Source organism: Helianthus annuus, chromosome 3 (genome assembly GCF_002127325.2).
Source record: "Helianthus annuus cultivar XRQ/B chromosome 3, HanXRQr2.0-SUNRISE, whole genome shotgun sequence".
In the NCBI taxonomy this organism is placed as follows: domain Eukaryota; kingdom Viridiplantae; phylum Streptophyta; class Magnoliopsida; order Asterales; family Asteraceae; genus Helianthus; species Helianthus annuus.
In genome coordinates, this window is record NC_035435.2 from 60519630 (window position 1) to 60591718 (window position 72089).

Consider the following 72089-nt stretch of genomic DNA (forward strand, 5'->3'; position numbering starts at 1 on the left):
TATTTAATTAGTGCTTAATTACTGTGATTGCTTACAATTGTGGTTAAACTGCTTCTTGATTTCTGATATACACATATTCATGCATCATACTCTATTACTGTCACTCCATTTATTACACACAAAACTATAGTGACAAACTTGATGCACAAAAGCACAGTTAGCACAGTGAGCGGATAACCCAGTAAACATGCTGACATTGCCAGCATTAGACAGACATTGTCTCTGAGGCCAGTATGAGCCGGGAATAGATTACTACACTAGTAGGGAGTGTAGGGAGATGAGGATTATAAAACTGCGTTACTAGGTGATAGTTATAGTGACCGAATGTGCCTAAAACATGCTTTAATTACAAAATTCTGCACTTTATACAAAAATTCAGCATTTAACATAACTAGTAGGGTGCAAAAACTTGGTAAAATAATACTAGACACTTTCCAAAGTGTTGGGAATTTATTGTGTCACTAAAAACACTATAAAAGACACTTTAAAGCTTTACTTGACACTTTAACGGATAAATATCCAACCGAACAACCGGACTATACCCGGAACATGAAAATATTGTCAAAGACATTGTTTAATCACTAACTATATCATCACCACCCAACCCTTACCCCCCCCCTCTAGTTGACGGGCACCCCAAGGATGTGACCCACACCCATTTTCCTTGATTAATTTATTGCTAATGTTTGGTATCTAGCTAGCACATTACTTGATGGATAAAAGCTTGATTTGGTTTATAAAAAGGCACCTAAGATAATCCTTCTCTTTCATAAACCATCAACAACCAACTCAAAAACTCTCTCCCTCTACACCCCAATCGGCCGCCACCTTACCACCCTCATCCACCCACTTCCAAGTCTTGTTCAACCATTTCTTCATACATACAAGGTGCACGGTGACACACAAACAAGCCCGGTGCAATCGGAAGCTCAAGAACCTCTCTAGATTTCTTTTATCCACCTCGTTTACGTCTTGTTTCTTCCCTAGCCTTGAGCTAGTAGTAAGTGCCTCTAAACATCATCTTGATCTTGTTTATGGTGGTTAATAAATGATTTAATGGTTGAAAATTAGAAACACTAAAGAACATAACATAAAGTCTTGAAAATAAGATGAACAAGTTGGATAAAGAGAAGCTAGTTGTGTAAATCTTGTGAAACTTGTCTAGTTGTGATTACTTGATGTTGTTTGTTACTAGAAGTGGCATGGATCATCATCTAACCATACTAGATCATGTTCAAGAACATGAACTAGTAGTATGTTAGTGTTAGAATTATGAAAGATGATGAAACCTTCCATTCATGAAGCATGAACTTGAGTAAATATAATTTTTCTTGTAAAATAAGGTTCTAAACTAGTAGATCTAAAGATCTACAAGTGGTTTTTCAGAAGAACCAAGTGAAAGATGCAAGTCTTGTTAAAACCCGGATCTTACATAATCTAGAGGCATTTTAGTGAATAAACAAGTGTGTAAACACTTGTGTGACAAGAAAGTTTGACAAAGAAATATTTTTGTAAATTATGACTAGGAGTTGTGAAACTCCAAATTCCTTAAAAATGAGGTTCTTAAGAAACTAATTTAATTTTTAAAGATAACAAGATCTACTAAATATGTTAGAAAGTTACTACGTATTTTTACACAACTTTCAAGTTCATGAGTTTGTGATTTAGGCTTGTTTTGTCAAGTTCGATGTTTAAATATTATATATTGATGATTGTTAAATTGCTTGATTGAATTTTTGAAAAGAAAATGATACGCTTGTAAGCGTGGCCACCTCCAGTTACAGAGGAAACTCTGGCGAAATTTTTCTAGAAATATAACGCTTAGAAATATTTTTGTAACAAATGATCATAAATGTGTTTTTGACTTGGTTTTCAAAATAAACTTCGCCATGATTTTTATTTCAAAAATAACCAAGTACCGGAGGTGGATTTTCGTAAATAAAACTTGTTAAATATATATCTAGAATATATATTTCATAATAAAACGCTTGTGTGATTATGTGATTATTTTGTGAACTAGATATATTATTTTTAGGGTAAAAATAATATAACTTGAAAATATCATGAAAATACGACTTCCAAAATAAATATTTAAGTTACACCGGTATTGTTATTACAACGCGAACTTTAAAATGTAACTTATGTATTTTCGGAAAATACTCTTAAATGTGTATTTTGATGAAGTATTATTTTGGAAATTGTATGGAATAAAAAATAATTTTTTTTGGAAAAAATATATATATTTTGGAAATTAAAACACTTTAGACTAAGTAATTAAAATATATTTTCAAGTGAGACTTAAAAATATATTTTTGGAATTATAAAACACACATGTATTAATACCCCCATCCTTGGGAAGGAATATATTTATTAAATAATTAAAAAGTGTAAATACGAAATAGTTGTCTAACTATTTCCCAAAAACGTTAAACCTTAAGCCAAGGCACGGCCGTCCGTCTAATAGAAGTTAGTACGTGTAGGTCGTCATGCAGCAGGTTGATTGGGATTGGCTACTTCGAGACGCACTTCTGTGAGTTCATGTCCCCCTTTTCTCTTAACTGTTTTCGGTTTTTATACTTCGGGGGTGGAATACATGTTACAGTAATTACGGATACTTTTATACATGGTATGGTTAGCTTAAGGAGGGTTACTACTTAGATCATGTGAGTGGGTAGGCTGGAACTAGAGGCCAATAATCCTCATAGTAGGACCGACGGTCATTAGCGGTAGATCTATCTGGGTGTAGCGAGCCCAACTCCAGGCCCACTGTACGGACCTTGGGGTGACTTTGAGCCCGACGCAAAAATCTGCTAGGTTTGAGTCTTCCTACAGCACTTCACACATATCATTGGCTTTGCAACCCAATGGTGATCTCTTTTTCCTTATTTGCTACATACCAGGGATTTTCACATATACAAACATGTTACAAAGGTTTTTACATACTCACTTTTAGATGAACTCGCTCAACTTTTGTTGATTTTTCAAATTAAATGTATTTCAGGGAATTAGGGATCTGACAAGGTATGCTATGTCTTCAAGCTGCGTAGGAGAAGTGATGTCATCCAAGTTTAGGGATTGTGACTTTTGCCTGGACGAGCCACAAGTCTTAAACTATGTTTATTGCATGTTTTGTGGTTGTGTCGTATGAACAATGTTCTTATTTTGTTATGTTGTATTCTCGTGCATGTGTCAACTTTTAAAACAATGATGTCGTATTTTATTTTTAAAACTTGAAGTAATGGATGATCATCATGGCTTTACTTTCATATAGCTTTGTTGTGATTAAGCTATGGTATTAAGAAGTCACACCAAATAAACCCACGCTTCCGCAAAGCCAGGGTATGACAGCTTGATATCAGAGCTTTGATCATAGCAACTAGGATTCCTTCTCGAGTCTAGACTATGATCACTAGGGCTCTCACGAAAACATTTTTACATTGCATACATTACGTCCAGATCCAGGATACAAAATATTTTTACAAACAAAAAGTATGAGCACTTTTCCAAATTTATGCTTCAGTCGCCACGACTGGGGGAGTTCAGTCTTAGAGGCTGAGGGAGTTCTGTAACAATTCTCATTAAAATCCATAAATTAGGATGATAATTAGTCAATAAGGAAACCCTAATTAAGACACCCAAGTAATTCTGCACTAACCCTAAAATTTTCAGAACAATCGGAATCAGGATCAGGGCCCCTAAAACTCAAGGGGAGTAAACGCTAGTGATAATTATCCTTATGTCTCGTTGTACAGATTGAATTTCGAATTTAGAGTAAGTCATACAAGCTAGTCCCGAACCCAGCTAGTCTATGTAATTAGACTGCACCCTTTACGGACCGTAAAGGGAAAAGCCATACGGTCCGTAAGCCAGTCTCAAAAATCACTATAAATAGCAGACATTGGCACTAGCTTACAGAAGTTGAAACGACGCAAAAATACTCTCTGTACGTCGAATTAGAGCTATAATATTACAATTAAACACACACGGGTATCGAAGTGCTGCCGCAAAACAGGGTAATAACTCGATCGCTATTACGATTCATTTTCCGACTGATCAATATATCCAATGAATGTTTAAGTGCCGCCCACATTAGGGTGATACTTTGTCGTTCGTCGTTAATTCGATGGATGTTTAAGTATCGCACTTTGTCGTTCGTTGTGAGAATTTGATCTCGTGAGTTATCGTAACTGCTGTATTGATCACTAACCCGGTTTTGTGTGCATTATTATTTAAATTAGGTTAACAAGGCTAATCCATATTCTGTCCGTACTAAATCTGCAATGTGAGTCATTCTCTTTTTATCAAATGTTTTACAATACTCCAAATTATTTTTAGAGTTATAAATTACAGTGATTAAGTTTATGTAATCACCAAATTACAGCCAGTATGTGGGGTATTGTGCACATTACTACTGTTTTAATCACATTAGGTGGGCAAACCTAAAATTAAGTGATATACGTCATTCATTGGGGCAGCCAATGGTGATATGACCACAGTCACAGATCCGGTCGAGTGACAAATACTGTGGGTAGTTGGTAGATATCAGAAACATATGTAAAAACTCTTAATACTGTAAATTATAATAAATGAGTCATTTTAGTAAATTGAATGATTCACTCAGTATTTCCCGCTGACAAAACCTTTTTTCAAACATGTTTCAGGTGATCTATTGTAATTCAGGAAAAGTGCTGGGAAGCAGTGCAGGCTTAAAGTAGTGGCTCATTATAAAATAAAGAAATATGTTTTGTAAAAATAAAGATTTTTCAGTAAAAATCTTGTTATTGTAAATTATCGGGGTTTTATCCCGAATTGTGAAATAAAATAATCGGGAAAAGTTTTTAGCTTTAAAACGATCCTGACGATAAAAAAAAAATTTCGCTGCTAAAATCACATAAATAAATATCACGGGATTTCTGTCCCGCGGCTCCTGAAACGGGTCAAACCGGGTCGGGGGCCGTGACAGAAATGAGGTGGTATCAGAGCCACTGAGTTAAGCTAATTAAGTATTTAGAAATACTTAATTTTTCCTGATTACTATTATGTGATTATGTGTTTTATTAAACTGATTATTTGTTAGTTACAGTATGGGTAAGCAAAAGCTGTAAGATATCTATCTTAAATTAGATAGGTTAGTCTATGAAGAGGGAAGTTCATCCCAAAACAAATCTTCAAAACTCCCTACAATTCCTGAAGAAGGAATATTTGTGCGAAAAGCACAATATGAGAAACCGCTTTCTCCTAGAAAAAGGAGTATGATTATTAAGAAAAGTAAAGAGCAAATCCGAGAAAAGAGGATTAAAAAGGAAACCCAGGAGTTAATCAATAAATCACCTTGGGAAGACAAGCTAGATGAGAAATGGGCAAATTTGTATATGCTAGCTACAGTAGCAGAACATGCAAATCTTTAAAAACCCTAAGTCTAGTAATAGCACTTCCCAGTAAATAAATAAATAAATAAATCTGAGTGTATTCTTTCCTGTTATTTTGTACAAATAGTGTGCAATAAAACTTTGATGTTTATTTGTTAAACTTTGTTCCAAAGTTTTAACTTAGTATTTTTGTGCATTTTGCATATATGCTACACAGCATGAATGAGATATCTGAAGCCTTTCAGAACCTCGATCTTTACCCGGTGAATGTAGAAGTTTCCCAAGATTTCACTGGATACTTTGCTGATGTAGAACAACCTGTAGAATTCAATGCTCCACCCTTGACAAAGCCAAAACGAAAGAAAAGAAAGAATTATGTATGGGGTAGTCGTATCCGTAAGAAAAAGCCAGCCCCGAAACTTCCTAAAATAAACAACCCTTTAGGAAAAGGAAAAGAAATTGTAATCAAGGAGAGTTCTAAACAGCAAGAGATGGAAACTGAAGTCAAGAAAGATTCTAGGCAAATGGAAGAACAGTTTGAGGAATATTCTAAAGATATAGAAATGGAAGTAGGACAAGGTTCTAGACCAACTCAGATAGAAATTGGAGAGAGCTCAAACCAAAACCAAAACCAGGGAATAACTTTTCAGGATGAAATAGATTTTCTATTGGCAAACTGTGAGACTATTCAGCCTGTCAATACGAATGTTTTTACCTATCCTAGTGAAAATCCACTCCCAATGAATTTTGAACCAGCAATTCCAGAACCAATAGTCCACTCTCAACCTGTAGAAATGGACGAATGGTGGACAAATGATTGGCAATTCAAAATATTGTCAACGACCCTTATTCCTTTTTTCCACAATTTGATCCAGAACCCCTACCTAATCCACCAATGAGTAACGAAAATATGGCGGAACTTCACCATTATGGTGAAGAATTGATGGATGCAGGAAATAGAATCAGGGAGATAGGGGGACAAATTGCCTGGAAATATGATGAAAGGGAAATGCGTTTTTAGAACGACAAGTGGCGAGAGATAGGAGGGTAGTAAAACTATAGTTGTATAAATAGTGAAATCAGTCTGTAACATAACTACGAATAAAACCCTGTAAAATATTTGTTTGTATTGATGCATACTATAACCGATATAAAATGAAATCGAGAAATCGATAAGTTTTGACTATATGTGTATTTTAAATTGTTTGATTGTTTGTGTATAATTGCTATTTATCAAATACTAATAAAAATTATATATATATTATCAGATGGCAAATATTCGTAATGAACCGGTAAATGAGGTTAACCAATCAGAGCAACATCCAGGGGATCAATATATGACTAGACAAGATATTGAAAATATTATTGCTCAAGGGATAGCCAATGCTATTCCAGCATTCGTTGCTGCTGTAAAAAGTCCAATCGAACCGCAACAGATCGTTCCTAGTAAACGTACTTCTGAAGATAACTTCAGTAATAGTATAAATGGGGGCAATAATCATAACAATGAATCCCAGCACACGCCGCTCCCTAAGAAACTGAAAGCTGCAACACCTGGTTGCACTTTCAAAGAATTTCTTGCTTGTAAACCCACTGAATTTGCAGGCAATGAAGGGGCAACTGCATCACTGCGTTGGTTAGAGAAAACCGAAGCAGTAATTGCAATCAGTAAGTGTGCCAAAGATGATCAGGTCATGTACGCATCAAATCTGTTTAAAGAAGGAGCACTCGAATGGTGGAACACTGTGTTACAAGCTAAAGGAAGAAATAGGTCTTATGCTATGACTTGGGAGGAATTTAAGAATCTTGTAGAAAGAAAATTCTGTCCTGAGTATGAAAAGGAACAAATGGCAAATAAGTAACTAACTCATCGGATGTTAGGTGTGGATTGTTGTAGTTATACTTAGACATTCTTTGAATATGCTAGAGTAGTACCAACACTGGCTTCGCCAGAACCGGTACTCATTTCTCGCTATATTTGGGGATTAATTAGCGAAATTCACTATATCGGTAAGGCTGCGAGACCTTGCACTATTGACGATGCAGTAGAATTAGCTGACATCCTGACTGATGAATTGATACGCCAAGAGATGAAGACAGGAAGAAGGAACTAGCTTAGAAAATTACCCAAGGATTTAGGGTGGGTAATAGTAATTTCAAGAAAAGAGGAGCAGGGCAATCTTCAACTTTGCCATTCTGCAAAATTTGCAAAAAGAAACATTTTGGAAAATGTAACAAACTTTGCAATTTTTGCAAAACGATAGGACATCGTGAAGAAAACTGCAGAAAGAAATCCATAATTTGTTACAATTGTGGAGAAGCTGGACATTTCAAAACAGAATGTCCTAAGTTAGTTAAACCAGTAGACAACAAACCCAAGGCGACCGAAGGAGCTACTAAGAAGAATGCCAGAGCATGCCAGCTAACCACTCAAGAAGCAGAGCTCATCCCGGATGTGATAGCCGGTACGTTTTTAGTTCACGACGTTTTTGCAAAAGTATTGTTTGACTCTGGTGCAAACCAAAGTTTTATAAATACTTCATTCTGCCAAGCTCTTAAGTTACCCTTAACTACCATTAGGCAGATTTTTACGGTCGAAACCGCAGATGGGAATTCAGTAAAAATCAATCAGGTTTTGCAAAAAGTAGACATAGAACTTTCAGGTCATAAATTTAGTGCAAACCTATTACCTATGAAATTAGCTGAATTTGATGTTGTGTTAGGAATGGATTGGTTAATAGCCAACCATGCTCAAATCATTTGTGATAAAAACTCTGTAGAAATTCAATCACCTACTGGAGAAGTAATCATGATTACAGGAGATAAACCTCGAAAGCCACTAAAGTTCATATCAGTAATGAAAGTTGCTAATTATGAACGAAAACAAGGAATAGTATATATGATTTCAGTAATCATTAGTACTAAAGGTAAGGAACTTAAGGAAATTCCTGTAGTCTCAGAATACCCAGATATATTCCCGGAAGATTTACCTGGGTTACCACCAGATAGGGAGGTAGAATTTAGGATTCATCTAATTCCAGGAACTACACCGATAGCCAAGGCACCCTATCGATTGGCTCCTACCGAAATGCTAGAATTGAAGAAGCAATTAGATGAATTACTAAGCAAATGATTTATACAACCTAGTTCATCCCCTTGGGGTGCACCAATGTTGTTTGTGAAAAAGAAAGATGGATCAATGAGAATGTGTATTGATTATAGAGAGTTAAATAAGATTACGATTAAGAATCGATACCCATTACCTAGGATTGATGATCTTTTCGATCAATTACAAGGCGCTAGGTACTTCTCTAAGATAGACTTGCGCCCCGGATATCATCAACTAAAGGTTCAAGAAGAAGACATACCTAAAACTCCTTTTAGAACTAGGTATGGACATTATGAGTTTACAGTTATGCCCTTTGGATTAACTAATGCACCTGCAGCATTCATGGACATGATGAACAGGATCTGTAAACCATATTTGGATAAATTTGTAATTGTTTTCATAGACGATATACTTATTTATTCAAAAAGTCAGGACGAACATTGTCAGCACTTGCATGCACTCTTAACTTTGTTAAGAAAAGAAAAACTGTATGCCAAATTTTCGAAGTGTGAATTTGGCTACAAGAAGTGCAATTCTTAGGACACATGGTGAATCATGAAGGTATTCACGTAGATCCTGCTAAGATAGAAGCAATTACCAATTGGAAGGTTCCGCAAACCGCAATGGAAATTAGAAGTTTTATAGGTTTAGCCAGATATTATAGACGGTTTATTAAGGATTTTTCCAAGATAGCTGTACCATTAACTAAGCTAACCTGTAAAGCCATTAAGTTTGAATGGGGACCTAAACAAGAAGAAGCCTTTAGAATCTTGAAGCAGAAATTAACCAATGCTCCAATCTTAGACTTACCAGGAGGAATAGAAGACTTTGAAGTATATTGTGATGCTTCAAAATTAGGATTCGGATGTGTGTTAATGCAACGCAAGAAGGTAATTGCGTATGCTTCCAGACAATTAAAGAAGCACGAGGAAAACTATACGACTCATGATTTAGAATTAGGAGCTATAGTTTTTGCGCTTAAGATATGGAGACATTATCTGTATGGAAGTAAGTTTACTGTTTATACAGATCATAAAAGTTTAAAGTATATATTTGGGCAAAAAGAGTTAAATATGAGGCAAAGAAGATGGATGGAAATCCTGAGTGATTACGACTGTGATATTCAATATCACGAAGGAAAGGCAAACGTAGTCGCAGATGCCTTAAGTCGTAAGGATCATGAGAAGCAAAGGCGAGTCCGTGCTCTTAGAATAAATCTACAAGTAGATTTAATGGAACAATTGAAATAAATTCAGGAAACGGCAATCAAGGACGATGCCGAAGGAATGAAAGGTTACCTAAAAGAATTGGAACAAGGAAATGATGGAATTTGGAAATTCCACAAAAGAAGAATTTGGGTACCTAAACAGGGAAATTTAAGATCAAAGATTTTAAAGGAAGCTCATAAATCTAGGTATACTGTACATCCAGGAAACAATAAGATGTACCAAGATTTAAGAAAGAATTTCTGGTGGATAGGAATGAAAAAGGATATAGCCGAATACGTATCTAAGTGTCTAACTTGTTTACAAGTTAAGGCAGAACATCAGAAACCTTCAGGTCTACTACAACAGTTAGAAATGCCTGTATGGAAATGGGAACTCATAACAATGGACTTTGTTACTAAGTTACCCAAAACCAGAAAAGGTAACGATGCGATTTGGGTAATTGTGGATCGATTAACCAAATCTGCTCATTTTCTACCTATGAAAGAAACCTTTAGCATGGAAAGGTTAGCCAAGTTGTATGTGGATGAAGTAGTATCCTTACATGGAGTACCACTCTCCATTGTATCGGATAGAGATAGTCGTTTCACTTCCCGTTTCTGGACAAGCTTCCAAGAAGCAATGGGAACCCGACTTAATCTAAGTACTTCATATCATCCACAAACAGACGGACAAAGTGAAAGGACGATTCAAACTCTAGAAGACATGCTCCGAGCATGTGTAATTGACTTTGGTGGTAATTGGGATAACCATTTACCATTAATCGAATTCTCCTATAACAATAGTTATCACTCAAGCATAGAAGCCGCTCCATTCGAAGCACTGTATGGACGCAAGTGCAGAAATCCCGTATGTTGGGCAGAAATAGGAGAAAGTCAATTATCAGGTCCAGAAATCGTACAAGAAACCACAGACAAGATAACTCAAATCAAAGAACGATTGAAAACAACCAGAGATCGCCAGAAAAGCTATGCAGATAATCGCCGCAAGCCACTAGAATTCCAGATAGGAGACAAAGTACTACTAAAAGTTTCTCCTTGGAAAGGAGTAGTACGATTCAGTAAGAAAGGAAAACTGAGTCCAAGATATGTTGGACCATTCCTAGTAATCCAACGAATAGGACCAATAGCCTATCGCTTACAACTACCAGAAGAATTAGCTGGAGTACATGATGTATTTCATGTATCCAATCTTAAGAAATGTCTATCAGACGAATCCCTGGTAGTACCTCTTCAAGATGTAGAGGTAAATGAAAAGCTGAAATTCATAGAAAAACCTTTACAAATAGAAGATCGAAAAGTCAAGTTTCTCAAGCACAAGCGATTAGTACTAGTAAAAGTCAAGTGGAATTCAAAGAGGGGACCAGAATATACTTGGGAACTAGAGTCAGAAATGAAGCGGAAATACCCTCATCTATTTCAGTGAATCTTGAGCACGAGATTTTTCTTAAGGTGGGGAGGATGTAACAATTCTCATTAAAATCCATAAATTAGGATGATAATTTGTTGGAACCCGAAGGTTTATTCATGTAGGTTAGCATAGTTTAGGGGTTGATTATGTACTTGTTTAGTTCTTATGTTTTGGGTTAATTATGTAAGGTTTGGGCTAGTATGGTGGGTGTCGCATGGGCTTAGATTTCGGCCCAGTTGGTTTTGTATTTAAACAACATTTACCTCATTGTTTGAGGTTGTTGATTTGGTTAACAGTTGGGGGCGACATCAAGTAGAGGAACCGAGTTCCTAGGCGATTTCTTGTATCTGTCATAGCAAGTCTTTGAATGCAAGATATCGGTTTGTGTTTTGATTGTTATTTTCATCTTGATTATTAGCTTATATTCTTGAATCAACTTGTGATTGATTTCCGCGCTTTCACAAGTTAAGGTTTGATATCATTGAGAGATCCTCACGGGTTTTACAATTGGTATCAGAGCCATTGAAGCCATTCAAGGGCTCGGTTTTGATATCATTCGGATTCAAGAATCGTTTGTGCTACTGATCTATTTTGTTGCATGTTTTTGCAGTGATATATTCAAACTGTTTATGACCGATTTATCAAAAAGTATACTGATTTTGGTTTGTTGATTTCTGAAAAAGGTGTTTGCTGAATTTACGGGAAGTTAGTGGTCAACAGATTCAAAGATTACAATATCTTTGAATTTTGGAAGTGCTGAAAAATCGGGATTGCGAGTAAACAGATCTTATCGTTTATTCTTTTGAAGGTTTCGACTCGCAACCATCTAGTTGCGGCTCATCACGTTCTGGTTACGACTCGCAACCATCACTGTTGCGGATTCATCACGTTTTGGTTTCGACTCGCATTCACCACGGTTTCGGTTCATCCTGTTTCAGTTGCGACTCGCAACCATCAGTTCAGTCTCCACTCGCAACCAAAGTTGTTACGACTCGCAACCTCGGTTTCGGCTCATTCTGTTTTAGTTACGACTCGCAACCTCAGTAGTTACGACTCGCAACCACAGTAGATTTGACTCGCAACCCCAGCTGTTACGACTCGGAACGACACTGATTTACGGACATTTGGACTGTTGACTTTTGGACTTAAAACAAAAATTAATTAATTAATTAACTGATTAATTAAACATGTCGTCAAACAACAGTGAATTGACTGCCCTTAATCAACAACAAGAATTGGACTCAAAGCTTGGAACTACAACACGCATTCCTAGGTTAACTGATGCTAATGATTTTCCCGAGTGGAAGTGGCGCTTTGAACAGCATCTGAAGGTTAAGGATTACAAGCTGTGGCGAAGTATTTTAAGAGGACCTAGGGAGATTATGATGGAAAGCCCCGCAGAACCAGATGTCAAAATAAAGAAGCCTCGAGATCAGTACACTGAAGATGATTTACTCATTGTTGAAGAAGATGATCGAGCTCTTTCCTACTTAACCATGGGTTTGGGTCCTGATATTGCTATTGGTTTTCGCACCTGCAAATCTGCCAAAGAATTGTGGGATTCTCTGATCGAAGTATATGAAGGAAACGAAGACATGAAAGAGAGCCGAAGAAATTTGCTGCAACAAAACTTCAACAATTTCAACCATATTTATGGTGAAACGATAGACAATCAGATTTAGAGATTCGTGAAGCTAGTCACTCAAATGCAAATGGAAGAAATTCATACAACAAATGCATCCTCAAATCGACAACTTCTCAATGCACTACCAAAGAGTTGGGATCATCATGTTGCAATGATCAAGAAGACAAAAGACCTAGCTAGATGCACTCTGTCAGAGATGATCTCTCACATTAAGGCATGCGAACTGGATGATAAGCAAAGAGAAACAAATTACAAGAACAGTATGCTAGCTGCTGGTTTCTCCATTGCTCCCGCCTCCTCCAACAACAGCAACACAGCCTTATTGTCTCAAGGAGGATTTCAGATGTTTCGCAATACTTCATCCGCTTCTCCAACTTCAGCAAAGGTGCACTCATCTGGATCCTCAAATCAAGTCGTTTCTCCAGCTTCTCCCGCTTCAATTCAAAATGATGGAAATGTCTCTACTGTTGCTCCTACTTCTGCCTCCGCTGCAAACAACGAAATGATGGCCTTCTTCGCAAATCAATCAAAGGAAAAACTGGATATAGCAGCTTCAGTGATCAACTGTTTGAATGCTTTCATTGCAGGAAAGCTTGATCCACCAAAGTGGAGTCCTGATGATCTGACACAGATTCATCTAGATGATGTTGAAGAAATGGATATCACCTGGCAGATGGCAATGGCAGCCTTCAAAGCCCAAAAGTTTGTGAAAAGAACAAGTAAAAACAGGTGGGGAAATGCATGGAATGGAGCTGCTAAAGTGCCCTTTAATCTTCGTTGTTTCAACTGTCATGAGGAAGGACACTATGCTCGAAACTGCCCGAAGCCACTTGTAAACAGAGATCAAACTCCTGCAACTCCTGCTCAACCTGCAACTCCTAATCGAGAAAGAGCTCTTGTGACCACTACAAGTATAGCAGATGCTGCCGCTTCTGGAAGTCCACAGCCGCAAGGATTAGCACAAGCACTGGTGGTGCAGCCCAACATCAATTTTGATTGGTCTTCAGAAATTGAGCGTCTGAACATATCAGCTCCAGAGAATCAAACTGCTACATCCAACATTGCTTTCATGACTTCAAGCGAATATGGCCCAAAGCCAGAGGAAGAGACTGCAGCTGATGATTTTGCATTCATGACTCAAATCCTGTCAGCACCTGTCAAAGGTCTCACGAAAGAAGAGGTAATTTCTGTTTTCTGCACTCCTGAATGTAGGGAACGAGTTGAGGCTTATAGAATTCACAACGCTGAGCTAATCGAAGACTATAATGAAATTAAACGAAAAAATTTCACTTTAACGAAAAACGAAAAACTTTTCAAAGAGAAAATCGAAGCTCAGCGTAAGGACATCGTTCAACTCAAGGACGATGTTAGTGTAGCTACGGCCCAACTCATCATAGTCAAAGAAAAACTGTGTGAGGTGACTAAAGAACTGGAGAATGTTAGGGATAAATACCAAATTAATCAGTTAAACATTAAAAAATTCGATTCCTACAGTAAATTAGTCAAAAATCTGTGTGATCAAAAATTAGCATATTCTAAAAAGAAAGGGTCGGGATTGGGTTATAATCAGACTCCTCCTCCGTACAATGATAATTACACTTATTTACCAATGACTGAGGAGGAGATGCTGAACGAAAGTAAAATGACTTATGGTTCAAATAACAACAAATCGTCTGTCCATAACAGACATGTTGAGCCACAAAAGTCTACACCTTTGAATTTTGTTCATAAAGGCACAATTGATCCTAACGTTTCATCGTCATGTGCAGATGATAGCTCTGAAGTAAAGTGTGGTGATGTTCATGGGAGTGAACCAGTCGTTATTTCAAATGTTTCTGAACCATATTTTGAACATTATTCTGAACCAACTGAGTCTGACATTGCTTTTACTAGTTCTTTGTTTGCGTCGTTTTCAGCTTATGTTTCGTCTTGTGAGCCTGTTGTTTTGGGCAAAACTGATAATGTTTGTGTGGATGATTTGAACAATAAGTGTGGTGATTGTTTTTCAGCTAATGCTTGTGATCCTAACATCTCTAATGTTTCAGCTTGTGAAAATGTTACAGGCGAGGTCTCTCAGGATGCATTCAGTGAAACCACTGAAACGACTTCTCAAGAAAATCAAGAGTATCCTGATTCTTCTTCTGAATCTGTCTCAGTGGGTGTCCCTAATGTTGAATCTAGTGGGACCCCATTGGAAACTGTGTTAACTAATGAACCTGAATCTGTGTCACAAGATCAATGCTCTGAGGAAATGCACGTTGATGAAACTTCTTCAGGCTCAGAAAAGGAACCTGAATCAGTTTCACATGACAAATGCACTGAGGAAGAGCATATTGTTGCGACTTCTTCTTGTTCGGGAAGTGAACCTGAATCAGTTTCAGATGATAAATGCCTTGATAAAACGCATTTGGATGAAACTCGTACATGTTCAAATTCGGAATCAAGATTAAGTAACAATGAAAAGGATGCTGATCTAAAAGAGAAATCATTAGAAGAAAATTTTCTAAAGAAAAACCACAAGTCAAACATGTTCAGAAAACTAAAACATCGAATCACACGAAATCAAGCAAACAGAGTCAAAATGTCAAGAATACTCAAAATGTGAAACGTCAAACATGTTTTACCTGTGGCATTGCTGGTCACATTGCCAGAAATTGTGGTAAACTGCCAAGGACACCGAACAAGAAAACATCAGGGCGAAATCAGAAGGTCACGTCTAATCGATATCACTGTTCGGAGTCCATGATGTCTGCAAGGACTAAGACTATGAAGAACAACTATCATAGGACTAGACCTTCTGATCAGGATTGGAATGCAGCCAAACGCTATAATCAATATCAAAATAGACAAACAAATTTTCAGCGTAATCGAAGTAATTCTTTTAGTAACGCTTTTGAAAGTTTCAATTCTAACTGGTCAAGACAGTTTTGGAAACCTAAAGCTAATGGCATGCAATCCAATTCAATGAAATCATGTCACCAAAATGTCGCCAAAAGGGATGTTTCAAAATTTCTGAATAAAGATAATTTAGTGTGGCAGAGAGTGACGTATATTGATGTACAAGGAAAACCCAGATCCACTATGGGCTGGGTTCCTAAATCTAACTAATCCCGCTACTCGTGCAGGAACAGCTGTGGAGGACTACCGTGCGCCTCTGGTACATGGATAGTGGCTGTTCCAGGCACATGACAGGAGACTTGTCCCAACTTGTGAACGTCAAAGAATTTAATGGAGGATATGTCTCATTTGCGGGAGGTGAATCTGGCAGAATCACGTTAAAAGGAACTGTTCGAAACGGTGTCTTAAGCTTTGAGAATGTTAATTATGTTCCAGAACTGAAACACAATCTGTTAAGTATTTCGCAGATCTGTGATCGAGGGAATTCAGTTCATTTCACGAAGAAGGGATGTCATGTTCTTAAGCCTGGGATTGTTATTCCAGAAGACTGGTTCTTGATGACAGCTGAAAGGAAAGGAAATGCTTACGTCATTGATATGAACAAGAAACCGTGTGAAGAGATCACTTGTCTATTTTCAAAAATTTCGGAGCATGATGGTCTGTTGTGGCATCGTCGACTTGGGCATGTGAATATGAAAAATCTGAACCGCCTAGCAAAAGGTCAACTGGTACGTGATCTTCCAATCAAGGACTTCATGTTGGTGTAGAAATGTGTTGCCTGTGCTAAAGGGAAAGCTCATCGAAAACCTCATAAGACTAAACCAGTACCCTCGACAAAAGCTGTACTCGAACTACTTCACATGGATCTTTTTGGTCCAGTGAATGTGCTGAGTATTGGGAAGAAAGCTTACTGTCTGGTAATCGTCGATGATTACTCTCGCTACACTTGGGTGTATTTTCTCAGCCACAAAAATGAAACTGCTGTCTTGGTAAAACAATTCATTACTTTGGCTGAAAATCAAGCGAGTACTAAGGTGAAGGTTATTCGATCAGACAATGGGACAGAATTCAAGAACGTTACTTTGGATACTTTCTGCATTAATAAGGGAATCGATCGTCAGTTCAGTGCGCCTCGAACTCCACAACAAAATGGAGTGGCTGAAAGAAGGAATCGTACTCTCATTGAAGCTGCGCGTACTATGCTGGCTGATTCAAAGCTTCCTAGCTTCTTTTGGGCCGAGGCTGTTAGCACGGCTTGTTATATCCAGAATCATGCTTTAGTAAACAAACGTCATATGAAAACCCCTTATGAGATTCTGGAAGGACATAAACCTTCGGTTTCACACTTTCGTATCTTTGGTTGTCCATGTGTATTATTACTAATGGACTCCAACGGAAAGTTTGAAGTCAAAGGTGACGAATGTTACTTTGTTGGATATGCTAAAGGCTCTGCTTATAGGGTATACAATAAAGTAACTAAAAAGGTCGTCGAGTCGTGCAACATTGAATGGCTTGAAGAGAATGCTACAGACGCTAGAGTTGGTCCAGATTGGTTATATGATTATTCTGCTCTGTTTAAATCATTTAACATTTTGTCAAGTGATGTTTCAGTTGCAGGTGTGTCTATTCCCAAACAACCATTGTCGTTTGAAGATACGGAAGACGAAGAACAGATGCAAGACAACGTGAGGCATCATACCATTGATCCACCGGGAATGGTGTTTACGCAACATCCTACACCAACTCCGATGGTCAATCGATCCCCTGAGGGTGCATCAACTAGTGACTCTGCATTGTTTCCTGAACCAATTCCTGAGGACTGTGTTGTCACTTCTCCTGTAGTTCACACTACTACAGCACCTAATGAGGGGGAGTCTAGCAACAACACCACTGAAGAGGAGATTGTACCTGATTTGGCCATACCTACGAGCGTTCAACGCAATCACCCAATCGAGAATGTGATTGGTCCTGTAAATGCAGGAATTTTGACCAGGAGTCAATCAGGAACCATTAACACTTGCTTATATTCTTGTTATCTTTCTCAAATCGAACCTAAAACCATTGATGTAGCTTTGCAGGAACCTGGCTGGGTAGATGCTATGCACGAAGAGCTGAACCAGTTTGAAAAACTTGGAGTATGGAAGCTCGTCAAGTTGCCAGCAGGAAAACGTAAGCTTGGAACTAGATGGGTATTTCGAAACAAGCAGGATTCTGCAGGAGTCATCGTTCGAAACAAAGCAAGGCTGGTGGTTCAGGGATTTAGACAAATTGAAGGACTGGATTATGATGAAGTATATGCTCCGGTTGCACGACTTGAAGCCATCCGGATCTTTTTGGCTTACGCGTCATACATGGGATTCACTGTTTATCAGATGGATGTCAAGACCGCGTTTCTCTATGGAGATGTGAAGGAAGAAATTTTTGTCGAGCAGCCGCCAGGGTTTGTGCATCCAGACCATCCTGAGTACGCTTACAAGCTAGACAAGGCGCTGTACGGGTTACACCAGGCTCCTCGAGCTTGGTATGCCACACTAACAGAGCATCTGTTGGCTCATGGGTATACGCGTGGCACCATAGACCAGACTCTGTTCATCAAGAAAGTAGGACGTGATCAAATCTTGGTTCAAATCTATGTTGATGATATCATTTTCGGATCTACAAGTGAGGATCTTTGCAAGGAGTTCGAGAGAGTTATGAAGAAGAAGTTTGAAATGAGTGCTCTGGGGGAGATGACACTGTTTTTGGGTCTACAAGTCAAGCAGAGTTTGCAAGGAATTCTTATTCATCAAGGGAAGTATGTGGATGATGTGCTGGAAAAATTTAAATTCACGGACGCAAAGCCTGCTGAAACACCTATGGCAGAGAGACCACTATTGACTGAAGATGAAGAAGGAGAGTCTGTCAATCAACGTCAATATAGGTCCATGATCGGGTCATTGATGTATCTCACAGCTAGCCGTCCGGACATCATGTTTGCTGTTTGCAACTGTGCACGCTATCAGGCTAATCCTAAAACTTCGCACCTTACTGCTGTTAAAAGGATCTTTCGGTATCTTAAAGGCCGACCTCGGTTTGGCCTGTGGTATCCGAAGGATTCCAATTTTGACTTGTTTGCTTTTTCTGACAGCAATTTTGGAGGTACTGACAGTGACAGGAAATCTACATCTGCGGGTTGCCAATTTTTGGGTGATCGGCTCATTTCTTGGCAATGCAAGAAACAACAAACAGTGGCGATATCTACAGCTGAAGCCGAGTATGTTGCTGCTTCTGCTTCTTGCTCTCAAGTGGTGTGGATGCAACATCAATTGCAGGATTATGGTCTGACTTATCTTAACACTACTATTTACTGCGATAATGATGCTGCAATACAAATTGTTCGAAATCCTGTTTTCCACTCCAAAACCAAGCACATTGATATTAAAGTTCATTTTATTCGAGACTGTTTTGACAGAGGTCTTATTACTCTTGAACAAATCGACACAGATGCAAATGCTGCCGATTTGTTCACTAAACCTGTCAGCAGCTCGAAATTCAGAGTGCTTGTGGATTTTCTAAAAATGATCCGTTTTACTGATTGAGCATGCTTTTGTTTTTCGTAGGTAAATTTGTTCATAAAGTTTTCTATTCTTAGGTAGTTTTTATTTATGCTCAAATTTAGGGGGAGAAAAATCGAAAAATACAAAAACATTAAAAAATTGAAAAATACAAAAAGAAGTACTAAAGGAAGTGTGGCTGGACTGGGAAATGAAATGAATTTTCACATTATGGTCGAGGGTTGACTCATGTAAGACCAGTATCGAAATAGTTTGACTCTAGTATGATGTGTTGGTAGGCTCTATCCTTAAGATTGGAAACATTAGCTGTTTCTGTTCAGAACTAAACTAGTACATGACCTCAGAAAAGAAAATCACTTGGAATTAGCTCATGTCTATTTGAATGTCTGTATGTTGTCCCGATACACACAATTTTGATCTGATTCTGAAATCTTATCTAAAAAAATTCGTGTACCTCCTCTGCTGCATCCAGATACATGCTGACCTGGAGGTGCTAGGCAACGACAGCTTCTGCTGCATCCAGATACATGCTGACCTAGCTGTCTGTTGTCGCGCTGTAGATCTAAACACCCGAAAGAGGCCCTCTAGTGCCCAAAAGAAACCCAAATAAACCTATATCAAATTGAGAAAAACTCATTTGATCTGTATATTATATCCTCTCTGCAAAAGATCTATTCTGTTCTCTTCTCAACCCTCTCCCAGTTAAGATTTCAGAAATCTGGATTGGACTTGTGAAATATGTGGTAGGGAAGATACTTGCATGATAGAATGTGCTGTTTATATTTCCAGGATTTGATTATTATTTGTTTGGGTGTTCATGGTTAAAATATCAAAACATGATAAAATGAGGTACAGGCAGTTATATGGAAAAGGTCTAGGGAGATGAGTTTAAGAGGACAAATATACTGGCAGTTGTCTAGATCATCCTGTAGTAGATCAGTGTTGATAAGTGAAGTCAAGCCCGAAACCTTGTGATTTGATCCCTGAGTATCTATGCAAATTTCCTGATTTATTTTTGTAAATAATATTTTATTATTTAATTTTGTTTTTTTTTTTGGTTTTTATTTTGCAAACATTGCTCAAAAGGTTTAATGGATAGTTTTTACTAAATCAGTTTTTGAAATGGGTTTAAAAATTAATTAATTGATAAATTTGTTTTGAGCCCAAGTCCACAAGGCCCAAGTCCATAAGACATGGGCCCATGACAACAGTTGAGTATAAAAGGAGGTTACGAGTCATAACCTTGTGCACTCGCAATCAAATCATATTTTCTCTCTCAGGTTTCCGGCATTCATCAACTGTTCCGACTGGTTTCCGATTGCGACTCGCAATCTACTTCGTTAATCATCAAGGTATAATGACGTCATCATTCAAGTTTTGCAGTAGATTATGAATGTCTGATGAAGATTCCGATGAATTTTTGAAGATTCCGATGAGGATTTGAAGTTTCTGATGATGTTTCCGATGAAGTTTTGACTCGCAATCAAAAACACTTAGGACTCGAAACCAGTGGTTACGAGTCGCAACATCAAGATTGCGACTCATGGTTGCGACTCAATTTTGTTTGTTGCGACTCATGATTGCGACTCGTAATCTGCTGGTTGCGACTCATGGTTTCGACTCGAGACCTTTTGGTTGCAACTCATGGTCTCGAGTGAACAGTAACAGTGTTTGTTTTGATTTTTATTTTTATCACTGTTATATCAGTAGTTGGAAACTTATTTGATTTGTGTTGTGTGCAGAAAATGGATTTAAAGTTTATATCTTCTCATAATCAAGTTGGATACTTAGCACCTCCACCAGTGAAGCACAAGCAGCTGTATACGTCGTTGATGAAAGGCCTAAATACATGCAGGATTGTTCATGCTCTACGTGAGAATCCAGTTGTTTATGAAAGCCTTATTCGAGACTTTTGGAAGACTGCTAAAGTTGAAATCGTTGAAGGAAAGGGAGCTATAGTTGCTGAGATTGAAAAGACGAAAGTTATAGTGACTGAGCAGATTATTAGAGATGTGTTGAAGTTTAATGATCAGGAAACAGATCCTATAGAACTTCCTGCTGGAACCGTGGAAGCAATTTTGCCTCGTTTAAGTTATGAAGGAAAGTTTCCTCCCCTGGTTAAGAAGTTTGTGCATCCTTACTGGCATCTATTACTGCACATGTTCCTTTTGTGCATGACAGAAAATAGAGGGGGAATTGATCAGTTGAATACCACACAGACTGCTGCATTGATATGTGTGATTACAAACGAGCCGTTTAATTATTCTAGATATATCTTGGAAGCAATGAAGAGAAATGCAATTGGGCTTCGGAAGGATAAGTTTCTTATGTATCCAAGATTTGTGCAGATGATTTTGAATGAGCGTTATCCTGAATTGAAGAGATCTGGTAATACGTTGGAGTTAAAGCCTATGGGTCCTTCATGTTTTGGTGCTCTCACTACGAAGAAAGGAACCGAGAAAAAGTTTGAAGGTTTGATTGAATTGGAGAAATTTGGTCAGTTCGCAGAGACAGAAGATATTGGTGAGAATCCAGTGATGGCACGATCTGTAACTGCACGTGCTATTGTTGCTGAAGAACATGATATTCCAAGGAGAGTTGAAGGTGAGCCTGAGCCAGAGCGTATTACAATTAACTCTGACGATGAAGGTGTTGAGATAATGTGTAACTCTGATGATGACATAGAACTTCCTCCTGAAGTTAATGCTGATGCTGTTTCTACGGTTAATCCAGTGATTACTGCTGAAAGTTTGGCTATGCTAATAAAGACAGTAACTGACAAGATGGGAAATCCTCCTTTCGATCTGTCAGTATCAACTGAAGAGCCTGTTGAAAGCCCAAGGGATTCTGATTCCATTCCATTGAAAAGGAAAAGGAGGGATCCTAGACCTGGAATGTTTGTTGAACAAGGAAAAGATCAATCCGTGAACGTTGCTGATGATAACGAAGGTTTGTATGACTTCGATTTTGAAAAGAATGTTGACGATACTACCACCACTGCAGAGAATATCTTTGAGTTTGATGTTGATACTCAAGGAGATGATATAGCTACAATGGATGTTGAAGTTCACAATGAAGCTGGGCCCTCTGGAATTGTTGATGCTGGACCTTCTGAAATTGTTCATGAAGAACCTGGCAGTTCTAGTGGTAAAAGGCCTGAAGAACCACTAAGAATGCCATTTGATAGTGATTCAAGTGACGAAGATGAGTTTATCAGCATGAGAGAGATGAAGAAACGAATGGTTGTGCTTGAGCAAGATTCGATTCATAAAGATGCAAAGATTATTCAACTTGAAGACACTATTGTGAAGAAAGATCAACAAATTGAGCAACTTCAAGGAGATGTTAGCTTGTTGTTCAACATGGTTTATGATTTACGAGGAAAGCTGGAAAAGAAGTTTGGGCAAGAATTTTCTGATCCAACTGATGTTGAAAACAGAAGAAAAGCTATGGCTAAAGATGATGCTGAAAGAAGTGCTGCAATGGAAAAATATTTCACAAGAGTTACAGATCCAGTTGCAGACAGAGAGAAGGCAGAGAGGTTGAAAAAGAAAAGAGAGTTAGTGATCTTGAAGAACAAGAATGCGAATCCAGATGATGAAGATGCTCATGCAACTCATCATTTAATGGATGTTGGTGAAACTCTCTATGATAAAGTTGGAAATCGTTCTGGTGTAGTTAGCTGGGGATATGACCATGATCGCAAGAGATGGTGGATCAAGAGAAAAGTTGGACCTGTCGAGTGGTACAAACGTTCAGGACAGTTTCAGTCTTTCACTAAGGTGGATTTGACAGACTTGTCTAATGCACCTTATGTGGATGATAAGCCTGGTGGTCCTGGATATACATTCTTTGAGAGGTTGAAGAGGGAGGTTGCTAGAGGTTTTCCTTCGATGCGTACGACAGATTCCATTGTTAAACCAGCTAAAGGGATTAGAGATCCTTACACAAACAAACGTATGAAGATTGTGCATTGGCCAGCTACAGATAAAGAGAAAACAATTCCGTTGGTGAGAAAGATTCGCAAAGGAGCACTGAAAACATTACACTTTTGGGCATATGATGAACGTCTTGGGCAAGCGGTGATTGTTTGTGATGGAGATGCAAGTTATTGTTTGGTAGATCAAATTGACTTGTTGAATCTTGCGGTTGAAGATCTGGAAGTGTTGGCAAGCAATCAAATCAGAGCTACAGAGAAATATGAAGAAATTGCTAAGGGTTGGACGTCTTCTGTAGCGTCTGTTCTGCATATTCAAAAGAAGGGATTCTGTGGATATAAAGATCTTATAAGTGGTGGTGATCAAGGCAATTGAAGTCAGAAGAACCTTCATGCATAAACCTAGGGGGAGATTGTTGGAACCCGAAGGTTTATTCATGTAGGTTAGCATAGTTTAGGGGTTGATTATGTACTTGTTTAGTTCTTATGTTTTGGGTTAATTATGTAAGGTTTGGGCTAGTATGGTGGGTGTCGCATGGGCTTAGATTTCGGCCCAGTTGGTTTTGTATTTAAACAACATTTACCTCATTGTTTGAGGTTGTTGATTTGGTTAACAGTTGGGGGCGACATCAAGTAGAGGAACCGAGTTCCTAGGCGATTTCTTGTATCTGTCATAGCAAGTCTTTGAATGCAAGATATCGGTTTGTGTTTTGATTGTTATTTTCATCTTGATTATTAGCTTATATTCTTGAATCAACTTGTGATTGATTTCCGCGCTTTCACAAGTTAAGGTTTGATATCATTGAGAGATCCTCACGGGTTTTACATAATTAGTCAATAAGGAAACCCTAATTAAGACACCCAAGTAATTCTGCACTAACCCTAAAATTTTCAGAACAATCGGAATCAGGATCAGGACCCCTAAAACTCAAGGGGAGTAAACCCTAGTGATAATTATCCTTATGTCTCGTTGTACAGATTGAATTTCGAATTTAGAGTAAGTCATACAAGCTAGTCCCGAACCCAGCTAGTCTATGTAATTAGACTGCACCCTTTACGGACCGTAAAGGGAAAAGCCATACGGTCCGTAAGCCAGTCTCAAAAATCACTATAAATAGCAGACATTGGCACTAGCTTACAGAAGTTGAAACGACGCAAAAATACTCTCTACACGTCGAATTAGAGCTATAATATTACAATTAAACACGCATGGGTATCGAAGTGCTGCCGCAAAACAGGGTAATAACTCGATCGCTATTACGATTCATTTTCCGACTGATCAATATATCCAATGAATGTTTAAGTGCCGCCCACATTAGCGTGATACTTTGTCGTTCGTCGTTAATTCGATGGATGTTTAAGTATCGCACTTTGTCGTTCGTTGTGAGAATTTGATCTCGTGAGTTATCGTAACTGCTGTATTGATCACTAACCCGGTTTTGTGTGCATTATTATTTAAATTAGGTTAACAAGGCTAATCCATATTCTGTCCGTACTAAATCTGCAATGTGAGTCATTCTCTTTTTATCAAATGTTTTACAATACTCCAAATTATTTTCAGAGTTATAAATTACAGTGATTAAGTTTATGTAATCACCAAATTACAGCCAGTATGTGGGGTATTGTGCACATTACTACTGTTTTAATCACATTAGGTGGGCAAACCTAAAATTAAGTGATATACGTCATTCATTGGGGCAGCCAATGGTGATATGACCACAGTCACAGATCCGGTCGAGTGACAAATACTGTGGGTAGTTGGTAGATATCAGAAACATATGTAAAAACTCTTAATACTGTAAATTATAATAAATGAGTCATTTTAGTAAATTGAATGATTCACTCAGTATTTCCCGCTGACAAAACCTTTTTTCAAACATGTTTCAGGTGATCTATTGTAATTCAGGAAAAGTGCTGGGAAGCAGTGCAGGCTTAAAGTAGTGGCTCATTATAAAATAAAGAAATATGTTTTGTAAAAATAAAGATTTTTCAGTAAAAATCTTGTTATTGTAAATTATCGGGGTTTTATCCCGAATTGTGAAATAAAATAGTCGGGAAAAGTTTTTAGCTTTAAAACGATCCTGACGATAAAAAAAAAATTCCGCTGCTAAAATCACATAAATAAATATCACGGGATTTCTGTCCCGCGGCTCCTGAAACGGGTCAAACCGGGTCGGGGGCCGTGGCAGAAATGAGGTGGTATCAGAGCCACTGAGTTAAGCTAATTAAGTATTTAGAAATACTTAATTTTTCCTGATTACTATTATGTGATTATGTGTTTTATTAAACTGATTATTTGTTAGTTACAGTATGGGTAAGCAAAAGCTGTAAGATATCTATCTTAAATTAGATAGGTTAGTCTATGAAGAGGGAAGTTCATCCCAAAACAAATCTTCAAAACTCCCTACAATTCCTGAAGAAGGAATATTTGTGCGAAAAGCACAATATGAGAAACCGCTTTCTCCTAGAAAAAGGAGTATGATTATTAAGAAAAGTAAAGAGCAAATCCGAGAAAAGAGGATTAAAAAGGAAACCCAGGAGTTAATCAATAAATCACCTTGGGAAGACAAGCTAGATGAGAAATGGGCAAATTTGTATATGCTAGCTACAGTAGCAGAACATGCAAATCTTTAAAAACCCTAAGTCTAGTAATAGCACTTCCCAGTAAATAAATAAATAAATAAATCTGAGTGTATTCTTTCCTGATATTTTGTACAAATAGTGTGCAATAAAACTTTGATGTTTATTTGTTAAACTTTGTTCCAAAGTTTTAACTTAGTATTTTTGTGCATTTTGCATATATGCTACACAGTATGTGGGGTATTGTGCACATTACTACTGTTTTAATCACATTAGGTGGGCGAACCTAAAATTAAGTGATATACGTCATTCATTGGGGCAGCCAATGGTGATATGACCACAGTCACAGATCCGGACGAGTGACAAATACTGTGGGTAGTTGGTAGATATCAGAAACATATGTAAAAACTCTTAATACTGTAAATTATAATAAATGAGTCATTTTAGTAAATTGAATGATTTACTCAGTATTTCCCGCTGACAAAACCTTTTTTCAAACATGTTTCAGGTGATCTATTGTAATTCAGGAAAAGTGCTGGGAAGTAGTGCAGGCTTAAAGTAGTGGCTCATTATAAAATAAAGAAATATGTTTTGTAAAAATAAAGATTTTTCAGTAAAAATCTTGTTATTGTAAATTATCAGGGTTTTATCCCGAATTGTGAAATAAAATAATCGGGAAAAGTTTTTAGCTTTAAAACAATCCTGACGATAAAAAAAAAAAATTCCGCTGCTAAAATCACATAAATAAATATCACGGGATTTCTGTCCCGCGGCTCCTGAAACGGGTCAAACCGGGTCGGGGGCCGTGACAAGTTCAGCCCTAAAGGCTGGCGAGGTTCAGTCATGTAGACTGAAGGGCCAATCTGTAAGATTGGGGAGGTTTTGGTCTTAGAGGCCAGGGAGTTAGTCTGAGAGACTGGGAGGTTTAGTCTGAGAGACTAGGAGGATTCAGTCTGAGAGGCTGGGAGGTTCAGTCATGTAGACTGAGGGGTCCAATCTCAAAGATTGGGGAGGTTTTGGTCTTAGAGGCCAGGGCGTTAGTCTGAGAGACTAGGAGGTTCAGTCTGAGAGGCTGGGAGGGTAGTCTAGTGGGACTAGCAAGAAATGCTTGCTTGCTTATTAGTGACTAACATGTTTATTTGATTATATGATTGATTGTTTGTGCATATGTGTGTTTGTGTTAAAGACATCATGCCTTCTTCATCAGACACTGGAGTTTCAGACACTCTGGATCCCATGGCGATAGTATCAGATGACATAGTTTCGTCGGAGCGAGAGGTCTACACTTCCGATACTACCAGAACAGATGATGACGATTTCCAGCCCTTTGCGCTGCCTGACGTCGTAGCCGAGCCTGCTGATGGCCATCTCGCTGGGGATTTACCACTCGAGGTGATCCCTGCTCCCATACCCCTTGCTGCTTATCCAGTTGATATGCCCCTCGATGTTGTTTCCAACGATGACATCGATCTGCTTGAGGAGGACCCACCTGAGGCTGACCATGAGGGTGAGGCCCCTATTGCTGCTGATATCATCCTACCGATTGCTGATGCTCGTGCAAAGGAGGCTCCTGTTCATTCACCTATCCCAGACTCATTTGAGTCTGTGGTGTCCGCATCTTTGCACACTCAGGGAGTGCAGCACCACTCTCACGACACCGACCCTGACATGGCGTCATCAGCTGCACCTGCTCCCGCACACAGCTTCGAATTTGATCACGACGTTGATGATGATCTGGATCCTGTTTTTCCACCTGGTTTTGATACTGACCAGGATATTGAGTTCATTCACTTAGATCAGCCCCTGGAGGATCTTGTAGCCCCTATCGATCCTTTGTTTGACGATCCAACTGATTTTGATATGGAGTTTGTTGATCCGGAGCCTGCTGTGGCCCCTGAGCCAGTCGTTGCTCCTGACCCTACATTAGAGCATGACCCTGTTCATGACGATGCACCTGCTGTTACCCCTTTTGTTGATGATATACCTGTTGACGATCATCCTGTTGTTGCTCCACCGTTGGTGGATGATCATGTTGCTGACGCTCCTGTTGACGCTCCACTTTTGATAGAGGATCCTGTTGTTGCACCACTTCCTGATCCAGTGTCGGTGCTGTTCGACCGTGCACCTTTTGCGACCCATATTGATCCCCGATACGCTGACACTCGCAACGGGTGGATAGATGATGACGATGATTACCCACCATTTGTGTTACCAGTTACACCCCCTGTAGCCCCCGTTTCAGCCCCTGCTTCAGCTCCCATTGATGTTCCTTTGCTTCCCACCCACACCACAGACGCACACCGCACTGATCTCCAAGTTACATTTCGTCAGGACATACCACCACGTCCTGGGGAGGGTTCATCTCGACAGCCGTTTGGTCATACACCTTTCGTGTCAGGAGGAGGCCAGTTTGTATCCCAGATTTCTCATACTACTTTTGTTCCCACTGTTGCACCATCTACTGCACCATTCTTCACTCCATCTAGCGAGCCATTCCTGTGGACTACGCCCCCTATCATGCCACTGTCTGATCCGTACCACCCATATCATGTGGGGTATTCTACAGAGCATATACTCACCTCATTGATGATACAGCAGGACGCATTGACGTGTCGTATTTAGGTTTTGGAGTCAGCTCCACACCCACCTTGTCAGTGTCAGACCTCAGCTGCAGCATCACACCCTCCACGTCCACTATCCCCCAATTTTGCCGCTCGCTTTTGGACTCCTGAGCAGCAGATAGCATACTTGATGCGCGCCCATCGTGCTTTGGAGGAGGACGGGTTACATATGCGTCGTTTACTTTTCTCTCATTTTCCCCCTCCTCCTCCGCCATCAGCATAGGCCTTTTGATTCAACGCAGGTAGACTTTTGGTGAGACGACCGCGATTGTGCGGACTATACAGCTTTTTAGAGACCGCATTTTGATGTTGTGACTTTTGATGTTTTGTATTTTGGTTGTTGTTGTCACTGATTAGATAGTTTGGACTAGGGCGTTGTGGCCCTTAGTCACTGATGATGCACGATACAGTTATGAACTTGTAAACCTTACATTGTGGTCTTGATTTATGATAGCGCAATCACAGTATTCTCATTATACGTGATGTTAGATTGATTGTTATATTCTATAACATGTGATGTTATGTGCTTGATTTATTTGTAACATGAGATGTTATGTGTTTGATGTTGTTGTTGCATACGTATATTTACTTACTATGACCTGACCAATGTGAAGCATCTTTTAGAAGATGCCACCGAGACGTGGTCCGCACATGCCGACTAACGAGGCAGAACTCCAAGGAATCATTGCTGCCGCCATAGCGCAGTATGCAGCCTCACAAGGAGGAACCAGCGGAAGCAATTCGAACAACAACGGCAATAACAATCCACCCCATTGTAATGTTAAGTCGTTTGAGACATACTACGATACATTTGGATATTTTTAGCACGTTCGCTAATACCATTTGTATATTCTAACGCATGTGCAGGGTGCACTTACAAGCAGTTCCTCAACTGCAAGCCCGTGAACTTCGACGGCACCGGAGGTGCTGTTGCTTTTGTAAGATGGGCTAAGAAGACCGAGTCTGCTCTTCGAATGAGCAACTGTGCTCCCGAGCAGCAAGTGACCTACATCTCAGGGCTATTTTTGGACGGAGCCCTATCTTGGTGGAATTTACAAGTGCAAACTCTTGGTGAAGCTGCTGCCTATGCGATGTCATGGAATGAGCTAAAGGAGCTCATGAGAAGAAAGAACTGCTCGCGTGCTGAAATTTAGAGGCTGGAGTCTGAATTCTGGCACTTGAAAATGGAAGGTCCCAAGATTGCGGAGTATGTTCAGAGATTCCACGATTTGTCCCATGTGGTGCCATACATGGTTACACCAGAGTTCAAGCGTATCGAACGCTTTATCTGGGGATTGGCGCCTCAGATCATGAGTATGGTTACTACTTCCAAGCCCGCAACCATCACCGAAGCTATCGATCTTAGTGTGGCGCTTACTGAGGAGGCCATTCGCTTGAACAAGTTTTCGAATGTTGAGCAGAAGAAGAAGGAGACTCACGTAGAGTCGTTTGGTGAGAATAAAAGGAAATTCTCGAACTTCAAGCAGGGTACAAGCAATGTTGGCAAGAGAGGTGAATCAAGCACACCGGTAAAGGCTGCAACCGGTGTTGAGAACAAAGGAAAGGGTTATATGGGTACACTGCCCAAGTGTAACACGTGCCAGCGCCATCATTCTGGCCGATGTGGACCAAAAACATGTGAAGCTTGTGGGAAAGTTGGCCACTTGAAGGATACTTGCTGGGTTAGTGCTGGCCGGGGAGGCCAAGGAGGTTTTGGTAATAGGAACAACAACCGTGGTGGTAATGCAAATCGTCCGCAAAGGAATAATGGCGGAAATGGAAACCGTGGAAACGTTGCGAATCAAGTGGGTGACGGGAATCGCAACCATAACAACGCTCAAGCTGGGAACGAAGGTGGTAATGGTCAGAGACTGGGCTGTTTTAATTGTGGAGATATCAGACACTTCTAGAGGGAATGCCCAAAATTGAACCAAGCACGGGGAAGAGTCTTTAACATCGGAGCGAGGGAAGCGCGCCAGGATCTGAATGTTGTCACTGGTACGTTCCCTATAAACCAACGCTTTGCATCTGTTTTGTTTGATACTGGTGCCGACAATAGCTTCGTGTCGTTAGAATTTAAGAGTATGCTTGGGTTAACTGCTAGTAAGCTAGATATTCCGTACTCAATTGAACTGGCTAATGGAAAGCTAGTTGAAGCAAATGAAGTTGTCCGAGGTTGTGTGATCGAGTTGGGAGAACGCGAGTTCATTTTGGATCTACTACCGGTCAAGTTGGGAAGCTTCGATTTGGTAGTAGGGATGGGTTGGTTGTCGAGCAATAAGGCTGAGATTATTTGTCACGAAAAGATCATTCGCATCCCAACAAAAGATGGAGAGACGATCGTGGTTCACGGAGAGAAGCACGATACGCCTCCGAGAATCATCAGCTGCCTGAAAGCTCGAAAGTGTTTACAGAAGGGATGTGTTGCCTTCTTGGCACACATTGTGGATAAAGGGGCTGCCGAGCCGAAGATCGAAGACATCCCAGTGGTGAAAGAATATCCTGAAGTCTTTCCAGAAGACTTGCCAGGATTGCCACCCCAAAGGCAAGTGGAGTTCCACATCGACTTAGTTCCAGGCGCCGCGCCTGTGGCTAAGGCACCTTATCGACTTGCACCTTTAGAAATGCAGGAATTGTCGACATAACTTCAAGAGTTGCTAGACAAGGGATTCATCCGACCAAGCTTCTCACCTTGGGGAGCTCCAGTTCTGTTTGTCAAGAAGAAAGACGGTAGTTTTCGTATGTGCATCGACTACCGGGAGTTGAACAAGTTGACTATCAAGAATAGGTATCCTCTGCCAAGGATCGATGATTTATTTGACCAGATGCAAGGTTCAAGCTACTACTCGAAGATCGACTTGCGATCAGGTTATCACCAGCTGTGAATACAAGAGGAAAGTATTCCCAAGACTGCTTTTAGAACGCGATATGAACATTACGAGTTCTTGGTTATGCCGTTTGGGTTGACAAACGCACCAACTTTTTTTATGGATTTGATGAACAGAGTTTGTAAGCCGTACCTCGACAAGTTTGTGATTGTGTTCATAGACGATATTTTGATCTATTCAAAGACGAAGGCTAAGCATGAACAACATTTGAGAGCTATTTTGGAGTTGCTGAAAAAGGAAAAGTTGTATGCCAAATTCTCGAAGTGCGAGTTTTGGTTACGCGAAGTCCAATTTCTTGGACATGTGGTTAATGGGGATGGAATCCACGTGGATCCCACCAAGATTGAAGCAATCAAGAATTGGGAGACTCCAAAGACGCCAACCAAGATTCGTCAATTCTTAGGCTTGGCTGGGTATTATCGAAGGTTTATTGAGGATTTCTCAAAAATTGCTCAACCCTTGACCTTCCTTCCGCAGAAGGATAAGAAGTTTGATTGGGGAATTAAACAGGAAGAAGCGTTTCAGTTATTGAAAGACAAGCTTTGCAATGCGCCGATCTTATCGCTACCTGAAGGAACTGATGATTTCGTGGTATATTGTGACGCCTCACGTCAAGGTTTGGGTTGCGTGTTAATGCAGCGCCAGAAAGTTATAGCATACGCATCGCGCCAATTGAAAGTTCATGAAAAGAATTATACCACACATGATTTGGAGCTAGGCGCAGTGGTATTTGCGTTGAAGATTTGGAGACATTATTTATATGGTACGAAGTGTACAATCTTCACAGATCATAAGAGTCTACAACACATATTCGACCAGAAGGAGCTGAACACGAGACAAAGACGCTGGGTCGAATTATTGAACGATTACCACTGTGAGATCAAGTATCATCCAGGGAAGGCGAATGTGGTCGCCGACGCCCTAAGTCGAAAAGAAAGGATCAAGCCCATAAGGGTTAGGGCTTTAGAGATGATTATCCAGACAGATCTTTCCCTGCGCATTCGTGCCGCGCAGAAAGAAGCTCTTAAGGAAAGGAACCTTGAAGAGGAATATCTCCGTGGAATGGAGAAGCAGTTAGTGCCAAACGAGCAAGGAACTTTATGTTTCATGAAACGGATTTGAGTTCCTCTGTTTGGTAGTTTGAGAAAAGTTATTTTTGATGAAGCTCACAAATCGCGGTACTCTATTCACCCAGGAGCGGATAAGATGTACCAAGATCTTAAGGATTATTATTGGTGGCCTAGGATGAAAGGCGATGTAGCAGTTTATGTTAGTAAATGTTTAACGTGCGCCAAGGTAAAAGCTGAATACCAGAAGCCTTCAGGACTTCTGCAACAACCTGAGATTCCCAAGTGGGAATGGGAACAGATTTCAATGGATTTCATAACGAAGTTACCAAGAACGCCAAAAGGTCATGACACTATTTGGGTAATAGTGGACCGGTTAACGAAATTTGCGCATTTCTTACCCATCAGAGAGAAAGACAACACGAGCAAATTAGATGAGATCTACATGAGAGAGATCGTTGCACGTCATGGAGTGCCTCTCTCGATTATCTCTGATAGAGATGGGAGATTTGTATCAAGGATTTGGCAATCCTTCCAAGAAGCTTTTGGCTCACAGTTGAATCTGAGCACTGCATTTCACCCACAAACAGATGGACAGAGCGAACGGACAATTCAGACATTAGAAGACATGCTGCGAGCTTGCGTAATGGATTTAGGTGGAAGTTGGGATACTCACCTGCCATTGGTTGAATTTTCGTACAACAATAGTTATCACGCAAGTATTCAAGCTACACCGTTCGAAGCTCTATAGGGACGCAAGTGTCGATCACCGATCTGTTGGTCTGATGCAGGTGATGGACAGCTAGTTGGTCCAGAAGTGGTCCAAGAAACCACAAACAAGATTGCACAGATCCGGGAACGCATCAAGGCGGCTCGCGATCGTCAAAAGTGTTATGCGGATAGAAGAAGGAAACCTCTGGAGTTTGAGGTAGGAGACATGGTTTTGTTAAAGGTATCACCCTGGAAGGGTGTGGCACGCATCGGAAAGCGTGGAAAGTTGAATCCGTGCTATATTGGCCCATTCAAGATCCTGGAGAGAATCGGTTTAGTAGCATACAAGTTGAACTTACCTGCCGAACTGAATGGTGTTCACGATACATTTCATGTATCAAATCTGAAGAAGAGTCCAACGCAAGAAACTGTTGTCATTCCCGCAGACGAGATTCATATTGATGACACGCTCCATTTTGTCGAAGAACCAGTTGAGGTTACAGATTGGAAGATAAACAAAACCCGCAGGAGCAGTGTTAAACTCGTCAAAGTTCGTTGGAATGCAAGACATGGTCCAGAATACACCTGGGAACGTGAGGATCGAATGAAAGAGAAGTACCCCCATTTATTTCCCAAGACCCCTGCAACCAGAAGCAGAACCTAAAATTTCGGGACGAAATTTTCTTAACGGGGGGAGAATGTGACAACCCTCACCAAACCAGATATCCGTACAAATTAATTAATATTTAATTAGTGCTTAATTACTGTGCTTGCTTACAATTGTGGTTAAACTGCTTCTTGATTTCTGATATATACATATTCATGCATCATACGCTATTACTGTCACTCCATTTATTACACACAAAACTATAGTGACAAACTTGATGCACAAAAGCACAGTTAGCACAGTGAGCGGATAACCCAGTAAACATGCTGACATTGCCAGCATTAGACAGACATTGTCTCTAAGGCCAGTATGAGCCGGGAATAGATTACTACACTAGTAGGGAGTGTAGGGAGATGAGGATTACAAAACTGTGTCACTATGTGATAGTTATAGTGACCGGATGTGCCTAAAACATGCTTTAATTACAAAATTCTGCACTTTATACAAAAATTCAGCATTTAACATAACTAGTAAAGTGCAAAAACTTGGTAAAATAATACTAGACACTTTCCAAAGTATTGGGAATTTATTGTGTCACTAAAAACACTATAAAAGACACTTTAAAGCTTTACTTGACACTTTAACGGATCAATATCCAACCGAACAAGCGGACTATACCCGGAACATGAAATATTATCAAAGACACTGTTTATACTTTTTTGAGCTAGTTAGGGTCCCCGTACACCCTAACACCCTATATATTAATAAACACATCAATATCCTAACTAAATACCATTTGATTTCAACTAATCACTAACTATATCATCACCACCCAACCCTTACCCCCCCCCTCTAGTTGACGGGCACCCCAAGGAGGTGATTTGGTTTATAAAAAGGCACCTAAGATAATCCTTCTCTTTCATAAACCATCAACAACCAACTCAAAAACTCTCTCCCTCTACAACCCAATCGGCCGCTACCTTACCACCCTCATCCACCCACTTCCAAGTCTTGTTCAACCATTTCTTCATACATACAAGGTGCAAGGTGACACACAAACAAGCCCGGTGCACTCGGAAGCTCAAGAACCTCTCTAGATTTCTTTTATCCACCTCGTTTACGTCTTGTTTCTTCCCTAGCCTTGAGCTAGTAGTAAGTGCCTCTAAACATCATCTTGATCTTGTTTATGGTGGTTAATAAGTTATTTAATGGTTGAAAATTAGAAACACTAAAGAACATAACATAAAGTCTTGAAAATAAGATGAACAAGTTGGATAAAGAGAAGCTAGTTGTGTAAATCTTGTGAAACTTGTCTAGTTGTGATTACTTGATGTTGTTTGTTACTAGAAGTGGGATGGATCATCATCTAACCATACCAGATCATGTTCAAGAACATGAACAAGTAGTATGTTAGTGTTAGTGTTAGAATTATGAATGATGATGAAACCTTCCATTCATGAAGCATGAACTTGAGTAAATATAATTTTTCTTGTAAAATAAGGTTCTAAACTAGTAGATCTAAAGATCTACAAGTGGTTTTTCAGAAGAACCAAGTGAAAGATGCAAGTCTTGTTAAAACCCGGATCTTACATAATCTAAAGGCATTTTAGTGAATAAACAAGTGTGTAAACACTTGTGTGACAAGAAAGTTTGACAAAGAAATATTTTTGTAAATTATGAATAGGAGTTGTGAAACTCCAAATTCCTTAAAAATGAGGTTCTTAAGAAACTAATTTATTTTTTAAAGATAACAAGATCTACTAAATATGTTAGAAAGTTACTACGTATTTTTACACAACTTTCAAGTTCATGAGTTTGTGATTTAGGCTTGTTTTGTCAAGTTCGATGTTTAAATATTATATATTGATGATTGTTAAATTGCTTGATTGAATTTTTGAAAAGAAAATGATACGCTTGTAAGCGTGGCCACCTCCAGTTACAGAGGAAACTCTGGCGAAATTTTTCTAGAAATATAACGCTTAGAAATATTTTTGTAACAAATGATCATAAATGTGTTTTTGACTTGGTTTTCAAAATAAACTTCGCCATGATTTTTATTTCAAAAATAACCAAGTACCGGAGGTGGATTTTCGTAAATAAAACTTGTTAAATATATATTTAGAATATATATTTCATAATAAAACGCTTGTGTGATTATGTGATTATTTTGTGAACTAGATATATTATTTATAGGGTAAAAATAATATAACTTGAAAATATCATGAAAATACGACTTCCAAAATAAATATTTAAGTTACACCGGTATTGTTATTACAACGCGAACTTTAAAATGTAATTTATGTATTTTCAGAAAATACTCTTAAATGTGTATTTTGATAAAGTATTATTTTGGAAATTGTATGGAATAAAATATAATATTTTTTGGGAAAAATATATATATATTTTGGAAATTAAAACATTTTAGACCAAGTAATTAAAATATATTTTCAAGTGAGACTTAAAATATATTTTTGGAATTATAAAACACACATGTATTAATACCCCCATCCTTGGGAAGGAATATATTTATTAAATAATTAAGAAGTGTAAATACGAAATAGTTGTCTAACTATTTCCCAAAAACATTAAACCTTAAGCCAAGGCACGACCGTCCGTCTAATAGAAGTTAGTACGTGTAGGTCGTCACGCAGCAGGTTGATTGGGATTGGCTATTTTGAGACGCACTTCTGTGAGTTCATGTCCCCCTTTTCTCTTAACTGTTTTCAGTTTTTATACTTCGGGGGTGGAATACATGTTACAGTAATTACGGATACTTTTATACATGGTATGGTTAGCTTAAGGAGGGTTACTACTTAGATCATGTGAGTGGGTAGGCTGGAACTAGAGGCCATTAATCCTCATAGTAGGACCGAGGGTCATTAGCGGTAGATCTATCTGGGTGTAGCGAGCCCAACTCCAGGCCCACTGTATGGACCTTGTGGTGACTTTGAGCCCAGCGCAAAGATCTGCTAGGTTTGAGTCTTCTTACAGCACTTCACACATATCATTGGCTTTGCAACCCAATGGTGATCTCTTTTTCCTTATTTGCTACATACAAGGGATTTTCACATATACAAACATGTTACAAAGGTTTTTACATACTCACTTTTACATGAACTCGCTCAACTTTTGTTGATTTTTCAAATTACATGTATTTCAGGGAATTAGGGATCTGGCAAGGTATGCTGTGTCTTCAAGCTGCGTAAGAGAAGTGATGTCATCCAAGTTTAGGGATTGTGACTTTTGCCTGGACGAGCCACAAGTCTTAAACTGTGTTTATTGCATGTTTTGTGGTTGTGTCGTATGAACAATGTTCTTATTTTGTTATGTTGTATTCTCGTGCATGTGTCAACTTTTAAAACAATGATGTCATATTTTATTTTTAAAACTTGAAGTAATGGATGATCATCATGGCTTTACTTTCATATAGCTTTGTTGTGATTAAGCTATGGTATTAAGAAGTCACACCAAATAAACCCACGCTTCCGCAAAGCCAGGGTGTGACAGAGGGGTAAGACAACAAAAATTTCGTTCAAAATATCTAACCTACTTATATCCCAGCGACAATATTCAGCTGTAACTTGTCGCTTATACCCTTTCTTTTCTTTTCACAACACAATCAACGATTCCTTCAATCCTAACAAATCAGTCGTCCTTTAGTCTTCCACTATAATTCCCAGCCGTCATATAAACTCCTCTCCTACTTTGATACACGGCAAGCACCTATAACAAGAAAAGTCAGCAGCAATTGAACGTTCTTCTTTGATATATGACCAACACAACTGAACATTCTTCTTCTTCATGAAACAGTAAGAGCAATCAGCAACAATTAATCTTCAATTTTTTTATACCAGTCCACACAAACAGCCTTTCGATGACAACCCGTACTTACTCTTGACAATGCTATACAACTCTATTATCTTCTCAATATTCCAGCTTCAAACTCTGACAACTGTCAAATTTGCATGTATCCGTACAATTATTAAACAATAATTAGTGCTTAATGACTATGCTAATGTAACATTTATGACATGAATACTTTCTTATTATTGTTATCATATATACATGTGCATCATATATTGCAAATGTCATATCGTTATTACATGCAACACTTTATTGAATCAAATGGTACACGAAACAAAGGTAGCACAATTATAAGATAAATCAGAAAAATGCTGACGGAGTTTAGTACATAGACAGACATGGTATTGGGACACAAAATGAGCCAGAAACCAAGAGTTACACTAGTATAGTTTGTAGGAAAGTAAGTATCATAAAATTGCCTTCCTAGTGATAGTTTAAGTGCAAGAAAGTGTCTAAAACTCACATAAACTGCAGAATTCAGCAAAATTAAGCATTTAAACAACTTAATATCATGCAGAAATATTGTTAAATGGTCCTGAATGCCTTCCTAAGCGTCAGGAATCAAAACTGTCACAAAAGTTAACATAAAGCTTACTAAACTGCATACTTTAGCACCTTAACGAACCATTAACCAACCGAACAACCAGACACTACCCGAAACACCAAATTTTCACTAGAAGCATTCTTTTAACATTACCAAGCTAGTTATGGTCCCCGAACATCATAACACACTATATAAACACATACTAACTAAACACCTAACTATAACATTAGATTTTAACCATAATCTAACTATTAGTTACAACCTAACTCTAGACACCCCCCCATTCTCGGCCAACATGTGGCCCCCACTCAAGATTTTATTTGTTTATTATATTGGATCATGTCTTCTACTTTTTATAACATAAAACCCACTAGATTATAACATGTTGGTGGATTATAAGTTAACCTCAAAGATCATAATCTTTCATTCACAAACTCAACAAACACTTGAACTTTCTCTCTTCCTCTCCCCTTGGCTTCGGCCGTAAACACCCACACCCACATCCATCTTCATCTTTCAAGTTTCATCCATTCTATTACTACTCAAAGGTGTAAGAAGGTGTATAAGGAAGCTAGGAACTCTTAGAAATTAAAAGACCTCATACAAGCTTTTATCCACCTCTTCTTCATCTTGTGATCATCCCTAGCCTTGAGCTAGTAGTAAGATCATCTACACTCTATTTTACATTTTCTTAAGTTGGTTAAAAGATGGTATAAGTTGTTAATCTTGAAGAACACTATGAATCTTGAACATGAAACTTAAACATAAGACTAAAATCATAAGAAATCATGTTGTTTAAGTGTTGTTATGCTTGTTGATTGCTCATGTTATTGATGTTAATCATCATGTGATCTTGCTAGACGGTGATTAAAGACATAATCTAGCAAGATGAGAGGATGATTATGTTGTAGATCAATAGATCATCCTTGTGTAAATCATGAACTTGAAGTGTAAATTGTTTTTCTTGTACAATGATGATCAAAGTAAGTGTAAAGTCTTGTAATCTATGATTCAAGAATGATCCTTCAAGAAACCAATTTAAAAATACAAGATTTACATAAGCTTGGTTCTTAAAGAAGTTAACCATATTTTAGGTGGTTAATCAAGTGTAGAAATACATATTTAACAAGAAAAACTCAAGAAGAAATATTTTTAGAAAATTTATTTACAAGTTATAAAGAACTAATTTCTTCAATAATGATGTTTTTAAATAAACAACCACACTTTAAAGCGTAACTAAGCTTACTAAACACACTAGTAAGTTACTACAAATTTTTGTAAATTTTCAAGTTCATGAAGTAGTAATTTATGCTTGATTTTGGCAAATTGGTAAGTGCTGATTGGTTTATTGTTTTTTTCCGATGATTTATAAAAGAAAATGATATGCTTTAAAAGCGTGGAAACCTCCGTTTTAAGGGGAAACTTTGGCAAAATTTTTCTAGAAATTTAACACCTAGAAAAATATTTTTAAACAAATATTTACAATTATATTTTAAACCATGGATTTTCATATAAAATTTGCCATAATTTTTGTTACAAAAATTATAAATATTGGAGGTTGGTTTTTGTAAATAAAAGTGACTAAATATGTAATTAGGACAATATATATTTAGATGTCACCATGTGTGTGATTATTTGTATATTATGTGTATTAGTTATATTATTTTAGGACTTGAAATAATATAACTCACCAAAATACCAAAAATTATGATCCAAAATATTACCAAAATTCCAAGAAATAAATATATAATTTATACCCAAAGTATTCGACAAACCGAACAAGGAATGTAATTCACATAAATATTCCAGAATTTAATTCATAAGTATTTTGGTAATGGGTATTTTGGACACCAAAAGAACAAAAATATGATTTTTACAATTACTACAAAGATATATCATATTTTTGACAAGGAGAAAATATATTATTTATGAGCAAATAAAAATATATATTTCCTTGAAACTATTAGAAGATATATTAATTTTGGGAGAAAATATATATTTTCTTAAATAAACATGAAATACATAATTTTTGGGTGAAAAATAAGTTTATATATATTTTCCAACTTAAACTTGGAAATATATTATTTTTGAGGTTCATATGAAAATATAAATATTTGTTGCCAAGGGAAAAATTTGAAGTAATTTTTCTATGTACATTTTCTTAAAATATATTATTTTAAGAATATAAATTTTGGTGAATTTTTATTAAAAATAATATTCCGGAAAAAGTTAACACAAAAATTAAGTATAAAGATACTTAGTACACACAATAAAAATACGTATTCTTGTACGTATAAATACACACCGGAATACGCCATCGATACTTGGCAAAAATATACAAGTATAAGAATACGGGTATGACTACACCCATTCTTGGGAAGTTATTCATGTACATTTTTTTTTTTTGAAAAGAGAATTTCATTAAACAACACCCAAAAGCGGTCCTCAAATAAAGGACCCCCGGGCAACAGAAAACCAAATTACATCAAGTCAAGGGGATATTTACACCAACTATTCCAATCGACATTTTTCCACCTAGATCTATTTCTAAACCAAAAGAAAGTAGAGGACTTGACCGATGCCATGATTTCAATTGGGCGACTTTTCATTTTAGTAAATATACGAGCATTTCGTTCGTACCACAAGGACCACATGGTTGTATAAACTATGCCTCTAACCACATATCTCACTTCTGTAACACCCGTTACATAGTACTAGATTTATGACATAAGAACATGCATTTGATACCAAAAATATAGAGTTTACAAAAACTTTCAATATTTTAAACCACAACTAGACACAATAAACATGGATTGTTCTTACGAAATCATAAACAAGATAATAACTACAAAAGTTTACATAGTTTTTAAAACAAAAGATTATGTGCGGAAGCGTTTGTTAAAGTGTTCGGTTCGCATTCATGTGCTTGATCATCACCCTTCTACTAGAAACCTGAAAACTGAGCATTTTAGACCAAAGTTAGTATTATGGTCCTTGACTAATAGTATAATCAAAAAGGTGTGCTAAAACCAACAAAGAATCTATGAATAATGAATTTCAGCTTTTAGAACTAGGGGCTACCGTAACTTACGGTAGCTACCGTAACTTACGGTGGCCACCGTAAGTTACGGTGGCTTCTGGAAACTTATGGTTCTGCCGTAAAGCAGAAGAATCCCACCGTAGCAATTTATTTGCTACCGTAAGTTACGGTATCACCGTAACTTACGGTAGACTCTGCACATGTTTTCTTGCTTTGTTGTTGTTATCAATCTACTCCGTTTTGCAGCAATTTAATCTTGAACACGATTATGAACTGACCAAGGTTGGAATACTCGTGTTCTGGTCATTACTCGTTATCATGTTTCGCTTTTCCCCACGAGGGGTTGCTTTCGTATAATCTACATGTTTAAATCCCAAGCTTCGTGATTTTCACACTAAACTACTCAACATGTTTGACAATCAGAATCTTAACTCCTATATGAGGAGTCAAGTTTCTCAACTAGCTTAGTGAGACCGCTACTCGGCTTACGCTTGATTTATACCATTCATCCTGATTACGCACAACTTGTTTTTGACCCGTTTTTACTTGTTTGAGACGCAAAGTCACTTTCATGACGTATTGGTCTATCTTGTTTACCATGCTTTAAACTATGACAATTAAACATAAAAATAATCTTAATGTAACGAAACTGTAATCTCGTACCTTTAAAGCACGCCTTTTTCCCGTGAAGTCCCTCCGGCTTGTCCGCTTGACGATCCGGACACTTTGCCTAGAAATTTCAGTTTACAACATGTTTAGAACTCTTTTCATGACCATAATCACATCATTATGAACCATGATCAAATCTGCGTTTTCATTCAAATTTTTAACATTTAAATCCTCACATAGGCATTTCAACAAACACCTAATAGGTCAGATTTTCATACAAACTAAACCAAGTTCATATCTTGTAATCATCATCGAATTTCGCTTTAATAAATCAACTTTGCACATATCTTATCATTAACATTTCAGAAATCACTTCCCAATTTCAGATTGTGCTAGAACAAGAGTTTTAAATTTTACATTTATCAAGTTTCTTGGAGTTCACTACTCATCTACAATGGTGATTATGTAACCCTACTAGTATTATACAAGGTTATGTCAAGAAATCATCTAGGGTTTGATCCTAAACCTCATAACCCTTCTAATTTCAGCCATGCATCAACAATCAAGTTGAATTTCTTGTTTTTCACACTTAACCTAGAATTCAAGATGTAGCAAAAACACCAAATTTCTACATACCTGTTGATCACTATGGTTAGGTGATCGTTAATTCGTGTTTAGAACTTGATTTGAAGCAGATTTGCAGCCTCAATTTGTGAATTTTGTGAATTTTGTGAAGATTCTAGGGTTTGGGGGATGGGGGTCGCCCCTTTCTTGCTCCTGATCGACCAGGACACACCAAAAATGGTGTGTTTGGTGAGTTTTGTCACAAATCAGCATTTAACTTTCATTCTTTGGCAAGTTTAGTCCCCCAACTTTGTTTTATTCTTAAGTTTATGTGTTTTAACCCTATTGTGAATTATTTCAAGACTTGAACTTAACTAAGTTAAGTTCCAAATTTGTAAATCCTTGTTTATTAACTCTTTGAATTTTCCAATATAAGGATTTATATTTTCGGGGTGTTACAAGTCCACCTCCCTTAAAAAGGGTTTCGTCCCCGAAACCGAATTACGTACCAAATAATGTAGGGTGGAGTCGTCGCATCTCCTCTTCGGACTCCCATGTAGTGTCTGACCCTTTTCTGTGCTCCCATTTGACTTTGACTTGATTTATCACCTTGTTCCTCAAACTTTTCTCTTTACGATCTAAAACCGCAATTGGTTTTACTGCATAGTTGAGGCTGTTATCCACCTCAATATCATCATAGTGGATATGAGCAGTTTCGTCGGCCAAACATTTTCGGAGATGTGACACGTGGAATGTGCTATGAATTCCACTCAACTCTTCGGGTAATTCAAGTCGATAAGCTACTTTACCAACACGTTCAGTGATTCTAAATGGCCTAATAAATCTTGGGCTTAGTTTTCCCCTTTTTCTGAATCTAATAATGCCCTTCCATGGGGAAACTTTTAGCATAACCATGTCGCCAACCTGAAATTCAATTGGCCTATTCCTTTTATCCGCATACGCCTTTTGCCGGTCTTGAGCCGCTTTCAAGTGTGCCCGAACTATGTCGATTTTCTCATTCGTAGTTCGGATTATATCGGTAGGTGCTAGCCCTCGTGGACCCACTTCTCCCCAACATACTGGAGTTCGGCACTTTCTGCCATATAATAGCGCATATGGGGCTATCTTAATACTCGCGTGATAGCTATTGTTATATGCAAATTCGACCAAGGGTAGATGGACATCCCAACTACCTCCGAAGTCGATAATGCAAGCCCGCGACATATCTCCCAACGTTTGTATTGTTCTTTCACTCTGCCCATCCGTTTGTGGATGGTAAGCAGTGCTAAGGAACACCTTAGTTCCCATTTGCTCTTGGAATTCGCGCCAAAATTTCGAAGTAAACCGAGTATCTCTGTCTGACACAATGGATATCGGTACTCCATGCCGTGCTATAATTTCATTAGTGTACACTTCCGACATCTTCTCAGATGTATAGGCCTCACGAATGGGTATGAAGTGAGCGCTTTTCGTCAATCTGTCTACAACTACCCATATAGCATCGAACCCACGGTTAGTTTTGGGCAATTTGGTCAACAAATCCATGGTGATTTGTTCCCATTTCCAAACGGGGATTTCCAATGGTTGGTGTTTACCGTATGGCTTTTGGTGTTCCGCCTTGACTTGTAGGCAGGTCAAACACTTTTCCACGTATCTAGCGGTGTCTCGTTTCATTCCGGGCCACCAATAGTTTTGTTTCAAATCATTATACATCTTGGTTGCTCCTGGATGAATGGAATAACGGGATTTGTGTGCTTCATCAAGTAGAAGCTTTTTAACCCCGCACGTGTTAGGGACCCAGATTCTATTGAAACGAGTTTTCAGGCCGTGACTGCCTATCTCTAGGTCTTTGATTTGGCCGATAATTCTTTCCTTTTTCCAATTTTCCACCTTCACCGCTTCATTTTGCGCTTCTCGAACTCGTTCTAGTAAGCTCGAAGTCACAATGAGTTGCATTGATCGTACCCGTATCGGGGTATAATCTGCTTTGTGACTCAGCGCATCAGCTACTACATTGGCCTTCCCATGGTGGTAATGTATTTCGCAATCAAAATCCTTGACCGTTTCCAACCACCGCCTTTGTCGCATGTTTAATTCTTTCTGATCGAAGAAATATTTCAAGCTTTTATGGTCGGTAAAGATTGTAAATTTTACCCCGTACAAGTAATGCCTCCATATCTTTAAGGCAAATACCACTGCCGCTAATTCCAAGTCGTGAACCGGATATTTGTTTTCATGAATCTTCAATTGCCTCAAGGCATAGGCGATGACCTTACCTCGTTGCATTAAAACACACCCGAGCCCCAATTAAGAAGCATCCGAGTAAACCACCATGTCGTCAGTCCCTTCCGGTAATGTTAACACCGGAGCGTGGGTCAACCTTTCTTTGAGCGTTTGGAAGGCTTCCTCTTGCTTAACGCCCCACACGAACTTTTCCTCCTTGTGAGTCAATTTGGTCAATGGCAAGGCAATTTTGGAGAAATCTTGTATGAATCTCCGATAATATCCCACAAGCCCTAAAAAGCTTCGGATTTTCGAGGGATTTCTTGGAGGGCTCCATTTCGACACAGCTTCTATCTTTGACGGATCTACTAGTACTCCATCAGCACTAATGAGATGCCCAAGAAACTGTACCTCTCGTAGCCAGAAGGCACACTTTGTGAATTTTGCATACAACTTTTCTCGTCTGAGTGTGTCTAATACTTCCCGCAGATGACACACGTGCTCAGCTTCATTCTTTGAATATACCAAAATGTCATCGATAAATACAATTACCGACTTATCTAGCATGGGTTTGCAAACCCGGTTCATGAAAGTCGCGGGCGCATTGGTCAATCCGAAGGGCATTACAAGAAACTCATAATGCCCGTACCGTGTACGAAAGGCCGTCTTCGGTACGTCTTCCACCTTGACTTTCAATTGGTGATAACCAGATCGGAGATCAATTTTGGAGAACCAACTTGCTCCTTGTAGTTGGTCAAACAAATCATCGATTCTTGGGAGTGGGTATCGATTCTTCACCGTGAGTTTGTTTAACTCTCGCTAATCGATACACATGCGCATACTGCCATCCTTCTTTTTCATGAATAAGACTGGTGGGCCCCACGGAGACACACTCGGTTGGATAAACCCCTTGTCAAGAAATTCCTAAATTTGAGACATCAATTCTTGTAACTCCGATGGCGCAAGTCGGTATGGCGCCTTGGCCACGGGTTTCGCGCCCGGAATCAACTCGATTCCGAACTCTACCTCCCGTTCTGGTGGTATCCCCGGTAGTTCTCCCGGGAACACATCTTCATAATCCCGCACCACCGGTACATCCTCAATTTTAAGGGGCTCTTTTTCTGCTTCGCTTGCATATACAATGTAGGCCTTGCATCAATGTTTCATGAGTTTATGAGCTTCTAGCATTGTGCATATCATTGGGTTACCTCCCTTTTCACCATAAATCGTAACTTGCTTTCCGCTAGGAGATGTTAGTTTTATTTCCTTTCGTAAACAAACCACTTTCGCGTGGTAACGGGATAGCCAATCCATTCCCACTATCACTTGGAATTCTCCCATTGACATCGGAATCAAGTCTATTGCGTATTCCTCGTCATCAATGTCCATTTTACAGTTTTCACATACATTGCAAACAATAAAGCTTTTGTTATTACCTATCTCTACTTCTAAAGGCATAGGTAATCTTGTTAAAACAAATGAAGGATGCCGAATAAACCCATATGAAACAAAGGATTTATTCGCACCCGTATCGAATAACACCCGTGCGGGAATTGAGTTTACAGTAAATGTACCTGAGACTACGTCAGGTTCGACCTTTGCTTCAGCAGCGGTCAATTGGAAGGATCTTGCTTTTGCTTTCGAGGCTTCACCTTTCGAGTCTTGCCCGTCTTTCTTTCCGACTAGCTCCGGGCATTCTGATCTTTTGTGGCCCGTTCGGTAACAGTTGTAACAGACCGTCACTTTCTCCGGGCATGATATAGCCATGTGTCCCGTTTTTCGACATATGGGGCAGGGCTTATCTTTGAAGCGACATTCACCCTTATGATTCTTCCCACAAATTTTGCAACTTGGTGCACTACCCTCTGCGTCTGATTTCTTCGCTGTTTCATTCGTTCTTGCTTTCTTGGTAGGGCTTGGATTCACCTCTTGTGCCCTTCGTTCACCCTGTTCTATACTCTTTTTCAGTTCGATCTCCCTTTCCCGAGCAGCATTTACAATCTCGGTAAGGGTCTCGTACTTTGAAGGGGTTATGAATTCTCTATACTCTGCGCTTAGCATGTTATGGTAGTAGTAGACCTTTTGCTCTTCATTCGTTATCAAATCATCGCAGAACTTCATCTTGTCCATAAACATCCCCGTGACCTTGTCTATGGATTCACCCTTGTGTCTGAGTTGCATGAACTCTTCCTTGATCTTGTTTATGACCGCTTTGGGACTATGGTGTTTAAGAAACGGCGTCTTAAACTCCTCCCATGTCATGGTCTTAGCCGCTTCACTTCCAATCTCCTTCTTTTTGTTATCCCACCAGTCTTTTGCTTGACCTCTCAATTAACCCGTACCATAAGCTACGTAGTCATTTTCATCGCAATGAGTTCTTTCGAATACTCCTTCAATATCGCCTATCCATCGTTGGCACACAATTGGATCAACCTCCCAATTATATATGGGTGTTTACAAGCCATGAATTCCTTGTATGAACAAGGCTTTCGTCCTCCAGGTTTTTCCTTTGCTAAATTCGAATTATCCTCTAGCTTCTTGATTCTCTCTTCTACCACTGATAAAACCGTGTTTTGAATTTTATCAATGAAGTTTGACAAACTGTTTTCGATCGCCTTTCCAACCTCTTCGGCAATCACTATCCTCATTTGTTCGGTGACTCTTGGCACCGCATCATCATCACCTCCATCCGCCATCTTTAATACTGAAATGTTTACATACATTGTTAAACATTTCATTTGTAACACATGTTTTACTTGTTTTGATTTAATCAAGTTCATGACTTGACTCAATCATTCTTGTTTCATGCCTTTCTTGTGTTTGAGTGTGTTTACACACTCTTGATTCTATCGTTCTTGTTTCATGCTTTTCTTGTGTTTGAGTGTGTTTACACACTCTTTTCCATGCATATTTGTTCGTGATTTATTTCTATTTTATCAAAATTTACTTACACAATAATTCTTGCCGGGTACTTGATCAAGCTTGAACCGAACACTTATTGACAACCTTGAGCTCTGATTACCAACTTGTAACACCCGTTACATAGTACTAGATTTATGACATAAGAACATGCATTTGATACCAAAAATATAGAGTTTACAAAAACTTTCAATATTTTAAACCACAACTAGACACAATAAACATGGATTGTTCTTACGAAATCATAAACAAGATAATAACTACAAATGTTTACATAGTTTTTAAAACAAAAGATTATGTGCGGAAGCGTTTGTTAAAGTGTTCGGTTCGCATTCATGTGCTTGATCATCACCTTTCTATTAGAAACCTGAAAACTGAGCATTTTAGACCAAAGTTAGTATTATGGTCCTTGACTAATAGTATAATAAAAAAGGTGTGCTAAAACCAACTAAGAATCTATGAATAATGAATTTCAGCTTTTAGAACTAGGGGCTACCGTAACTTACGGTGGCCACCGTAAGTTACGGTGGCTTCTGGAAACTTATGGTTCTGCCGTAAAGCAGAAGAATCCCACCGTAGCAATTTATTTGCTACCGTAAGTTACGGTATCACCGTAACTTACGGTAGACTCTGCACATGTTTTCTTGCTTTGTTGTTGTTATCAATCTACTCCGTTTTGCAGCAATTTAATCTTGAACACGATTATGAACTGACCAAGGTTGGAATACTCGTGTTCTGGTCATTACTCGTTATCATGTTTCGCTTTTCCCCACGAGGGGTTGCTTTCGTATAATCTACATGTTTAAATCCCAAGCTTCTTGATTTTCACACTAAACTACTCAACATGTTTGCCAATCAGAATCTTAACTCCTATATGAGGAGTCAAGTTTCTCAACTAGCTTAGTGAGACCGCTACTCGGCTTACGCTTGATTTATACCATTCATCCTGATTACGCACAACTTGTTTTTGACCCGTTTTTACTTGTTTGAGACGCAAAGTCACTTTCGTGACGTATTGGTCTATCTTGTTTACCATGCTTTAAACTATGACAATTAAACATAAAAATAATCTTAATGTAACGAAACTGTAATCTCGTACCTTTAAAGCACGCCTTTTTCCCGTGAAGTCCCTCCGGCTTGTCCGCTTGACGATCCGGACTCTTTGCCTAGAAATTTCAGTTTACAACATGTTTAGAACTCTTTTCATGACCATAATCACATCATTATGAACCATGATCAAATCTGCGTTTTCATTCAAATTTTTAACATTTAAATCCTCACATAGGCATTTCAACAAACACCTAATAGGTCAGATTTTCATACAAACTAAACCAAGTTCATATCTTGTAATCATCATCGAATTTCGCTTTAATAAATCAACTTTGCACATATCTTATCATTAACATTTCAGAAATCACTTCCCAATTTCAGATTGTGCTAGAACAAGAGTTTTAAATTTTACATTTATCAAGTTTCTTGGAGTTCACTACTCATCTACAATGGTGATTATGTAACCCTACTAGTATTATACAAGGTTATGTCAAGAAATCCTCTAGGGTTTGATCCTAAACCTCATAACCCTTCTAATTTCAGCCATGCATCAACAATCAAGTTGAATTTCTTGTTTTTCACACTTAACCTAGAATTCAAGATGTAGCAAAAACACCAAATTTCTACATACCTGTTGATCACTATGGTTAGGTGATCGTTAATTCGTGTTTAGAACTTGATTTGAAGCAGATTTGCAGCCTCAATTTGTGAATTTTGTGAAGATTCTAGGGTTTGGGGGATGGGGGTCGCCCCTTTCTTGCTCCTGATCAACTAGGATACACCAAAAATGGTGTGTTTGGTGAGTTTTGTCACAAATCAGCATTTAACTTTCATTCTTTGGCAAGTTTAGTCCCCCAACTTTGTTTTATTCTTAAGTTTATGTGTTTTAACCCTGTTGTGAATTATTTCAAGACTTGAACTTAACTAAGTTAAGTTCCAAATTTGTAAATCCTTGTTTATTAACTCTTTGAATTTTCCAATATAAGGATTTATATTTTCGGGGTGTTACAACTTCCTTCACATCCGAATGGCACTCTGCAAGACTTAGGAGATCGTCGACATGAAATAATAAAATCGGACTAAGGCGGCACCAAGATTCAATTCTACTCCAAACTTCATGAGAGAAAATACACCCCGTAAATAAGTGGCTAACCGTTTCAGTCTCCGAATGACAAAGAGCACACTCGGTATGTTGCAGCGTCACTCCTCGTTTCATTAGTTCCGAAGACGTTGGAAGCCGATTAAGAGCTGCTCGCCAAACCATGATTTTGCATTTCAACGGGACCCAACACTTCCATTTAATCGTAGTAGAATCGGCCGACAACGAGCAGTCATAAAGGATTCTTTTGACCGAAGAAACAGAGAAGCTACCATCTGATTGCGGCTTCCACTTCCAAACATCTTCACCCCCTTTCCAATCCAATTCGTAAATGTCACTGAGAAGGCTAAACAATTCAGTAACTTCCTCATACGATGAAGGTGCCGATCTCCAACCCCAATCCATAGTCTTTATATTGTTTTCACATCGAATCCTCTCCGCCACCTTGACCCATTTATTTTTTTCCAGTCGGAACAAATGCGGATAACTTAATCTAAGGGGTTCCTCCCTAAGCCATACATCTCCCCAAAAATTTATAGTAGACCCGTGGCCAAGGATACTTTCAAATAATGAATTTAGAATGGCACCATTAGCGAGCTTTTTCTCGCCGACTTTAACTACTTGTTTCCATCCGCTACAATTAGAGATGTTACATGGCAGCATAGCCCACGGACGAGTTGACCCGTGACAAGCCAAGATGATGTTCTTCCACAAGCTATTTCTATCTTTTTTAAACCTCCACGTCCACTTCAAAAGAAGCGCTTCATTAACATCTTGAATCTTCGCCACTCCTAGACCTCCCTTCTTTTTTGGCTTTGAGATAGTATCCCACGCAACCCACGGGATCTTTTTCTCTTCGCTAGAACCCGCCCACAAAAATCGTCTCATAAGTTTCTCTATATTATCAGTCACTTCTTTGGGAGCTTTGTAAAGCGAGAGATAATAAACGGGTAAACTTTGGAGAACCGACTTTATCAAAACCAATCTACCACCAATCGATAGTGTTTTAGCCTTCCACGACTCAAGTCGTTTCTTGATGACTTCCAAAACAGGATTCCAACTACTAATACGAGTCATCTTGGCTCCCACTTGAATACCTAGGTACACAAAAGGGAAATCGGCTCTTTTGCATCCCAAAAAACATATCATGTTATCAACCTCCATATCAGCTACACCAACCCCAAAAAGATTCGACTTGTGGAGATTGATACGAAGGCCCGAACAAAGATAGAAAATCCGAAGAACTCTCGCAATGTTTTGAACATTCTCATGCGACCAATCTCCTAAGATTAATGCGTCATCCGCATATAGGAGATGCGATAAAGAAACACCATCCTCCCCAACGCGAATACCTTTAAAGACTCCTAAATCTTTAGCTTTGTCCAATAACCACGAAAGCGACTCCATAACAATTAAGAATAAAAAAGGAGATAACGGGTCACCTTGACGAAGACCCTTTTCACATTTAAATTCAAACGTGGGGGAACTATTAACTAGGACTGCTACTCTAGAGGAGTCAAGAACGCCCTTAATCCAGCCACACCAAATCGACGGGAAACCCATTTGAGCCATAATAGAGAGCAAAAAATTCCAATTGACGTTATCGTAAGCTTTTTCAAAATCGATCTTTAACATAAACGCCCTTTTATTTCTTTTTTTCAGCTAGCTCAAAACTTCATTAACCATAAGAGGACCATCAAGGATACAACGATCTGACAGGAAGGCCGTTTGCGATTCGGAAATCACCTGACCCATTACCTTTTTGAGGCGATTAGCTAAGATTTTAGAAATAACCTTGCTAATCATCCCAATCAGCGTAATAGGCCTATAATCTTTAAGACCTAAAGGCGTTTTAACCTTAGGAATTAAAGTAATAAAAGACGACCCGCAGCCTGCATTAATAGACCCGGTACTGTGAAACTCCAACATAATACGAAAAAAATTGTCTTCGAGCACATTCCAAAACCTTTTCACAAAACGGAAGTTAAACTCATCAGGCCCAGGAGCCTTGTTAGAACCGCAATCGAAAACCGCCTCTCTGAACTCCTGTTTAAAAAGTGAATCAACCAAAGAAATACATGTCTGTTCACTAATTTGGTTAATCCCTTGGCACAACAACATAGGTCGAACATATTGCCTCTCCTTGAAATGATTTCTGTAAAATTTTGAAACCTCTCGTTTTACTAGAGACGGCTTTTCAATCCAATCCCCATTTATCATCAACCCCGGAATCGAATTTTTAGCTTTACGACCGTTAACCGCCATATGAAAGAAACTCGAGTTTTCATCACCGAGGGATGCCCATTTAACACGCGACTTTTGTCGGATATCTCGAGCCTTATGAAGCTCGATTTCTTCAATCGCTTTTACACATTCCCACCAAACCCATAAATCCGGTTCGTCTACGTTATTATTCTCCATAAGCACCTCTAACTCTTGTCTTTCTCTTCTAAGAATAGATTCCGTTTCAGTCTCTTTAACAGAAAATGCTTTGAACCATTCTTTCAAACAGAACCTCAAATGCTTCAATTTGTTGAGAAAGTTGAAATCCGCCGCACCATTATCTACCCAATTCACGAGAACTGAATGAATAACTTCCACACAACCCAGACGATCGAGCCAAGAGTCAAAAAGCCGAAAAGGTGTCGGACCAAAATTAACATCTTTAATAGAGAGGACCAAAGGTGAATGGTCCGAGAGGTCTCTATTAAGCACCCGAACATAAGCATTTGGCCATCTACAAAACATATTATCACAAACGAACATTCTATCAATTCGACTAAACTTACATACACCGTTTCGCTTGACCATGTATGTATACTTCATCCCTTTCATATTAAGTTCCCTGATTCCCGCAACATCTATGAAGTCGTTAAACTCGCGAGCACCCCCCGGATCAAATCTGGAATTTTTTCTTTCTTCTCGATCTCTAACCGCATTGAAGTCACCGAAAATAATCCACCACCCTTGATTACACTGGATAAGATTAATAATTCTGGTCCACAAATTTCTTTTATCGACATTATGCTGCGGAGCATAAACGTTTAAAATATTAAGCCGAATATTATCCCCCATCACCTCACCTGCGACATGAAGAAAATTTGTGTCTTTGTTCACCGAATCTTTAACAAAAACGTTCGGATCCCACATGCTAATCAAACCACCCGAGTTACCCACAGCGTCAACCCATTCGAAATCAAACCCCGAACCTCCCCAAAAGTTTGACAGCAACCCTGAATTAACATTACTCGACATCGATTCTTGCATCCCAATAAACGAAATTCCAAATTTCTCTCTAATTTTTTTCACCCACACAGATTTCCCACAAACCCCTATACCATGAATATTAATAGATAAACAATCCATGGCTTACCCTCTTGTAATCCTTCCATAGTAATCGACTCTTGAATTAACGTGTGCACATTTTGCAAATTGGCTCCCAATTTTTCACCCATACTAATCGTCTCATTAACTTCAACCTCTAGTAAACTCTTAGCTATATCATCCTGTTCAAAATGCTTGGTCTGGGGAGTTTCTGAATGAGACAAAACTTGCTTATATGGCTCATTAATCAGGTCCATAGACGTGTTATCAGCACTATCCTCATATCCCGTATCCACATTACAGCCCAAATCATCAGAAGCCCCTTGTGTCCCCACGTTGAGGCCCAATATACTGTCAAGACCAAACGGATCATCTACTTTGGACTTCTTTGACACCTTTAGGCTTTCTTGACTACTAGTATAAGCCACACTGGGCCGGCCCACATCGTTTTTTTTTTGAATTTCTTGCGCTTGCACACTTTGGAAACGTTATTGCAATCAGTCTCTTCAACATCGTCTTCAAAGAGAAATTCAACCGCAGGAGTAAATGCGCAGTCATTAGTCTCCTCCAATCTAGGAATGTCATTTAATGGTAATGAATGATTCCCATTAATGTCATTAGAGGTTTCATTTGTTTCTAAAACGGACTGGTCAACCGGCACATTTACTTCGACGTTACCTTCTTCCTCTGCACGCCGGTCTTCTTCCGGTGACTGATTCTCTGACAAAACCTCCTCTTCCGAATCATCTGAATCCGCGTCCATCTCAGGTTCAGTTTCCACGAACTCCGGAGTCCATTCACCCAGTTCTTCCATAACCCATACGCGGAACTTTCGATCTTTCCAATTAAGAACCACTTCCTCCGCAACCCTCTTTCCGTCTCCTGCTAGTACACCTACATACTCGTAGGATAGATCGGGGTCTTCATCGGACCTTTTAGCCTTATAAACAACTTTTCCAAACAAGCCACCAATCAAATCAACAACTTCATTCGTAAGGATATGCAAAGGGACACCTTGAATTTTTAACCATGCTAGCCTTTCAAAACCAAGTGCTTGACCTTCCCATACGATAACCATAGCAAACTTGTCAGGTAGTTGTAACAAAGCCGAACGAACATCTTGAGTGGTCTCCGAATCTTCAAACGTCAACAATAGTTCTAGACCTCCTAAATACTGGACCTTCGTTATCCCCGGACATATGTCATGCAATATAACTTTAATGTTTTTCAAAGCTTGATAATCCACCATTCTCACCACCAATTCCTTCCCATGCAATGTAACAAAGGCCTTCACCTTGCTGTCCACGTTAATGGATCTCCCAACTAATAAATCCTTAAAAGATCTTTCACCCGAATAAAACGTATTTGTCTTGCCCTCCACAAGAGCCTCATTCGATTTACCATTGTTGTCACACCCCCAAAATCCACCTGCGGATAACACCCGCTTCGAGGGCGTGACTGACCAGGATCCAGCCACCAATTATACTGAATAGTTAAGTTGATAACAAAAGTAATACTTACTAACCATAAGATTAGCAAATATCAAGTCCAGAGTTTAAGGTTTTAAGTTCAAACAGTTAATAAGTAGCGGAAGCATAAGTAAGACAGTTAAAACAAAGTCCATAGTTCAAAATAAGGTAACACCCAACACAAGGGTGGACAGACACTACTCGTTCCCAAGCAGCAAGCTCCTTCGTCACTGGTTACCTGCAAAGCATGCAGTAAGGGGTCAACAATAATGCTGAGTGAGTTCACTAGTTGTCCAGTTTTAATTACCAAAAACTTGTTTCACCAGTTAATTTATCCGTTTATACATGCCATGGGGAGCTACCCCAAAAGTTAGCGACTAAACTGTTTTTCCAATACCGAACACTAGGTAACCGTTGCGTTTCCGCAGGATGCCCCGATGTCAATGTTCTATCATCATTGACGGATGCCTGAGTACATTAGTTCACGACCGATCCCAAACCAGGGCACGGTGTGAGGCTGGTAAACACCTAAATAGCGCTATCAACTAATAACCCGTTCGCCTGGCCCCGGCGACTAATCGGTATTATGTAGTAGGGACTTGAGTGATAGAGTTTCGTTTAGTGCCGTTAGTTGCAATCCGTATAAACAGTAATTAACTAATAGGTTTCCCAATACCAGGGAAGAAAAAGTAAGTTTGTTCCCAGTAACTAGGGAAGGAATGTAAATGGTATCCCCTTTTCAAGGGGATAGGGTTGTTTTAGTCTCGTGTCCCAAACCACCGGGACGCATGCTTTTAAGTTGTGAACTCACCTTGGGTTGCTCGGTAGATTTAGGTTACTTGGTCAAACACGCTGGTCACCACGTCCTAACATGGTTACCGGTATAGGTCAGGTTCGGTATACAAGCATTCACGTAAAACACATACTGGCACGTAACATACATACAAATAAACAGTCGTGGGGTTATTGGGCCGGCCTAAACAATTAAGCAGTCAACAGCAACACATAATCCAGTCAACAGATAGCCCAAGTTAAACACATATTGGCCCAATAACCAAAATGGACAGCCCACTCGCAACCAGGCGGTCTCGAGTCGCAACCAGGAGGTTTCGGCTTGTCACGTTGTGGTTGCGAGTCGCAACCGCGTGGTCTCGAGTCATCACGCTGTGGTTGCGAGTCGCAACGGTCGTAGTCTCGAGTCGCAATCTCGTGGTTTCGAGTTGTCCTGCTATGGTTGCGAGTCGCAACCGTGTGGTTTCGAGTTGCCATGCCATGGTTGCGAGTCGTAATATGTCCCTTTCATGCACACGTGATGATGCAGATATGACAGTCCAATTTGTACCAAGAAATCAGGCCCAGATTAGGAAACAACCAATGAGGTTTCACTAACACTTTTTCCTAATCTGAATACTAGTAAACTTAGATCAAACTTTGCCATTTTTAAACCTTCAAGCCACATTCAAGAAGTTTATCCTATATTCAAAGTTTTCTAGGGTTTTCACCTTAACAAAAATCATACATTTATGAACCAAAATCACACATTTTTTTAACAAGATCATGATGCAAAAACAAGGAAACACACACCAACTAGTTCATGAACTATACACCATCCTAGGTTCATCATCTTTAAATAACCTTTTTCATACAAGAACATGTTTGGTCATAAGAATCCACCATTCATCTCCAAGTTATCTACCATTTAGTTTGAGCATACAACTAGTCATTTTGAACATGTTACAAGTATTTTATACATAAAAGTTTACACATAGTCAATCTTCACAAATCACCCAAAATCATGTATAACACTACTAACCAAACATATTCTAGTTCATAAACATTTCATAAGTTCTATGCACATAATAACAACACTAACCGGTTGTGAAGAAGAAGAAGGAGCCGAAATAAAGGAAGAAAATGAGAGAAGATGAAGTGTCCGAGTGATGATCTTGACCGAGTCTCTTGACCGAGATCCTTGCTTGGTCCGAAAGTTGGAAGAGATGGAATGTTGTTTTGGGGTTTTCTAGTGGGAGAGAAAAGGGTGTATGTGTTGGTGTAACAAATGAGGGGAAATGGGGAAAGGTTTGGGATTTATACAAGGGAGTTTTCGGGTTGGGCTTGGGGTTTCGGCCCAAACCGGTTACGGCTCAAGGGCCCACTCGAGACCGAGTGGCCCACTCGCAACCGGGTGGTTGCGAGTCATGGTCTCGGGTCGTGGTCTCGGCTCTCATACATATATATATATATATATATATATATATATATATATATATATATATATATATATATATATATATATATATATATATATATATATATATATATATATATATATATATATATATATTACATACATTCAACACCTATCATGTAAAAGTCACGTTTCCATTTAATAATAATTATATATACACAAAATATTACAAGGTGTTCGTTCGGAAAAACCTAGAGTGTCACATTATCCCCAAGTTTTAAGAACTTTCGTCCCGAAAGTTAAGGCAGCCACTGCCAAGCTAGCGTGTTTCAACGGGGTGTCACATCATCCCCCCGTTAGTTTGGAATTTCGTCCCGAAATTCAGTTGTAGCTTCAGCACTGGGGGTTTCGTTTGGGAACAACTGGGGATACTTGGACTTCATCTGGTCTTCCCGCTCCCAGGTAAACTCTGGGCCGCGTCGTGAGTTCCAACGAACTCGCACGAGAGGTATCTGGCTACGTTTGAGGGTTTTGATTTCTCGATCCGTGATCTCAATCGGTTCCTCAGTAAAGTGTAGCTGTTCATCAATAGTGAGTTCCTTGAAAGGAATTATGAGTGTTTCATCTGACAGGCACTTCTTCAGGTTAGACACGTGAAAAACGTTGTGCACTGCACTCAGCTCTGCAGGCAGGTTCAATCTATAAGCAACCTTACCGATTTTCTCGGTAATTTCGAATGGTCCAACATACCGTGGATTCAGCTTGCCCCGTTTACCGAAACGAACCACACCCTTCCAGGGTGAGACTTTAAGTAGAACCCGGTCCCCGACCTGGAATTCTAACGGTCTCCTACGCTTGTCAGCGTAGCTTTTCTGACGGTCACGAGCTGCCGCCATGCGTTGCCTGATCTGGGAAATCTTTTCTGTTGTGTCTACCACCAGTTCTGGGCCTGTGAGTTGACTATCACCGACTTCCGCCCAGCAGAGAGGTGATCGGCATTTACGACCGTACAATGCCTCAAAAGGTGCCGCCTGAATGCTAGTGTGGTAGCTGTTATTGTAGGAGAATTCCACCAGCGGTAGATGCTTCTCCCAGTTCTTGCCAAAATCGATCACACATGCTCTAAGCATGTCTTCCAGGGTTTGGATTGTGCGTTCAGACTGCCCATCCGTTTGCGGGTGATAAGCGGTGCTCATGTCCAAACGTGAGCCAAAGGATTTGTGCATAGCTTGCCACAACTCGGAAGTAAAACGAGCGTCTCGGTCGGAAATAATAGAAGTTGGCACCCCGTGCCTGGAGACTACTTCCTTCAAATAGATTTCTGCCAAGGTAGAAAACTTGTCTGTTTCCTTAATGGCCAGAAAGTGTGCAGACTTAGTCAATCGATCTACTATTACCCAAATAGTATCATTCCCGCGTTGAGATCTAGGTAATCCTGTAACAAAATCCATGGAAATTTGCTCCCATTTCCATTTCGGGATTTCGGGTTGCTGGAGTAGGCCTGCTGGTTTCTGATACTCGATCTTGACTCTTGCGCAGGTCAAACATTTGCCAACGTAAACTGCTATGTGGGCCTTCATGCCAGGCCACCAGTAAGTGGTCCTTAAGTCGTGGTACATCTTATCTGCACCAGGATGTACTGAATAACGGGACTTATGGGCTTCGTCCATCACAAGCTCTCGTAGATCTCCGTAGAGTGGGACCCAAATGCGCCCTGCCACATAGTAGGCGCCGTCTTCTTTTTGTTCTAGTTGCTGCCTCGATCCTCGCAGGGACTCAGCCCTGATGTTTTCCGGTTTCAGAGCTTCAATCTGGGCACTTCGAATCTGGGTAGGGAGGTTAGACTGGATGGTAAGTTGTAATGCTCGCACGCGCTTTGGTATAGTGTCCTTTCGGCTAAGGGCGTCTGCCACGACATTGGCCTTGCCCGGATGATACTTTATGGCGCATTCATAATCATTCAGAAGTTCGACCCATCGACGTTGTCGCATGTTTAATTCCTTTTGCTTGAAGATATGCTCGAGACTCCTGTGATCGGTGTAAATGGTGCACTTGGTACCGTACAGGTAGTGTCTCCATATCTTAAGCGCAAAGATCACTGCTCCCAGCTCCAGATCGTGCGTTGTGTAGTTCCTTTCGTGCGTCTTAAGTTGTCGAGAGGCGTAAGCAATAACTTTCTCGCGTTGCATTAACACGCAACCGAGCCCATGAATAGATGCATCGCAATAAACTACGAAGTCGTCAGTGCCTTCAGGCAACGAGAGAATAGGAGCACTACAGAGGTTATCCTTAAGCCTCTGAAAAGCAGATTCCTGTGCTTCATTCCACTTGTAGGTGACGCCTTTCTGAGTGAGCGTAGTGAGGGGTTGTGCAATCTTTGAGAATCCCTGAATGAATCTGCGGTAGTAACCTGCCAATCCCAAGAATTGGCGAACTTCAGTGGGAGTCTTAGGGGTAGGCCAATTCTTTATAGAGTCGATCTTAGCCGGGTCGACGTGGATTCCATCCTCGTTAACCACGTGCCCAAGGAAATGGACTTCCCGAAGCCAGAAGTCGCATTTCGAGAACTTGGCGTACAGTTGCTCATTGCGAAGGAGTTCGAGGATAAGGCGTAGGTGCTGTTCATGCTCTTCCTGACTTTTCGAGTAGATCAGGATGTCGTCTATAAACACGATCACAAACTTGTCGAGGTAGGGTTTGCATACTCGGTTCATGAGATCCATGAATACCGCGGGCGCGTTGGTCATTCCAAAGGGCATAACGAGGAATTCATAATGACCATAACGAGTTCTGAATGCAGTTTTGGAGATGTCTTCATTACGGACCCTTAACTGATGGTAGCCTGATCGCAAGTCAATCTTAGAGTAGTAGCTCGATCCTTGCAGTTGATCAAACAAATCGTCGATTCGCGGGAGAGGGTAACGATTCTTGATGGTAACCTTGTTCAGCTCACGATAGTCGATGCACATTCGGAACGTGCCATCCTTCTTCTTAACAAAGAGTACCGGTGCTCCCCAGGGTGATGAACTAGGGCGAATAAACCCTTTATCCAATAGTTCCTGTAGTTGAGTAGAGAGTTCCTTCAATTCTGCGGGGGCTAGACGGTAAGGTGCACGAGCTATAGGCGCTGCTCCGGGAGCTAGCTCGATTTGGAATTCGACCTGACGGTGGGGAGGGAGTCCGGGTAGTTCTTCAGGAAATACCTCAGGGTAGTCACGTACTACCGGAAAGTCTTCAATCCTCTTTTCCTTTTCCTGCGTGTTGGTGACAAGTGCTAAGATAGCGGTGTGCCCTTTTCGTAAACACTTCTGGGCCTTCAAGAAAGAGATAACGCCGGAGATTTCTCCACCTTTGCCACCTTGTACAATGAGGGGTTTGCCAGAACGGCGGGGAATACGAACTGCTTTTTCTTGACAGAGGATCTCAGCGCGATGCTTGGATAGCCAATCCATACCAATAACGACGTCGAAGCTTCCAAGAGTAACAGGGAAAAGATCGATACTAAATGTCTGACCAGACAACTCTAGTTTGCAGCCTTTGATAACATGTGAGGCCTCGATGTTTCTACCATTAGCTAACTCGACGATATGAGGAGAACTTAGTAACGAAAGCGGACGCTTAAGCTTCTTACTAATACGTAGGGATACATAACTAGCATCGGCACCGGAATCAAATAACACAGAAACATAACGATCATCGAGTAGGAACTTACCCGCCACGACATTGGGGTCATTCCTTGCTTCTCCAGCTCCAATCACAAAAGCCCTTCCTCTAGCACCATTCCCAGCATTGTTGTTCTGATTGTTGTTCCCAGCTCCCTGGTTATTGTTGCGGTTCTGATTCAGTTCAGGACAATCCTTCTTAAAGTGCCCTGTTGCCCCACATTTAAAACATGCTCGGTCGTTTCCCTGCTGCTGTTGCTGTTGAGGTTGTTGCTGATTCTGTCTTGCTGGGAACTGGCTTCTACAATCCTTGGCTTCGTGCCCCATCTTGTGGCATCGCTGACACTGGCCCTTGTTACATGCCCCATTATGGTGTCTGTTACACTTGTTGCACTTTGGGTAGCTTCCCCGGTAGCCACCCTGTTGCTGAGTGCCTTTGTTGTTTTCAGTTTTCCTTTGCTGCGCTGGGGCCTGAGTGGGGTTAGCATCCTTGCTTTGACTTCCTTCCCACTTACGCTTGTTGTCATTAGAAGTTCCAACAGTAGCACTGATCCTTTTGGGCAACCTGCCCTCTTCTACGGCCTGATCAGTGAGTTTGTGAGCAAGTCGAACAATCGGCTGAATGGTAGTGTGGTTGGCTGAAGTTACATGGCTTCGAATTTCTGGAGCCAAACCCTTGATGTACAGTTCGATTCTTCGATACATGGGTCGAGACATGTTTGGGCAAAAAGCAGCATAATCATTGGACAATTTGGTGTAGGTCTCAATCTCTGACCCAACCATCTTAAGCGCATAGTACTCATTCTCAAGCTTGTGGATGTCATCCCGGTGACAGTATTCCTCCTTAATCATGTCCTTGAAATCCTCCCACGCAGTAGCATTAGCAGTTTCCAAACCAAACATCTGAATTTGCGCCTTCCACCAAGAAAGCGCGTTTCCTTCAAGCGTAGCAGTAGCAAACTTCACCCAGTTCGCAGGGGGACACTCACAGACAGCAAAGACAGCTTCAACTTTCTCAATCCAATGTAGAAGACCTATGGCACCCTCAGTGCCGTTGAAAGGGAGAGGCTTACAATCCATGAAAGTTTTGAAAGTACATACTGGTGGTTGCGCAGGTGCATGCTGACCTGTTCGTGAGAAGCGAAGCGTATAGACTTAGAGGCGAAAAGACGATGTGACGGTAGGATCTAAACATCCTAAAACAACGAGCTTACCTATAGGGTGAGCTGCGAAAGCTGCAGCCACTGTGTTAAGCAGGTTAGTGAATTGAGCCTGAGTCATGTTGATGTTTCCTCTTCCACGTCCACTCATTGTCTTCATAACAGAAAACACAGTATGAGTGTGATGTAGCGAGAATGAGATAGAAGAGAGAGGTGTATCTATCTAACTAGGCACACTTGTACGTATAGCAAAACAGGAAACTTAAAGTAAGCAAACAAGTAAACACCGGTCCGAGCTATGAGGTCAAATGTGTTGAGCCTTGCACTTGGAGTGTAGTGTCGTCACGAGTCACAGGTTATAGTCTGGTTTTCTCCAAAAAGATTTTTCCCTTTTTAAAACCAAGTTCACTATAACCAATGGCTCTGATACCAATCTGTCACACCCCCAAAATCCACCTGCGGATAACACCCGCTTCGAGGGCGTGACTGACCAGGATCCAGCCACCAATTATACTGAATAGTTAAGTTGATAACAAAAGTAATACTTACTAACCATAAGATTAGCAAATATCAAGTCCAGAGTTTAAGGTTTTAAGTTCAAACAGTTAATAAGTAGCGGAAGCATAAGTAAGACAGTTAAAACAAAGTCCATAGTTCAAAATAAGGTAACACCCAACACAAGGGTGGACAGACACTACTCGTTCCCAAGCAGCAAGCTCCTTCGTCACTGGTTACCTGCAAAGCATGCAGTAAGGGGTCAACAATAATGCTGAGTGAGTTCACTAGTTGTCCAGTTTTAATTACCAAAAACTTGTTTCACCAGTTAATTTATCCGTTTATACATGCCATGGGGAGCTACCCCAAAAGTTAGCGACTAAACTGTTTTTCCAATACCGAACACTAGGTAACCGTTGCGTTTCCGCAGGATGCCCCGATGTCAATGTTCTATCATCATTGACGGATGCCTGAGTACATTAGTTCACGACCGATCCCAAACCAGGGCACGGTGTGAGGCTGGTAAACACCTAAATAGCGCTATCAACTAATAACCCGTTCGCCTGGCCCCGGCGACTAATCGGTATTATGTAGTAGGGACTTGAGTGATAGAGTTTCGTTTAGTGCCGTTAGTTGCAATCCGTATAAACAGTAATTAACCAATAGGTTTCCCAATACCAGGGAAGAAAAAGTAAGTTTGTTCCCAGTAACTAGGGAAGGAATGTAAATGGTATCCCCTTTTCAAGGGGATAGGGTTGTTTTAGTCTCGTGTCCCAAACCACCGGGACGCATGCTTTTAAGTTGTGAACTCACCTTGGGTTGCTCGGTAGATTTAGGTTACTTGGTCAAACACGCTGGTCACCACGTCCTAACATGGTTACCGGTATAGGTCAGGTTCGGTATACAAGCATTCACGTAAAACACATACCGGCACGTAACATACATACAAATAAACAGTCGTGGGGTTATTGGGCCGGCCTAAACAATTAAGCAGTCAACAGCAACACATAATCCAGTCAACAGATAGCCCAAGTTAAACACATATTGGCCCAATAACCAAAATGGACAGCCCACTCGCAACCAGGCGGTCTCGAGTCGCAACCAGGAGGTTTCGGCTTGTCACGTTGTGGTTGCGAGTCGCAACCGCGTGGTCTCGAGTCATCACGCTGTGGTTGCGAGTCGCAACGGTCGTAGTCTCGAGTCGCAATCTCGTGGTTTCGAGTTGTCCTGCCATGGTTGCGAGTCGCAACCGTGTGGTTTCGAGTTGCCATGCCATGGTTGCGAGTCGTAATATGTCCCTTTCATGCACACGTGATGATGCAGATATGACAGTCCAATTTGTACCAAGAAATCAGGCCCAGATTAGGAAACAACCAATGAGGTTTCACTAACACTTTTTCCTAATCTGAATACTAGTAAACTTAGATCAAACTTTGCCATTTTTAAACCTTCAAGCCACATTCAAGAAGTTTATCCTATATTCAAAGTTTTCTAGGGTTTTCACCTTAACAAAAATCATACATTTATGAACCAAAATCACACATTTTTTTAACAAGATCATGATGCAAAAACAAGGAAACACACACCAACTAGTTCATGAACTATACACCATCCTAGGTTCATCATCTTTAAATAACCTTTTTCATACAAGAACATGTTTGGTCATAAGAATCCACCATTCATCTCCAAGTTATCTACCATTTAGTTTGAGCATACAACTAGTCATTTTGAACATGTTACAAGTATTTTATACATAAAAGTTTACACATAGTCAATCTTCACAAATCACCCAAAATCATGTATAACACTACTAACCAAACATATTCTAGTTCATAAACATTTCATAAGTTCTATGCACATAATAACAACACTAACCGGTTGTGAAGAAGAAGAAGGAGCCGAAATAAAGGAAGAAAATGAGAGAAGATGAAGTGTCCGAGTGATGATCTTGACCGAGTCTCTTAACCGAGATCCTTGCTTGGTCCGAAAGTTGGAAGAGATGGAATGTTGTTTTGGGGTTTTCTAGTGGGAGAGAAAAGGGTGTATGTGTTGGTGTAACAAATGAGGGGAAATGGGGAAAGGTTTGGGATTTATACAAGGGAGTTTTCGGGTTGGGCTTGGGGTTTCGGCCCAAACCGGTTACGGCTCAAGGGCCCACTCGAGACCGAGTGGCCCACTCGCAACCGGGTGGTTGCGAGTCATGGTCTCGGGTCGTGGTCTCGGCTCTCATACATATATATATATATATATATTACATACATTCAACACCTATCATGTAAAAGTCACGTTTCCATTTAATAATAATTATATATACACAAAATATTACAAGGTGTTCGTTCGGAAAAAACCTAGAGTGTCACAATTGTAGAATTCCTTGTCATGATTATGCTCTTTCCTTTCTTGTCTATTATTGATCTCTCCGTCCTCAAGAACGAATCTAGCAATACTAAACCAAAGCTTATTATCTCCCATTCGAGTATTACGCAATCTTCTAAGTAACTCGTCCTTGTCTTTAACGTCTAGTATTGAAATGAATCCAAATCTGTTACCTCCTTTGTCTCTTTTCCTCGTGATGTACAGATCGAAAATCTGTCCATAGGTCCGCACATGAACCGCTAGATCCGACCCACTACAACCCTCTGGAAGATTTGTTACGAAAAATTTGGTGATTCGACGTTGAACGCTCTCCGGAATAGGGCTTCGGCGGCGGTTCCCTGAAGACATTTTTGAAACTCTATTTTCATGTACAATATATGATTTTAACTAATATTCCAAAATTAAGTACATATAATTTAACTTAAATATTTATTATTTTAACGAATAATTATATAATTTGCAATAATGTTGAAGACACAAAGAAACATAACTCAAAGACACTAATTGATAGTAAGTCAAGGCACGACCCACTCGTCTAATAAACCGTAGCACGTTGTAGGTAGTCGTGCACACCAGTAGCAGCTTTGGGTTACATTTGGATACGCAGGACGCAAGATTGTGAGTTCATGTCCCACTTTTCTCTTAACTGTTTTCGGTTTTATAACTTCGGGGGTGAAGTACATGTTATACATTGTTTATAAACGTTTATATATGGTATGGTTTGCTAAGGAATGTACTGCTAGATCATGTGAGTGGTGGGTATAACGCTTAAGACCATTAATCCTCGTAGTAGGACCGAGGGACATGAGTGATAAATCTATTTGGGTGTAGCGAGCCCCACCCATGTGGACCGGGGTTTGGCTCATGAGGTGACTATGTCTTACAGCCGGAAGCCTGGTGCAAAATCTGCTAGGTTTGAGCCTTCCTGCATCACGTCACAGATATTAATGGCCTTGTAAACCATTAATGATCTGTTTCCTTGTTTGCTTTCATACCAGGGTTTACAAATACATACTTACTTATAATGAATACAAAGTTTATTCGAGCTCACACACTAAACATATGAGCTCGCTCAACTTTTGTTGATGTTTTCAAACTACATGTATTTCAGGAAGCTAACTATGGATCTAGCGGGCGTTGAAGTTTTCAAGTCATGTCTATAGTAAAAGATGTCATCCGAAGTCAAAGGGGTTTGGGTTATGTATTTTATCTTGGATAAGATACATGACGCAAAACCTAGTTTATTAATGTCTTTTGTGAAGTCCTTATGGAACTTAAAACTTGTTGGTGTTGTATTCTGAACACGAAGTCGGTGTTTTGGGATTTAAAACAATGTTGCATGTAATGTTTTTAACGCTATCTATGGATGAATATCTTGGTTTTATCATATAGTTGTTTGTTATGGTTGAATGCAATGATATTCAGCAAGTCACACATAATCACGCTTCTGCAAAAGTCAGGGTGTGACACAAACTACTAACTTTCTACCTCAACAACACAAATTCAGATTTCCGTACACACTAACAATTAATCAAAATCCCATCTTGGCAGAAAAACAAACTGAGTTTTGATCCAATTTTAGCCGTAAATGAGTCTGAACTCAGTGTATAAAGTCAGACACTTATAAAGAACGGTTTGTAACGAACGACAACCTTCGTTGTGAAAACAGTGAATCAACAACTCAGATCTTTAATCAAAAATCACCGATTCAGTCCGTAATCAATCGAAATTCAATTCGATTTCTCCGAAACTCGTACGATTTTGATCACGATTAAACGCAGAGCATCCGTAGCTCTGATACCACTTGTGAATTCAGGAACGGATCGTTAACGATCACTAGATCTGCGTTTAAATGGTTCTACGTGCGGAATCCGTAAAACCGAGTCGTGGGCACAAAAGCGTAAATAAACGTCGTTTTATTACCTAACAATGACAACCGGACAGAGTTTCGACTCAAACTATCAGTAGACACTCGAGATCTAAAAGAGAGCGACTTTGTAGGTCTGAACTTGAACGAATGTGTATGAATGTCTGTTGTTGAGAAGTTGTTGAGCTGAAGTCACCATGAACGAATGTTCATTATAATTATTTATAGATGCTCCCAATTTTTCCAATGAAATGTTTGCAAAGAATATTTAACACCAGGGGTAAAATTGCAGAGTACAACAAACCATAAGGGGTAATAAGAAAGGGTAATATAGTCATTTAACACCGGAGGGTAATATTGCAGAGTAGAACAAAACATAGGGGGTAATAAGAAAAGGTAATATAGTCATTTAACATACCATTTAACAGAACTGTTAAGTTCTTGGATGGCAGGGGGTAATATTGCATGGTTTCTCATTAGTTGGGGCGTCAGACAGCAAAATTTCCTTGGGAGGGGGTCAGAGTGCCAATCACATATAACCCCAGTGGGTAAAATTGCAGTTTACTCTTTTTTTAATAAGTTGTTCATATTATTATTTTTAAATTTTGTAAAAATTACACGTTTTGTCCTTTATCTTGATACCCTTTTGCAGGTGGTGTCCTTTTCAACCAATGTTGACAGTTTTTGCCCTTTTATAAGGAATTTTGTTGCACGTTTTGTCTTTTGACCCTAACCCAGTTAGATTTTTTTATTAAGTCTAGTCATGAGCCTTGCACATGATGATTGTTTTGTCAATATACTCAATTTTTGTTCTTGTTTTTTAATAGAAATCAGATCTCTCCCTTACCACTCCACCACTAGCTCATTGGCAAAAACTAACCCAGTTAGTTTTTGCCAATGAGCTAGTGGTGGAGTGGTAAGGGAGAGATCTTGTGTTCCAAGTGACCCAAGTTCAATTCCTACCCCTAGCATTTAGTTTCTGCGGCACCTGGTGATGATGGGAGACTAGGCGAGTAGGCGGCGATCGCTAGTTCGATCCTTGAACTGAGCGGGTTTTACCTCACCGCACTGTCGTGCCTTCGGGCGAGTGTTCACGGGCTTCGGCCCTAGGTGAGGGTTTTCCCCGGTTCGGAAGGCGAGTGTATCCCGATGTGGTGAATTTCGCCAGTAGCCCATTTGGAGGATTCGTTGGCCGTTCAAAAAAAAAAGTGCAGATCACATGTCACCAATCTCATTCCCATAACTAAAACCTGGGTAGATAATTTTTTTTTTCTTAACAAAACTACCCTTACATGACTATAATTAACAAAAAAAATCTAACTGGGTTAGGGTCAAGGGACAAAACGTGCAACAAAATTCCCTATAAATAGAAAAACCGGCCTGTCAACATTCGTTGAAAATGACACCGCCTGCAAAATGGTATCAAGATAAAGGATAAAACGTGTAATTTTTCCTTAAGTTTTTACCTATTACACACAAATGCATAAGTTATACACATCTAGAACAATTTAACTATTTTATTCGTAAGTGTTTTGTATCAATTATTAAACATTTACCTACACATGTGTAACTAATATAACCTACATATGACTCACACGTGTTTAGGTTTTATAAATGGTAGTGCATTTTGGTGTGTCTGTTGCTCTTCGAATATGCTAGATCAAGTTGCGTGCTGAATAGGACGAAATTGTATGAGTGTATACACGTGTGTTAAAGTTTGTTAGCGATTATGCTCAATCGCTAAGCATGTTTAGCGATTGAACATGGCGAGTCAAACGGATGACTCAATCGTTTGAATGGATCTAGCGATTAAGTCTTGTTGTCTATAAATAGACAAAACCCCAGTCGCATAACAAAATTTTTGGTGAGATGAGATTTTAGTGATTGAGAGTGTGTATAGGTTTGAAAGGAGTCATAAATATGATCTATCGACGTGGAATGTCGATGTAAACTGGGTTTTTATTGAATCTGTGTTAATTTCTTAATGGTTATGTATCAAAGAGTTTAAATTTCAAACCTTCTTTTCTATTAAATTCAGTCTGAAATATAGATCCTAGCAACAAATAAAAGATTTTTTTTTTAATTTCAATTGAGATAAATAAACATTGAATTTCAACTATTTTCATATATTTAAAAGTATGCAAGGATAAAAAAAAAAAATAAGTGAGTTATTATAGTCTTCATTTTCTTGTTAAAAATTGTGTTCGACCTGGAACCTTTGTGTGTATGTATACAAAGTTTAGGACTTATGGCCCATTTTCGTTTTACTCTATATATCCCTTGATATATACATAACCCATAGGATAATTCATAATGTAACAGTTATGATTGAAGGATGGAGAATCAAATAATTAGAAAGGGTTTCCATGCATCTAAATGGCATAAAGTGGCCTTCCTCTTTTAAGGTGAATTTCAAACAAAAAAAATATGAAAGCAGCTTTTTGATCAAAGATTCAGATTCTTACACTTCTTCACTGGATAGGATTTAACTTGGATATAAAAGTTCTAAAACATAAATCACTAGCTTCAACATCACTCATTTTGTTTATTCTTGTGGAAAGATGAAGAAGAATAATCCTAAGTGTTACTAGAAAGAAAACCTCAGGGGTGTGAATATATTAACTTAATGGATTTATCAAGGTATTGTTAAAGTGAAACCTAGTGTGAACTTTATTAGATGGGAGGATTAAATAACGATCTGAATATAAAAACATTACTTCTTTTTAGATTGAAATCATTATCTAATGCGTTAATTAAACAACGATCTCAATATAAAAAGATTACTTCTTTTTAGATTGAAATCATTATCAATTATACGTATGTAACTTCATATTGATTGTGATTGTGTGAAAATAACTCCTGTGTAACAAAGTGTACTACTAGAACTTGTAAAAAGTATTTAATTTATATAACTTGGTTTATCACCTTGGTTGCATTGCAGCGAACTTCTTTTGTTATTTAGTCTGTGTTTACATGTGGTTTGAAATTACTACGAGTACGTTGCGTATGGAACCACTGCCAAAAATAAAAAGAAAATGTATAAAAAACACTAAAAGATAACCGAAAGAAAATCAACAAAAAAAGTTGTATGGTAATGATGTTGTTCGTACCGGTATCGAATTTCTTAAAGCAAAAGATCTTAAGTACCACTTCGGTACCAACATTTGACGTTCCTGGTACCGTGAGTTTTTACCTTCATATACTGGTATCGTAACTGGTATTTTCGGTACCAGTGCTGTGACACCCGGCTATTTTAATTCTGTACCGTACTAGTGTGACACGTGGTATGAATAAATAAAGGCAATACTTTATTAACTATGGTGTTAATATATAGTATTTGAGGTGTTGGTAAATACAAATTTTGTTAAAAATTATGTTGGCAATAATTAGAGGTGTTCAAAATAACCGGTTTTTTAACCGGAACCGGTTTTTAACCGGAACCGGGTTTTAACCGGTATCACAATAACCGGTTTGGGTTTTTGAATAACCGCCGTTTCGTAACCGGTTTTTGATCATTTCGTAGTAACCGATTTATAACCGGTTATTAATAACCGGTTTTTTTTTAACTTGATAATAACCGGTTAACCGGTTAACCAGTCTGATTTTGGGAAAAAAACAGCCAGCAGGATGTAGACTGTAGAGTCTGTTTTGTGAACGTTGGGGGTTGAAAAAAACGGTAATATTACCGTTTTCTTACCGTTTTAGACGTGAATCATTGTGTTTTTAACCCACAAAACATCTATAAATAAGACTTGGATGCATATGTTTAGTCTCACTTCAATTCTAGCTCAAAAACACACTTACAAGTTACAAATACGAACATAAGTTTAATACGTTTCAAATGGCGAGTTCGAGTGGTCATGCTACGGCCGATGTTGGTTCTTCTAGTGAGTTGTTTGTGAAGAAGATCTTGAGCACGAATAGGGACCTGACACTATGGGTCAATTTTGATTTATGCAAGATGTCGAATGGAAAAGAAAAGGCGAGGTGCAAAAATTGCGGGGCCTTTCTTGCGCCATCATCGAACTCTACTTTGAGAGCACATGTGACGTCGCATTGCAAGTCGTTAAAAACAAATCCCGCTAATGATCAAGCGCAAATATCACGGGGTATGGGTGTATGGAATTTCGACCCGGAGGGGGTTCGTCTAAGGATGGCTCAATTTGTTATTCAAGAATCGTTGCCGTTCGATCACTTTGACAATCCGCGCTTGACTAAGTTGATTCAAGAGACACTTCAACCACGTTACGTTCACGTAAGTCGTTCAACTCTTAGACGCGATTGTTTAAAGTTGTGGGTAAAAGCTAAAAAAGAAATGATTTTAGGTTTTCAAAAATTAAATACCGGTGTTAATTTAACAACCGACGTATGGTCGGCTCTATTTGGTGTACCGGATTCTTACATTTGTGTTACCGCGCATTGGATCGATCCCAATTCGTGGAAAATGATGAAACGTACAATCGCGTTCGATATATTTCGTTATCCACACACGGGCGAAAATATATTTCATTTCTTAGACGATGTTATCACAACTTATAAATTAGAAAGTAAAATATTTTCTATTGCTTTTGATAATGCGTCGAACAACACAACCGCGGTGCAAATGTTAAAAATAAAATACAATCCGATTTGCGGTGGAGAATTTTATCATAGCCGATGTGTTGCGCACATCATTAACTTGGTTGTGCAAGACGGACTAAATGTCCAGTCCATTAAAGAAGTTAAAGAAACTTTTAAAGATATGTTACGTGACGTTTTTCAAGGTAGTAGAAAAAGATATGCGGATTATAGAAAATGGTGTAAAACTTTAAAAAAGAAATGTTATAGCGCAAATTTTGACATGGTCGTCCGTTGGAACTCTACGTGGAAAATGTTTGATAGCGCGATAATGCAAAAAGAAACATTAAAATCTTTCCACGATAGTCTTGCAACGGCCGGGTTGGTGGAAGCATTTGATGACGATGGTTGGCAGTGTATTGAAACGTTAACACAATTACTTGAAGTATTTAGAACCACCACAAAGATTTTATCGGGAGTTTATTATCCCACTAGTTCTTTGGTTCTTAAACAACTCTTTTTGATGACACAAAAAGTAAACGATTTTGAATTCCAAGGTGACATTTATGAACAAATGATTGTTCCAATGAGAGAAAAGTTTAAAAAATATTTCAAGAAATGCCGCCGGTTTTTGCATGTGCCGCCACCTTGAACCCGACTATAAATTATTCGGGTGTTGAGATGATGATATCGGATATTTGTTCGGATTTGGGGTTAAACGACGAAGACCCACATTTTACAAGAAATGCACTAAGACGTTTTGACGCTTCTTTAAACAATCTTTTTGATCATTACTTTCAAATATATGGTAACGTGTCATCGTTACACCAAAAAATGGCGGCGAGCTCGGAGTCGTCGAGAAAAAATGCGGACTTAAACTTCTATAATTCGTTAAGAAATGTTAATAGTAAACGTTCTCGAGACGGTGCCTCAAATAATGAACTCAGGAGGTATAAATATACCGATTTTTTAGCAACCATTTCACCGGACGAGTTTCACAACTTTGATATTTTGGCTTGGTGGAAGATACAAGAACCGCATTATCCCGTTTTAGCCGCCATGGCACGTGATCTACTAAGCTCCCAAGCTTCTACGGTAGCTTCGGAGTCGGCTTTTTCTCTTAGTGGAAGGGTACTATCTATTTGGCGAACAAGACTCACACCGGAGGCGATGGAAATGTGCATTTGTTTGAAAGATTACTTGGATGGCGTGGAACGTATACAACATGTTTCTAATCTTGAAGGCGAGCTTGACGTGGAAGAACAATTACATGAAGTTGAAGTATATCAAGGACGGGCGCAACCACTTTCCGATGACGAACTCATGTACGATGAATCCGTACGCTCTACTAGCCCCCGAAGCGACTAAACGAAGAAATGAAGAAACGACACGACGACAACTTTCATTCTAGACTAGTTAAGAAAAATGTATTGGATATTTTCATGTCTTCTAATGTA